This window comes from Typha angustifolia, chromosome 13 (genome assembly GCF_048772165.1).
Source record: "Typha angustifolia cultivar Huaian chromosome 13, ASM4877216v1, whole genome shotgun sequence".
Classification (NCBI taxonomy): domain Eukaryota; kingdom Viridiplantae; phylum Streptophyta; class Magnoliopsida; order Poales; family Typhaceae; genus Typha; species Typha angustifolia.
Window position 1 is genome coordinate 7,349,470 of NC_133251.1, and position 72,089 is coordinate 7,421,558.

Below are 72,089 nucleotides of genomic sequence, written 5' to 3' on the forward strand. Positions count from 1 at the left end.
GTTAGATATATGGTTAGAGACTGACTGCATTGCATTATTTTCCTCTTGACTTTCTTACCACCTAAATTTCTGATATGCAGGACTTGTTATGGTACTGGATATATGCACGTAATCTATCATATATGTAACGCCCCCGCTCGGCACGGACATGTGCACGCCCACGTGCCCACACGGCACGCAACAAGTCGGGCGGGGCCCGTCACGCACAGATACATTTTAATGCACATATAATCATGGCATCGTCAAATAAAACTTACTGACCTATCCATGATCACATAATCCATCACCAACTAAATCATACTATTAACCAAACAAACTTGTTAAAATATGAATATCCAAGTCCACAATAATATACACTGGACAACTACATAATCTGGCAGGACTCACACAGGCCACAATAAACCATCAAGATATAACTAAAACAACTAATACAAGAGTACACTATGATTCAACCTGTGTTATACAAATCATCGTCTAATACAAAATAATACAAATATCAAATACTAGTACAACTCAATTTCTATTTAAACTATCATCTATACCGTTTCGCATCTATAGCTCACCTCATCATCGCTCTAAAATATCTTCTCAAGATATCTCAAGTCGCTATCACGTACCACATATCTGAGGGGGTTAGAAAAGAAATAAAAAGAGTCATGAGCAAAATGCTCAATGAATAGACCTTACTCCGAATCAGTGATGCCAAATAGAGAGAAAATCATATACCGGATAATATAAATTAGAAAGAGCATCATTTCATGAATGAGTATATGAGTGTATCCTCACTAATATATAAATGGAAAATAGATAACATGTCATAACTGATAAGAGTACTTAATCCTTGACAATGAATAAATATGTCACCACGTCATACGATCATCATAACTCTCTCTCAAATATGATACATAATGCATGCCGACCATGACAATGTTATGATATCAAATGCAACCATATATGATGTATATTGACCACTCAATAATCAGGTAATCAGATGATAATAAAATCATATGCATTTCTCAACATCTCAATCATCAATGACATCTCTATATGCCATCATCATACTAGACCACTATGCATAGTCAATACCCGATACCTGGTCTCAACATCATGCCCGAAAGCTCAGAACATACTCTGCCATCTACAAGGAGTATCTCAAATATAATCATACCATACCATCCGCTAAGGGTATCAACATCCATCCAGACCGAACACCCTTCTAGCTGATAGAAATCTCGTGAGGATAACTTGCCACATATGCCCTAGCGAATGACATGTGTCCGAATATCTGCTGCGCACACAGACTAACAACCTCAGACATAAGATCAATAGGATCGCAACTATGTCGAGCGATCAATCATCCACCAAGTGCGTCCTAACCCTCGCGCCCACTTGAGTATCCTCACGCTTTCTATCAACTATCCTATTAAACATATTTCATGCTTTCCTTCTAAATCACAGATCATATGCATATATCCAATTCGATAACAAGTCAATACATAACAAAAATTTAGGTAGAATAAGAATCAAGAGAAAAAATGATGCAATGTAGTCTCCAATTATATCGTCAATACATGCATACTCATGCTAATCTATTACATGCATACTTATGCTACAGATCAACTGGACATAACCTTACAACAGTACAATCATCTCTCATCATCTTTATATATCACCAATGTATTCATATCCTAGATCAGCTTAATCAAATGCATGATAAAATATACTTTACTGAAATCATCTCTAGATAAAGTCATATAATCATGCTGGAGGCCAAAACATGCATATACATAATATATAATATATCCTAATTTGAGAAAGGCGTCTAGGGGGTAAGATTACTCACATCTGATCAAAAGACCCAACACATGTATCCCTCACATCCATCAATCAACCGTCACACATCACTAGCAAGGTCTCCGGGGTCTCAAATAAGAGAGTTCAGGATCTGAAAATATTTAAGCAATATAAGGTCAGCTATTTATCCAATTAGGATCCGTTTGTGTAACATATGATGATTTATTAGATTTAAAATTCCTTCTTTTGTTTTTATTAAATAATTTGATCTATATCATATATTTAATAATAATAATAATAATAATAATAGTATGTTATTATTCTAATTGTAGATTTATTTATAAAATCATAGTTTGCTAATTATATATTAAGTATATAATAGTCAATCTCTTTTGATTAAAAAAACGTAAAAGAGCTCCATGTATAATAATATAATTTAAGATACAAGCACCTATATTATATAATGTTATATAATTATACTTTAATTACTTTGTCACTACTACCCTTACTAAACAAATTAAGAGTTGCATATAAAATAATCTTTACTAAATCATGTAATATAAACATTAAGTAAGCCTACTATTATATTACATGCATAATAATGTATAATAAGCTAAACATATATATATATACCTAATTATAAAGACATGTATTAATCTAATAAAATATATGAAGTTAAAAAATATATTTATGTACAAATAATTATAATTATAATTAACTGAAATTACACTAATTACACTTACCATGTTACTAGATATATCTATTCTTGACAAATTAAATTAAAGATCTAATTTAGATTAACTAAATAACATAACTACTTTACACGTTTTATTACCAGAGAAGGTAAATGGAACAGAGGAAAAAAAAGTAGAGGAAAGAAGAAGAAGAAGAAGAAGAAGAAGAAGAAGAAGAAGAGAAGGGAAGGGAGGGAGGCTCACCTTGGCCCGTAGTGGCGGCGATAACAATGGTGACGACGGCAGGCCGGCGTTGATAAGCGAAGGAGAGAAGAGAGAGAGAGAGAGAGAGAGAGAGATGATTGGGAGAGAGAGGAGGGAGAAAGAGAGAATGAGTCTTTAGAGAGAGAGAGCTATAGAGAGAGACGGTGAGGGTGGTATTGCGACGGCGATGACGGTGGTAGGCCGGTGTCGGCAAGAAAATATGTAAGAGAAAGAGAGAGAGAATATGTGAGAGAGAAAGAGAGAGAGATATATAAAGAGAGAGAGGGAAGGCGGTGGAGGAGGTGAGGCGGTAGCTGCGGCGGCGCCGGGCCCGCCGCAGCCAGTTGGCCCGGTTGTGGGCGCACATGGCGCCCTCAACGTGCGCTCACTATTTGCATGGCGCGAGCTCGTGCCATGCAACACCAAAACTTATTTTTCTCTTATTTATTTATTTATTTTATACATTATTATTATTATTATTTATTTATTTTTTCTCTGTTATTCATTATTTTATTTAATTATTTATTTTTTGGGTTATTACAATATAGAAGGAAATGCATAAATCTCAATGATAGAAAAGTTAATAGAAAAAGCATGTGAGTACCCAAGTAGGCGCTAGGGTTAAGGGTGCCTGGATTGATGATTATGGTCGCTGATATGCGATATCTCATGCCTCACGTCCGAGGTCAGTTGAGTCTGTGCGCATAGACAATCGAACACTTGCCGTTCGCTAGGGCATGTGTGTGGTGACTTACCCTAATGTGATTTTTATTAACGGGTGGGGTACTCAATTTGGATGGTTTTGATATACCCTTAGCATATGGCAGGGTATGATTATGACTGAGATACTCGTAGCGTATGGTAGGGTATGCTCTAAGCCTACGGGAATGATGTTGAGATCGGGTACCGGGTGTTGACTATGCATAGTGATATAGTATGATGATGACATATAGAGATGATATTGATAACTTAGATGTTGAGAAATGTATATAATTTCATTATCATCTAATTATTTGATTATCGAGTAGTCAATATACATTATGTATAGTTGCATTTGATATCATAGCATGGTTATAGTCGGCATACATCATGTGTCATATTTGAGAGAGAGTTATGATGATAGTATGACATGGAGATTTATTTATTCATTATCGAGGATTATATATACTTTTATCAGTTATAACATATTATCTACTTTTCATTTATATATTTTTGAGAATATATTTATATACTCATTTATAACATGATACTCTTTCTTATTTATATTATCCAGTACATGATTTACACTCTATTCGGCATCACTAATTCGGGGTAAGGTCTATTCACTGAGCCTTTTGCTCATAAATCTCTTTATTTCTTTTCTAACTCTCTCAAATATATGGTACGTGATAGTGACTTGAGATATCCCGATAAGATATTTTAGATTGATGAGGTGAGCTATAGGTGCGAGACGATATAGATAATAGTTTATATAGAAATTGAGTTGTACAATTATTTAATATTTGTACTCCATTGTATTAGACGATGTTTTGTATAATACAGGTCAAATTATATTATACTTATGTGTCAGTGGTTATAAGTTGTATCTTGATGGTTTGTCGTGGCCTATGTGGGTCCTGCCAGATTATGTAGTGGTCCTAGTGTATATTATTGTGGACTTAAATAATCATATGTTAACAAGTTTATTTGGTTGATAATATAATTTATTGATTTATTTTGTATTAGATTATGTGAGCATGGATATGTTAGCAGGTATTATTTGATGATGTCATGATTATATGTGCACACGAGTGTATCTGTGAGTAACGGGCCCCGCCCGACATGTCACGTGCGCTGCACGTGTCGTGTGGGCGTGCATGTGCTTGTGTCGGGCGGGGATGTTATAGGAGAGACCTTGCCAATGGTAAATGTGGCTGGTTGGTGAAGGAGGAGGAGATTTGGGTAGAGAGACTAGAGAGATAATAGAGAAGGCAAGAAACCAATATTCATTAAGCATAATGATTTTGGCTGTCATCCTCACCTTTATAAAGGCTAACCAATAAGCTAAAATAACAATTATTAACCTTAATTCTAGTGGACTCCCATCAATCGCATTCGAACGCCCTTGACCGTGTTCGAACGCATAAAAGGCGTTATCTGTCAATGCGAACTGATGTAGGCCTTTGAACGCGCTCGAACGCAAATCTCGCATTGTCTATTTTTATGAACCAGATGTAGGCTTTCACAAAGGTGTTCAAATGCGAAAGGAGGTGCATTCGAACACGACCTATAGAAAATTTATTTTAATAAAAATAAATAACTAATGCAATAAGAAAAGACTTGAATAAGGTGTATTACCGTTGTCACATTAGGATCGAGCGGTGTGGAAAGAGACACACTCTGCATGGTGCTAGTGCTAGCTTCGCTAATGCCGCCCACAGTGGTTAGAGCATTTGGATCCGGTCTGAGTTGGCATCCATCATCGCACGCTTCGCCATCGATCTTGTGTTGGTCATAATCCGAGAACCGGTGGCACTGATATCACTGTTAAGGACCGAACTAATATATGGATGGGTTGGTTATTTGGATTAAAGGAAGATCCTGATAGTGGTGGAAAGGAAGGAGAAGATGATAAGTGGATGGGAATATTAGCGAATAGAGATGGGAATAAGATGAAAGGAAAGAAGAGGTCACTTCTAAAAGAAGACAGACGAGGAGGAAGGTCTAACCAATGAAGGTTAGGGGATAATGAGAAGTTAGGACAAGAAGGAAGAAGAGAAGAAGAGAGAGATAGGAGAAAAAAAGTGATTTCATAACCTGACTCAACTAGGGTGCACTTCACAATACTTAGAGACTACCCTTTGGACTCAAATAATAGAAATAAAACCCTAAAAACAAAGTGTTCACGCCGCGGTGAATTCGAACGTGTCTAAGGCCGTTTGAACACATAATTTTCGTTATCTGTAATTGCGAATGTGTGTAGGCGTTCGAATGGGCACGTTCGAACTGGTTCGAGGTCGTTCGAACGGATAATTTGTGTTCTCTGTATTTGTGAATACCTACAATACAACCTAATCTAGTTCCAGTTGTATCACACAGCCACAAGCGTCGATTGACTTAGTCCCATCGTGGTCGTATTTAAGGGCTCGACCTCTCGGTTAGGATTTTTGTGGATCGAGTCTTTCGCTGTCAGTGTGCCCTCCATTGATCTCCTTGATGATGTCATCTTCCTTATCTCTAATATTAATGGAGGTTCAAGGTCAACCTGGCTCTGATACCACTAACTCGCGCAACCGAGGGAGAATATTCACTAGAAATTCTACCGTAGTCTAAATACTACGAAATTAGAAATGGTTGATCCGTAACTTCCTTAGATATGTTTTTGGTATTTATACCCTTCCCAGATTCAGACTACAACTAGGATGAAAATATGCAAAAGTGGGGGTGATGGTGGTGATGACGGGTGGTGGTGATGAAAAGATTAGGGATGATAATGGAGATGAGGGTGGATGGTTTGTGGAGTTTAAGAGATAAGGATGAATGGGGAGAAGTGGTCGAGATTACAAGGAGGAGGGATGACTCGATAGACGAGGGAGATTAGAAGATCACCGATGTCGAGATGGCGTACAACTAGGGCTTGAAGGAAGGGGAAGGGAGATTAGGATAGAGATGATAGGAAGGAGATAGAATTCAATATTCATTCATCATAATATTTTTGGTTGCCATCCACATCTTAAGAGGCTAACCAAACAAGCCAAAAATAATAATTATTAACCCTAGAAACAGTGGATTTTCACCGATCGCGCTCGAACGGGGTTGACCGCATTCACATGCACAAATTGCATTCTCTGTCAATACAAACGTATGCAGGCGTTCACACATAGGCATTGGAATGTGGCCAAACATGTTCGAATGCACAATTTACGTTCTTTGTTAATGTGAACCCTTGCAGGCGTTCGCAAGGGCATTCGAACGCGTCCCGTCCCGTGTTTGAACACGACATACAGAAACCTTATTTTTTCTGAATTAAATAGCTAGTACAATAAGAAAAGACTCTCATAAGGTGTATCAAAGTTGATGGAGGAGGACATTGCCGGCGAGGAGTTGGTAGAGAAGGACATAGCGGTTGAGGATTTGATAAAGGCCGGGGACGAGGGCCTTGAGGAGGGTATACCCACTAAGATCTCCATGCATGCTTACTCAGAGATGAGCGCTTCGAAAATCCTACGGGTGGACGAGGTGGTCAAGAAGCATAGCGTACACATACTTATTGACATCGATAATACACATAACTTCTTGGATGAGCGACTCGTGCAGAGGATTGGCTTGGAAGCCAAGCACACCATCGGCTTTTAGGTGACTACCAGAGATGGCATGAAGCTCTAAGTAGAGAGCATTTGTCGTGGGGTCTCATTGAGGATGCAGGGCCACAACTTTTATAGTGGACAAACATCGTCTTGGGCACCCTATGGGCTCTAGAGCCTAGGCTTGGTGATATTTGACTTCTCACACATTTGTATGACTCACATTTCGGATGGATGAGTGGTGAGATTGGATGGGTCAGGACTCTGCCACATCCTACGTTGCAGCCGCTGATTGGTGTACTCGGCATCAAAGAGCTCTCTTATTTCCTACAGCTGGTCCCAATTGTACCTGACCTTGTTCCAAGCTCAGGTAAACTTGCTGATCTAGTCCAGTTGCTTACTAACTTTGTTGGATTATTTGAATCCCCGATGGGGCTACCCCTTGCCAGGCGCGTCAACCACTGGATTAAGATTGTGCCAGGGGCCGAACCGGCCAACGTTCGGCCCTACCAATACCCCATATGTAGAAGGAAGAAATATCGAGGCTAGTCACTAAGATGCTAGAGTATGGTATCATCTAGCTGAGCCAGAGCGCGTATTCTTCACCAGTCCTATTTGCGAGGAAGAAGGGTGCTTGGGTGCTAGGCTTAGCCCAACGCTCGCAGGGCTGTGGTGTTGGGCTTGGCCCAGCACCCTGAGGTATTGAGGTGCTGGGCTAAGCCTAGCACTATGTAAAAAATAGTTTTTAGTTATTTTTTTAAATTGTTTGAGTGGTTATCATGCTTTCATATACGGTTGTATTTGATATCATAGCATGGTCATAGTTGGCATGCATCATATGTATTATTATATTTGAGAGTAATACGATGATAGTATGATATAGAAATTTATCTATATATTGTCAGGAATTGTGATCTTGATTAGTTATGACTTGATATCTACTGTATATTTGATATGATCGAGGACATGATTATATGTTCATTCATATCATCATGCTTTTTTTCTGATTCATATTATCTAATATATAATTTACTTTACGTTTGGCATCACTGATTCGGGGTAAGGTCTATTCACTAAGCATTTAGCTTATGATTCTCTTTGTTTTCTTCTTTTTAAAAATCTCAGTGAACAAGTGAAGTAGGATAGTCTATTAGAGGTCTTGCTAATGAGTGAAGATGAGAGTGTGGTTAGTGTTATACGCTAGATGCATTATGTTATATGATGTATCAATTGATATTTTAGAGTGTGTCTTTATCATTGTTTTTTTATTAACTAGTGACTTTGTACTTGTTATATTATGTATATATCATTATTATGTATATGTAATAGTAAGATGCTCTTGATGATGTGTTATGGCCTATGTGGTGTTCTATTAGGGTTATCTGTATGTTATTGACAATTAGATTTGAGTTATTTTTAGTTTAGATACTGTGGATAAAATTATGATGTTGATACATGTTTATTTGATTGTCGGCAACTAAGTTGTCAGGTACCTTGCATTTGCCGTGTGGGCTTGTGCGATGCACGTTTTTAGGGTTTGGATGTTACACAAAATCTTCGCCAAACGTAAGGTTATCAAACCCTACTCCCGATGCAATCCCACTTCTCTCTCCACTCTCATCCGATCCCAACCAACGCTTATCCGATCTGATTTCATCGTCTAAAATCCCAATCTTGGACCAGATTCACCTATGATCCATTGGCGTGACCTTTTTCCCTAAATGCCATAAAGTATTGCTCTAGTCATTGTGTAATTTAGGTAAGCATTGTCCTAAGTATGATTTGGGTAAGCTTTTGTAATTGCAATCTTGGAATTGCATTGTTCTCATTTGATTTGTGTAAAATTTCAGTTATTCTCTCTCTCTTCTTTTCCTCCATCTTCTATAAAAGGTGCTTTAATCATTTACTAGAATATCTCTTTTTGTATATCATATTAAATACAATAATTACATCACTATATTAGTTTACCGTCAAAGACCGTAATAGTTTAACTTAGTATATGTTCTCTTATGTTAGTTTAGAAAATAAATATAACTTAATTCGTATGAAAGTTATTTTCACAGTTGAAAACCTCTCAAAATCCCTTGTATTAAGGTGGGTCCATTTCGGTAAAAATGTTTTGGAGGAGGACCAGTTAAAACGCGCGCACCGATCGATGACCCGAGTCGAACTTCTTGTTCATCTCGACCCGTATACAGTTGCAAATAAAATAAGGTACACGCGTTGGGTGGGAGACATTTTCCCTCTCCCACTCCCCCGGATCCTTTCTCTTCTCCCTCTCTTTTATAAACAAACTCTCTTCTCCCTTCCCGAAGAACCCTTTGTTTTCCACCGCTCGCTCCGATGAGCTTCTCATCCCGAAACTCTCACTCTGCCGGTTCTTCCTCTTCGGGCGACTTCCGGAAGAGGGGAAGACCTAACTCTAACTCCAACTCCAGATCGAGAAACCCCCGCAACATTCTTCGCTCTAAGAATTCCCCCTTTACCGATTTCGGAAGGTGCCGCTCCTTCATCATCCAATCTTGCCTTCTTCTGTCATCCATCTCAATTTCGCTTCTTTACTTCTTGTTTTGGCAGTTACATGGCGGAGAAGAACCGGAAGCTGCGGGACCAGTTCGAGACCGACGCCTCCACTTCATCCACAGGCCCCGGCGATGACGGAAAGGGCATCTTCGATGGGGTTTCTATTTTCGTTGATGGGTTTACAATCCCCTCAAGTCAGGAGCTCAAGGGGTATATGCTGAAGCATGGGGGAAGGTTCGTGAACTACTTTTCAAGGCATACTGTGACCCATATCATCTGCAACAATCTTCCTGATAGCAAGATGAAGAATTTGAGGTACCAATGAGTGAATTGTTCAGCTTTATCTGCTTCGGTCTTTCTTGCGCTGACCTTGGTTGCTTTTCTTTCCTTCAGGGCGTTCAGCAGGGGGCTCCCAGTTGTCAAACCAGCATGGGTGGTTGATTCTGTGGCAGCTAGTAGGCTTTTGAGCTGTAAATTTCTCCCTCTTCTTCAAAGCGCATTCATTTGTTCGATAGTTATATTTTTGTATAGATATCATGACTTGTCTATGTTAAAGCATCATAAGCATTTCTGATGAATATTAGGCTTCATTAGTTCTAAGTTGTAAAATATCTCTTTATGTAATTCGTATTATTTCTTGAATCCCTTGAGAATGTCCAGGTTATCTAGTTGGGTTTGCTACAGATGAATGTGGCTGGCTAGCTGCTATGAAGAAAGTCAGAGACATGAATATAGGGCTTTTGCTATCAATTCCATGATAGCGAGTGTCACTTTTGACTTCATTGATGTGTCATGCTATGTTTCTAACTCATGTTAGACTGAGAATGATAGTAATGGAGCAATAGTATTGTTTGTAATTTGAAGCACATAAGCCAAGACGCAGTGGATATAGCAATAAAACAAAATATTGTTGATTAACCTAATTGAGCTAGAAAATAGAAGGCAAACATTGTTAAATTAAGTGCTAATGACATGGTCTCTGCAGTACGTGCCTGAACCATCTCAATTAATTTTTTACATAATCTGTTGGAACATTGTTTGGGAGTCCTACTTTTTATTTCTTGACATCATAACTTTCTTAGTTATATGGCCTCTTCAAAGTAACCACAACTATGTATTGATATTTGATAGTCAACGTATAGTGACAATTAAGTTCTAAAAATTGGTATTGAGATTGACTGCTAGGAAAAACGACACATATTGGCCGTATTGGTTGCTTGGCTATATCGACCATCCGTATTGGATTAGTGTATTTTTTAATTGCGTAAACTTCTAAATATTATTTAAAAATGTAGGAAATTTTTAAAAATTTTAGAAAAAATAATGAAAAAAAGAAAATAAAAATTAGTCAAATATGAATCTTAAAAACAAAAGAAAATACTAACTCAATCATGATGAGTTTCGAGCTAAATTTGATAAATTCTTGTGTGTAAATTACTGTTGCAAAAATATAATGAAGAGAGTGATCTTTTTCTTCATTGTTGTCTTGTAGCAATAAGAAATGAGAGTTGAAGAGTGAGCGAGAAAGAGAGACAAGAAAAATAAGAAAAAAACAAAAGAGAAAATAAACCTCCCAAGTTCACTAGAGTATGAAATAATCTGAGGGGCTCATTGAATCAGCCGATGGATGAGCTCGGTAAAGTGAGAGGATTGAAAAGAGAGTGTGAGAAATAAAGGTTAGAAACTGAAAATTTGAAAATAAGACAGCTAATTACATCAATTTGAAAATAAGTCACTATTTAGATTATTGAGCATGACATATTTTATCAAAGAAAAATGAATAATAAGTTTACATTGCCTTTTTGTGAATATTTTTATTATTTATTTAATAAATTTATGTATTTATGTGATAGTTAGATATTCTAATATTTAATAAAAAATTTGGAGATTTTTAAGGTTAATTTCTTGACCAATTTTGTCAGAAGGTGTTCCTCATATTCACCAAGTTTTTGTAACTAGCTATTTAATAAGTGACACAATATCTTGACAATAATAAGAATAAAAATCAAAACTAAGTTTTATGTATTTTAGTCAAAGAAAATACATAATCATATAAAGATTAGTGATCATAAAATTAATAATTATCATTAATTTTATGCACAAACAATAGATTTATTGTTGTTGCTAGTAATTTTGTGCATTCATTGTTGTTGGTAGTAATTTTATGCACCAATAGATTTATAAGAATTCATCTTTTACTCTTTATCTAATATTCTTAATCTATACAAATTTTGAGCATCCCTTTCTTTTCTTTTAGCCCTTGTTCACTTCAGAAATAACTTTTTTTTTATTCCAAAATATAACTCTTTATTTTAAAATAATAGCTGAACACTATAATAACGCCTTTCTAGAATACAAATATTATTTATTAAATTACATTTTATACTACACTAACTCAATTACTAATTTACTCTTGATATTTATCTCATCAACTTACTATATAACAAATCAAAAGGTATATATAGTAATCTCATAAAAACTAAAATACATTTTTTCTTTCTTTTCCTTCATTTTATATCATATCAAAGGTAATTATTATATCCTTATTCCAAAATTTAAGTGAACACAAGAATAGTTATTCTTAGAATAAAAATCTCATTATGAGAATAATAAAAATGAATACTTATTTTAGAATTGACCTTATTCCTAAAGTAAACTATGTCTAACTATTATAATTGTATTATAGTGGTTGTTGTTATTTTAGAATATATTTTTGAAAATCTTAACAATTTTAGAGTGGAACCCACATGTTTATATAAATAATGGTGGGTCAATTATGGTTGAATATCAGCAAAACCGAGAAGGGGCAATTGTGTCCCCTCACCCCCCTTTCGCTCTGCCTCTGAGTGTGTGCTTTTGAAGTCATCTTAATTGGTCATCTGAAACTTAGGAATGTACTGTGTAGTTGAGCTGTATCTTTTCTCACCTTGGGTGTGGATCTATGTACCTCTTTATTTTTTTCTACTCATATTGGCCCGTGGTGTTTTACCCTAGGCCACATCAAGTTAGTAGAGCTTCATAAAACAACTCACACATTTTAACTACAAAAAAAATATTTGATTATGGGTTGCTAAGAAAAAAATAAAAAAAATAAAGGGACTTACACCACTTGTATATTTCAAATAAATGTAAGTACATATAGGAGACAATCATTGTCCCTAAAATGTTTTCTTGAGATATCTTCCAAACAATTAATGCTCTTTGCTTTGACCAATCTTGATACACATTGGAAGGAATAAAGTTCAAAGCACAAAGGGAGTGAAGTGTGTAAAAGTTGAGCAAATCGGTCTAAGTGAAGACTGTCCATGAGCAAGTCTTTCACTCAAAGTCATGCCATTTGAGACTTTGAGTCACCGCCAAAATGGCTATATCCATTTTACTATCAGCGAATGTAAATTGTTGGTGATTAGCACACATTGTTGGTAATACTATATTACTATTTAGGAAAACCATTGTATTCTGGGTTAGAAAGTTGAGATAAGAAATAGAAAAAAGGTAGTTGAAATTTGAAATAGTGTATTTTGTTGACAAATAAATGTGGGTTGGATATGGTGACTGTGGTCCAAAATGGTTTTTTGAGATTTTTGACTTGCATAACTAGTTAATATGGTTTTTTAAGTACCTTAGTACAATCATTATCACTTTTATCATTAAAGTCGAATGGCATTTTGGTCCATTAATTATATATATCATATTATTTCCCTCCAAAACTAATACGTTTTTTCACTTTTTCACATCACATTAAAAGTAATAATTACACTTTAGTCTAATTCATAACCAAAACTATATTTTTTTTAGCCTTATTCAAGGTACCTAAATAAAAACTAAGAAATAGGGCCAGCTAATCAAATTCAGTGCTTAGCCTCAAGTCATATACCTAAATTTTTTGCCATGATTGGTATTATTTTTATAGCTGTACATAGTGATTGGACAAGTTTTCCACTTTTACTCACTAGTTCAAAGTGTAGTGCACAATTATCATGAAGATTTACTCATGCATTTTTTAGTCATTTAGTGCTCTCTCTTTCTCTATATCTCTATACACAGACACACATTAAATATCCTACTACATCCTCTATTCACATAAGAAGGGCAGCTGCATCCAATGTTGACAAAGCAACTCTAGATACTCACACCATGATCTTGGCATGATCTGCTGATTAATTGAATAAATAATTATAAGTAATATGTATGTCTATATTTATGTAGTTATCTTATATACTGTAGATAATAAACCTATGTTAAATTGTATGTATATATATACCTTGGAGGACGACAACTAGTGTGAGAGTATGTGGTTTGCCACCATGGACTATGTGGTGATGGTTTTCAAGTTCTCCACTAGCGGTGGTAAGGCTAGATACCTCTTACACTCCCTATATACCATATTAGTGGGAGCCTTATGCTATAGGGTTTCTATTATTTGTACGCATGCATGCAAAAGAATATTTTAGCATTTTGAGTTAGTTCAACTATGTCGGCTAATACTTTCCTTTTCTTTTTCTCTCCAAAGGGGTTCCTTACGGGCTAAGCGAGTATGTGAATGAAACCTGTAAACAACAAAAGCTTTATTCTTTCTTTTATCAAAAGAGCAATCCAAGTTTGGGCCATGTTGAGATGGCTGTCACTCCAGATCCAGACAGTGACAATGAAGGCTCCTTCTCCACTGATAAAGCATCCAGACAATCAGTGTCATCAGAACAGTCCCAGAAAATCACATATGAAGGGGAAAGTTCTGAAGAATTTGCATGTTTTGAAGATCGAAGTACTGATCAACGAAAAACTACAGCGTCAAAAGATACTGATTCCCAGGATGAGCAAAATGTTCTAGATGCCTCTGAGTCCAGCTGTAGGTCTATACATAGTATTAGTAATCCTAATTCTAAGGAAGCTTTGGATATAAAAAGCACAAAGGATTCCAATCAGGGACACTCAACTCTCACAGATCCAAATTTTGTCGAGAACTATTTCAAGGCAAGATGCTGAAACATTTACTTCCATAATTTCTATCCTTATTGTCAATCCTCTTAATTGTTATTTTGAGCATATGCAAACAGCTCATAAATCTATACCTTTTTTTTACAGAAAAGTGAATTGTTCATTTTTGGGCAATGTAATGCTCTTTATGTTTGTGTTTCTTTGTGAGTTAATTTATGTACTTTCTGTTGTGCTTGTGAGTATGAAAACAGTCTTCCAAATTGTGCGGTTGAATTGGATAGCTTATGATATTTGCTAATTCTAATCAGAGACGCTATAAACTGTTGAATGTTCTTTTTAATGATTCATGGAAAATGAGCAAGTTCTTAGTATTTGTTTTGTTTCTCAATCACTTCGTATGACTATTGAAACAATCTGCGAGTTATAATCTGCTATAGACATAGTGGGCCTGTTTTCCTTTCAAGGACACCCTACAATTTCATGTCATATTGTTTCTGAAGTTTATATTGTCGATAAATCTATTCTATACCAATTCTATTTCTGTAAGATGAGGCTATTTTAAATAGTGAGTAGCGACTACTGAGTAATATGAGGATTCTCTACCTATATTAATTGTTCTCATCTTGTTGATGTTATGACATTGACTTGCACTTCCTAAATGGTTATGCCAGTCTTTTGTCTGCATATATTTTATTTCTGAAAGTTCTCAATGTATATGTAGAGTGGTCTACCTGGTACCTACAATGTAGTACATATTTGAAAGCTAGAGAGTAGAGACTAGTATACAATTGGAATTCTTTATTATTTAATATGAACCAGCTGCATTGAACTTGTTAGCCAGAGAGTCAGGAATAAAAGAACCAGCATTTTTCATGGGTTTTCCACTTGCTGTAGAAACACCATATCCTGTCTGTACTTTGTAGCATCTACAAGATACAGTTTAAAGTTTATCTCTGTTTTTATATCTCTTAGATCTTGTTTCTTGACTGATTGACCAAGTAATTATCAAATATTATATATAATTTGAACCATTTCAGCTGTCTTTTGGTGTGGAAAAGATCATTTAAATTTTATTATGTATGATAGAAAGTAGTTTGGAGAAGTTCCAGGAGTTCATTTGATGCTATGGATGCTTTTCTACAATGAAATCAGAAAATGGAATTGCCAAATTAAAATTTGAAAGATTCATTGATGGTTTATGACTAGAAGGCATCCAAAAGTGGTATGAACCAGATTATCTTATCTTTTTTTCCTTAGGGTTCGTTTGATTCTACATTATGGGGGCTTTATTTGTGAGCAAAGCCGCTTATAGGTGCAGATGCTGAGCGAATCACGGTTGTTAAGAAACTTGAACTCCAGATCAAAAGGGACTTATTGAGGTTTTTAGTCTAACTATTTTGCCCTTACTATCACCTTGTGCTCATTTTTGAATTGAAAATTTGGAAGTTGGGAGAAAAGTCACCTTTTTCTGCTTTATTCAAGGATAGTAATTAACATTAGGTTGTCCAACCCTTCCAATAAACATTATTAGAGGAAAAATGATAAGGATCTCACTTATATGCTGAGATTGCACTACATTTACCTACTATGAATGTCTCTTGACTCGGCATCCAGATTGGCAATTATGTCGGTCTTAGTTGACTTAAATATAACTAGCTTTAGACTGTCATTTGGTTGAACTTGTTTTCTGTCTACTAGTGTCTAGTGTCTTACTTGTGTTTAGTACTTATCACCGAGCAACTGTTGAAAGCTTTAATGATTGCAGAAGTATTTAGTGTATGTAGTGTGCTGAGAGGTATCTCTGTGTACATGATGGTGTTAAATGGGCGAATGGAGTCAAGTTTCAAGGTGTCAAGACTCGAACAGCATTCTTATGCAGAGAACTGGGGTTAAATGCAAATTGGGGACTTAGCTTTATTTTGCTGATATATATATTTGAAGTATCTGACATGCTAAGCAACTCCAAAGTCCAAACTTGGCATGTTGGGTAAAAGTGGAGCTGAGGGAGTGTCAGATGGACACATGACATGGATTCAAGTTTCGATGTGTCAAGAGCATGCTGATGCAGAGACCAGGGTGAAATGTAATTTGGCGACAGCTTTATTTTGCTGATGCATTTATATATATATTTCTAAAGTTTTGAAGTATCTGACATGCTAAGCAACTCCAAACTTGGCATGTTGGGTAAAATTGGAGCTGAGGGTGTGTCAGATGTTGCTTGTGGAGATCTAATTATAGGCCTTCAACTTTCCTAGAATTATAGGCCCTTGACTTAGTGGATTGTCTACCTCCTTACACAGCTAGGGCAACTAGGTGAGAGAGAGAGAGAGGTGGTATTTCAGCAGTGACAATGGCATGCAGCGGCAGTATAGATCTCTCCCTCTCCTCTTTGTTTGTGTTTATGTGGAAAAACTGACAGGCTCATTTTGGTGCATATTAGACAGCAAATAAATCATTGATTGGAAATGCAAAGCAATGGTATACAGAGTACCAGCAAGATTTTATTGACTCTTAGTTCTGCAGCAATATCTTATTGACTTATAGTTCCTTTAGTGTAAGTGTGGGCAATGTAAAATTACTGCGGGTAGATGATATTTCTTTAATTGCATTATGAGCTTTTAGTTAATAACTTCTATGATATAACTATAATATCATTTATTTGTTAGCCTTGTCCTACTGCAGAATTCTAGGCTGCATTTTATTGGAACTTGGAGGAATCGATATCGTAAACGTTTTTCCAATATATTGGGTGAAGCCAAAAACAACAGTTCAGATTCTGATCCTCGCACTGACAGGAAGAAAGTCACTATTATCCATATAGACATGGTACTATGCTTTCTCCCAATGGGAAACTTCATATAGATGGTAATCCTTTAAGTCGAGGAAGTTTTTAATGTGTATTTTTGTGTGTATGTTCTAGAGAGAGACGGAGATAGAGATAGATCTTTCTCAGCGCTGAATTCCTTTGATATTTTGCTCGCCTTTGTGAACTATTTTTCTGGTATGCTGTAACACCTTCTTTGTATTATACAGGACTGCTTTTTTGTGTCTGTCATTGTCAGAAATTTCCCTGAATTGCTTGATAAGCCAGTAGCTGTATGCCATTCTGACAATCCAAAAGGGACTGCAGAAATATCATCTGCAAACTATCCTGCACGAGATTATGGTGCATTTTATTTTCATGTTAGAAATATGAGAACTTGATGACTTACTTAATGCTGGACCATGATGTAATTGTTGGCATCCAGGAGTGAAGGCTGGGATGTTTGTGAGGGATGCCAAGAGTCGCTGCCCTCACTTAGTCATCTTCCCTTATGACTTTGAGGCGTATGAGGAGGTAATATTTGTTGTTTGTTCGTATTTTGATGTCATAGTTTTATTTGGTCTACTCATACTTCTTAAGTTGCTCTGTCTCCTGTTTCACTGATCTTGCAGGTAGCTGATCAGTTTTACACTGTATTGCATAAACATTGCAACAGAGTTCAGGTTTTTTTAATACTCTTCCAAGTTCTCGGGAATTCCATTGACTAATCATCTTAATGCCCCTATGAACATTGTGAGCAAGCTAGTCAGCTTTCATTATTTCTTCTGAAAACTGCAGGCATTGAGCTGTGATGAAGCTTTTCTGGATATAACTGGACATAGCAATGATGATCCTGAGCATCTGGCTTTGATGATTAGGGAGGAGATAACACAGACAACTAGATGTACTGCTAGTGCAGGGATTGCTGAGAATTTGCTCCTTGCTCGTCTTGCAACTAGATCAGCTAAACCAAATGGTCAATGCTTCATTCCGTCTGAGAAGGTATATTTTGTAAGAAAGTAATTTCTGAATTAAGTTATTTTATTCCGTGCATGATTTGGCTGATTTGGAAAAAGAATCCTAATCAGCCAATTTGAAAAAGTCTAAATTGTCTTATCATTAAAATTCTATACTGATTAATCCTAATCAGCCAGAACCTTTCGATTGCTGATTAAATTGTTTAAATTGTCTTATTATTCTAATCAGCTAGCAAATTGTGGAGATTAAATTCTAATCAACTTGATTAAGTTTGGTTTACCAAATATTAAAATTTAGGAAAATTGCAGTAGTTTACCCCCTGTGGTTTGGTCTAATTGCACGAAACTCTCCCGTACTTTCAATTTAAGTATTTAACCTCCTATTGTCTGGACTAAAGTGCAACAAATACTTTTTTTATCTTATTTGACGGTATCAACCATCAAACAACTTTTGTCGGCATAAAACTATTTATATGACGAAAATATCCCTTCCACCAAAAGGGAAACATTATTCACCCATGAGTTAATACATAATTGCAAAATTGTCATTTCACCTTCTCGTTAATGGCAGAATAACAATTGCACTTTAGTATTGATAATAGGGGGTTTAAGTACTTAAGTTGAAAGTATAGAGATGGTTTTATACAATTGGGTCAAACCTCAAGGAGGTAAATTGCAATTTTGTTTTAAAAATTAGTCCACATATTGGAAAGTAAGATCACTTTAATTAATTGGATATTTCTTGTTATTACCCATAATTAGAGATACCAAACCTTAGTATATATAAATTCCCAAATATCTAGATCTTAGACCTGTGGGGGTTAGTACTCATATCTAGATTAGATGGATATCCATTATTAGACCACCTAATGAGTTTTGTACCTGTATACGAGCTTAGCTTGAGACTAATATTAGAAAATTGTGTTTAGCAAGAAAATTCACCTTTTGAATCTGCATAAAATTTAAATTTTAAAGATTTGAGCTATCATGCATTTACAGCTCATGATAGTGTTGTGAGTCTCATGAAGGTTGTTTAGTAGGGCTCTCAGGCGAATCTCAGGGCATGCATACTTGGATTTCAACTTGTAGTATCCTTGAGGCGATCTTTGCCTGAACCCTTGCACATAGGGGGTAAATAACTATCTTAAAGAGCATGTTGGTTTGCTACACAATACAAGAACTGCTACAAGTAGGAAATTTGTTATTTTGTTTATAATAATAAATGTTTGGTATAATGAGTTTTATATAGAAAAGCTAGATCAACGAAACCATGGATCTCAAAATTGGTCAATCCCGAGTTGGAATAGCCAATTCGGATCAGGATTGGCCATAACGATCTTGACCTGAAACCAGTATGGTGACATGGTTTCGGTCTAGGATTAGCCGTATCGGTTGATCCGTCTCAGTTGAAACTTAGCCTTATCGACCAACATTAGCAATATTGGTTGAAAATAATTTTTTTAATATTCAGATTTAATCTAAAATGCATCTAACCTAGGAGATTAATAATGGATGTCATCAATTGCATTTTTTTAAAATTTTTTAGTTTTTACTCTCTATCTCTCACACACACTCCTCCCATTCTCACACTTCACTGAGCTCATTCAACGGCCAATCCATTAAGCCCCTTCAGTTAGTCCACACTTTGGTGAGTTTGGATGAGTTTTTTTTTTAAAATTTCTCTTCACTCTTTTTTCACTCATTGTTTAACTCTTCTTTATAGAACAATAGGAAGAGAGATGCAGTAGTAATTTATGAGTTTACAAATTTGTCAAATTCAAGTCAAAATTTGTTATAGTTTTGAGTGAATTTTTTCTTTGGTTTTTAGGCTTCATATGACTAAATTTTATTTTCATAATTTTCTGCATTTTAAATAATATTTAGAAATTTTTGTAATTAAAAATAGCCCGATCTGATACTGACAACTGATACGACCAATACAGCCGATACAGCTGATACATATCGTTTTCTTTTTTTAATGGCCGATCTTGATATCTAGTTTTATAACCTTGAATGAAACACGATTATATACTTGACGTGCACTGCCATCTTTGGGGCATTAACTAGCTAATGGGCGTTAACTAGCTAATGGGCCTAACAAGGAAACATCGATAGAGGGGTCATCATTTATGTCTGATAAGTACTTATGAGTTGTGTCTACTTTGAATTCTCTTTTATATACTCTTTGCAATTTGCTTGTATAAGAGAAAGAAAAGAGTCCAGGTCATTTTGGGAAAGAGAGGGAGGAGTTTGTCCTTATAATATACTATTCGGGGTGTAGGGAACCTCTAATAGTAGATTTGAGGACAATCTTTCCTTGAGGGATTTTAGTGGGCTAGGCCCATGTGGTTGTTGGGATAAAGGTGGTGGATAAGTGATAAACCTCCCTTTGTCCAGTTGACTTTTTTTCCTGGATGAAATCAAAGGAACCCTAGCTTTGTCCTTGTGAGTGGTGTAGTGAGGACCAAAAGGTTTGCAACAAGAGGACTTATTGTTCTGCTATCTCTGCAGCTTGTGCTACGCCATTTACATTACAGATTTGTCCTCCGTAGTACCTATATATAAACCACAACATCCAAACTTAGTAAGTGTTGTGCATTTCTAATATGCACTGGATTCAAAGATCTCATATGGTGTTGCAACCATTTAGTTTTGCCCAAGGTTCCCAGTTTTGGCCGATCCCGATCCCAGCCGAAACCCGATCCGTTTCGGCCGATCCCGACCGAAACGGATCCGACCCGGGGGACATCAATTATTGATGTCCCCATCCCCCACCTGCCTCTCTCCCTTTCTCTCTCTCTCTCTCTCTCTCTCTCTGTCTCTCTTTCTCTCTTTTCTTTCTTTCTTTCTTTCTCTCTTTCTCACGGATCTCTTACTCTCTTTCTCCCCGGCGATTGAGTAGTAAGTAGATCTCCGTCTCTCCGGTGACCTCGACCTCCGGCGACGTTCTCCGACGACCTCGATCTCCGGCGACCTTCGGTAAGTTTTTTTTCCCCCTTTTATAGCAGCACTGCAGCAGCAAGCTGTTGCTGCGCTTGCTGCTCACTGCAGCAGTAGTGCTGCAGCATGCAGCTTGCTGCTGCAGCACCTGCAGCTACAGCACCTGCTGCAGTAGCTGCTCAGCTGCTGCTTCTCAACACAGCAGCAGAAGCAGCAGGCAGCAGCTGCCTGCAGTAGCACCTGGTGCTGCTTATGCAATTATGCTTCATAAATTTTAAATTATTTTATATTTTATTTTGATTTTTGTTTATGTTTTTTAGTTGCAGTCTTGCAGAGCTAAAATATTAATGGCTCCAAAAGAGAAGTCATATGATACCGACATTGGGTGGCAACACTGTAGCACTATTGGGCAAGATAAAAGGTGCGTTAAATGTAACTGGTGTGGAAGGGAAATGAGTGGTGGTGTCAGCCGTTTGAAAGAACGTTTAACTGAAAGACAAGGAAATGTAGCAGTTTGCACTCAAGTGTCTTTGGAAGTTAGAAAACAAATGTTGGCTCATTTAATTGGTAAAAAAAAGGATAAACAATTTGCATAACAAAAAGAGAGTCAATGATTCGTGAAGAATTGATGCATAATCCTGTACAGATTGATGATGATAGCAGTGAGCAAAGTGAGGAGGATGAGGAGGAGAGACAGATGAGGAGGGTAATGAAAGAGAGCAGAAATATGCATAGAGAAGAGGAAGAGATGAGAAGAAGCACTGGTGGTAACTTTCAGAGATCTAGATCAGTTAATATACGAGGAGAAAGAGAATATGGGGGCAGTAGTTCTACCCATAGGACTCCTGATGTTACAGCAGAGTCTGAAAATATTGAACCAATGGATACATATCTTCAGAAAAAAAGGGGTTGTACACAGACTTTAATCAAGACAGCTCTCAAAGGAATTAAAAATGCAAAGAAACACATTGGTAGAGCTATCTCTAAATTTTTCTTCTACAACCATATTCATTTCAATGTAGCTGATAGCCCTTACTATCACACTATGGTAGATGCTATACAATCAGTAGGGTCTGGTGTTCCCCCTCCTAGTTCAAATGATATTGCTAATAAATATCTTGACTCAGAGGTAGATGAACTTCATACTTATATTGAGACATTTAAACGGTATTGGGATGAATTTGGTTGTACACTGATGTGTGATGGGTAGAGTACACAAAACAGAAGAAATATAATTAATTTCTTAGTATACTTTGGCATGGGGACAATATTTTTGAAGTCTGTGGATGCTACTGCTCATTTTAAAAATGTAGATTATATTTGTCAGTTGATGGATGAGGTAGTACAAGAAATTGGTGAAAAAAGAGTAGTCCAAGTGGTTACTGATAATGGGGCAAATTATAAAGCTGCTGGAAATTTACTGATGATTAAAAGACCTCATTTATATTGGGGGTTAGAAAGGTAATCAGCAAGCTTGAGCCCGATATTCATAAACAAATCCTGTGCGATAAAGAAGTAAGTTATGATTCAATTAAATAATTTTATTATTATTTGTTTCAAGTTTTAACTTTCAATAATCAATATAATCAATAAGCTAATAATATATTTCTGATTTCAGATGGAGAGATATAGATTGAGAGCTGGGTAATTCAGTACTGCTAACACTCCAGCTGAATGGTGGTCTATTTATGGATGGGAGGAGGCACCAAATTTGACGCCAATAGCAAAGAAGATTTTAAGTCAAACTGTGTCTTCATCTCAGTGTGAAAGAAATTGGACTACTTTTTCCTTAATCCACACAAAATCACGCAACTGATTGACAATGGAAAGATTGAAGAAGTTAGTTTTTTGTCATTATAATATGAGATTGAGGGAGAGAAATTTAAGAAGAAAGGCAGAAAATGAACAACTGATTGATTTAAATCATGTTTTTGATGAAGAAGACCCCTTGATTCCATGGATCAGAGAGATAGAGAACAGGGTATTAGATGACAGAGATAACCCATGGTTAGATGAAATATTGGGAGAGACCACGATGAGGGCAGAGGCTGGTACGAGTCATTCAACAGCGAGAGATAATATACCTACTAGTACTAGTCATAGTCTTGATGATACATATGGTGGTGAGATCATTCCATCTACATTTGTTGAGGAAAGTCAAGGAGGCATAAGGAGTGAAGACAGAGAAACTGAGGATATATATACATATCAGCGACGTCGTCATGAGATGCATTTTGGTTCCTATGATTACGGTACATTGAGTATTTATTGTTTGGAGCCATCACAAGATCCATATACTAGTTATTATCCCCAGTATCCTTAGTATTCTCAGGCACAAGATCCAAATGTTGATTATTATCCTCTTCAAACGCAAGTCACACAACAAGATTCATACAATATGACTAGTATGATAGAATCACTTTTTGGAGCATCAGGTCCCAGACATCAATATTTACAAACTTATGGTGATTATAATGATGAAGACTATAGAAATTCACGAGAACCAGCTCAGTATTCAACAAAGTTTTAAATTTTGAGTAAGTTGATACATTTTTTAAAGTTTTTAGACTTCATATGTGAGTAATTTTTGTTTTCTTATTTTTTGTCATTTTTTTAAATTTTTCTGTATTTTTCTGCATTTTTAAATAATATTTAGAATTTTATATAATTAAAAAATAGTTCGATCCGATACAAACGGCCGATACGGTCGATACGCATCGTTTTTCTGGATTGCCGATCCCGATCTCGATACTGGGAACCTTGGTTTTGCCTCCTACCATTTCATAATAATAAGCGTGATGAGGAGATATATTATTATGGACTACAAGGGAACGGGAGGTGTTGGTTTCAAATTAGCAAGTGCAAGTGCAAGCAAATGAACTAAGGATATCGATATAAGATAAGGATATGATACAATATGGATAACCTGGTAACAAAACCTTGAAAATGAAGGAGCGAAAGGAGACTAGAGATTGATATAAATATTTCATTCTGTTTTTTTTTTTAAATTTGAAGTCTTCTTTTTATAATTTTGTATGGGAATGGCAATTTCAGATTTGACTGTAGCAAGGAAATTCTGAGTTATTAAATTATATATTTCTTGTAGATTTGTGATGCTCTAGAAAATAGACACTAACAAGCTATTGCTTTTGCTCTTGGTTGGCTCCCTTTTTTTGCTAATGATAGAGAATAGAATATGTGTGAACTTGGGATATTCCAAAGAAGAGAGGATTGATAGAGTGAATAATATGAGTATACGTCGACAACCGATGATGGATAGGGCATCGTCTATCAAGTGAAAGTTGCGGAGGCTCTTAGTGATGTTAGGAAGGTGAAATAGAACAGAAAAGTTTTTTGCTGGGTAAAATGAGTTGGTAAAGTTGTTGACTAATTGTAGATGTGTCAATTCTTCTTTTGAAATTTGAACCATGATATTGAAGTAAAGTTATTCTTATGTACATGCTCTTATAATTTTAGCATGAGCGAAGAAAATTGTTTAACTCACCAATTGTTCTAAAAGTTTAAGTTGGTATAGAATGGTAGATTTTTTTAATATATTCTGAAACTTGTCACTTCTGGCCTTGAGATATTTTAATAGACTCAAGAAATGAATTTGATGGCAGAGGTTTTATATAATTGACATATATGCTAATGGGATTAGAACTAATGACCTCCTATTCTAATACCATGTTAACTTACTAATTGCTCTAAAAATTAAATTGTTAGAGAATGATAGGTTTAATTTTTTTTATTCTAACAAACATAAGAGGGAATAAGTATATTGTGGAGGGGAAAATTCAGTTGTTGGGGAGCTAGTGTTTTAGATTAGCATACTGAATTTCTCTTAGGTTTTGTTCCATTTTAAGATTCAAAGTTTGTCTTGTGAAAGGCCATCATGTCATCCAAGGACTCACGCATCAGTTGGTACAATCTGTCTGCCCGCAATATCGTGTGCTGGCAGGGAAATGACACAAGAAATGGATCATGGAGCAGGATCCTTTTGTATTACTTTGTGCCTGCTGCATGAAACATTAAGTTGCAGACAAATTTTGATGAGTAATTTACATTATCAAATTTTTTCTGGGTTTATTTCTTGTCATTACTCAATAAAATTTAAAATCTTATGCTTTTGCATTATATTTAGTGTCCAACATGAGAAACAATGTCATTAGTCCTTTCTTACGGCCCTTCATTGCAGGTGCATGACTATTTGAGTAATCTTCCAATCAAGGCACTTCCTGGCATTGGGCATACCCTAGCAGAAAAACTGAAATATAGGCAAGTCCAAACTTGTGGTCAGCTGCGCATGATTTCAAAGGTTTGTATTGAATGGAGTTCACATATATGATCATTGATTCTTGGAAGGTACACTAGATTGTGCTAGAAAGATTTTAGTCTGACTTGCCTTAATACAATGCTATTGCTTGCTTGTCCTTATGAAGCCATTTTATTAACAGGAGAATATATGACAATCAATTCTCAGGTTTTAGCTGTTTACTTTCTAGATTCAGCATCATATTCTAGCAATGAATTTCAATATACTTGATATAATATAATATAATGCAATGTAACATTGTGATATAAGGATAATTATACTGATAGTCTGATGCCCACAAAACTATAGCCAAATATGACTTGCACCACCCTAATCTATTTTTCTTCCTTGTTCAACTAGACTCAGCCGCGGCAGCCCTAGCACCACCTAGAGCTGCCGCCTCTACCTTTCTCGTTGTCTGGCTGTACCCTATCACTCCAAGGAGCGGCCATCTTCCTTACATATAACCTTCCCTACGACTACCGCCTCCACCTCATGCCCTAATCGCATCCTCCACCACCACCGATGCTTAGGCCTTTTAATATGCCACTGTAGTGGAGAGAAAGCATCGAGAGATGAAGAACCAAAGCCGCACTATTGTGGTCGGTCGGGACAGCCACTACTTGGCTCGATCGATGATGGCACTTAGTGGACTGGCTGCAAGACAGAGGACACCGGGGACTTTTCAAGCCGAGAGGGCTCCTCTTCGACCATCTGTAGATGTGAAAGTACTTGATCCGCTGTCCGGGCTGTTGCATCTGCACAAGTGGAGCGAAGGGCAAAAGGTTTTTGCTTTCGATGTGATGAGCGTTTCACATCGGACACCACTACGCACAGACAATGGGTAGTGTAATGGTAATTGATAGTCAAGAGGACGTCGAGGAGGAGCGTAGAGGTGAATCGGAGTTGAACCAAGAGGAGTACGGAGGAAGATATTCTAGCGGAGATCTCTTCAAGTGGACTGCTTGATCAAGAAGCGATGTGTACACAACCTTTTAGATCAACGGTTGGTCAAGGGGCTTAGATTAGAAGGGGAGCCCACAACAATGTTTGAAGTGGTGATCGGTGATGGCACGAAGTTGGAGGCGGGAAGTCTTTTTCACTAGGTTAGAATACAGGTGTAAGGACATGAGCTTATCGTCAATTTGTTCTCTCTTGCCTTTCGAGGAGCTGATATTGTCCTAGGCACACTATGGTTGTAGAGCCTAGAATCGGTGGCTTTAGATTTCAGCACCATGTGGCTGACATATAAGCGCGACGATAGGGTCGTGCAGTTTGATAGAGTTCGAGCGCTATCTAGTCCTACTTTGCAGCCCATGACGGGTCTATCGAGGCCAAGGGAGATGGTCTACTTGCTGCTCATGACACCAGCAACCCCTGAGGCCACTCCAAGCTCAAATATAAATGTTAAATTGTGTCGTTTACTGACTGATTTTTTGGCATGTTTGAGGAACCGAAGGGGCTGTCACCAACCAAAAATTTAGACCACTCCATTGAGATTACTCTCGGGGCTGAACCAATCAACGTGCGACCTTTATAAGTATTCGCACGTCCCGAAAGAAGAGATCACAAAGATGGTGATGAAAGATGATGGATCAAGACATCATTTGATCGAGTAGAAGTGCCTACTCATCTCCCGTCTTGTCAGTGTGGAAGAAAGACGGGGGATGGTGGTTTTGTGTAGATTATTGAGCCTCAAAGTCCATCATTGTCAATTTTTAGTATCCAATACCGGTGATAGAATAGCTTTTGGATGAGTTGGCGGGAGTGGCATACTTCAGCAAGTTGACTTGTGCGTCGGATATCACCAAATACGGGTTGATTTCGTCGATGTGCACAAGACAACATTTTGCACCCACGAAGGACACTGATTTTCTGGTTATGTCATTTGGTTTAACAAATGCTCCAGTGTTCCAGGATACGTTGGTTCGTCTTAGATTTCTTTGACGATATTTTTGTCTACAACTGGAGCTTTGAAGAGCATTTGCAACACCTTTACAAAGTACTAAAAATTTTGGAGGCAAAGAAGGTGAAGATGTCTAAGTGTTTGTAGGGCGTGCAAAAGGTGAAATATCTAGGCCATGTGATCTTCAATAAGGGAGTAGCGGCCGACCTGAGCAAAATTGCATGTATGCTCAACTGGTTGCTCCTGAAGATTATGCACGAGCTTCGGAGATTCCTCAGGGCTACTACCGGATGTTCATTGCTGAATATCGAAAGATAGCTTCACCTCTCACGACGCTATTGAAGAAGGATTTGTTTGAGTGGAGCGATAAAGCCACTGCTGCGTTTGAAGAATTAAAATCAACAATCATGTCAGCGCTGGTTTTGGTGCTATCGGACTTCACCAAAGGCTCTGTGATTGAATGCGATGCATCAGGATTTGGAATAAGTGCTGCTTTTATGCAAGATCGGCCAATAGCATTCATTAGCAAAGCCTTGTTCTAAAGATTGTAGCAATTCTCGACATACGAAGGGAAACATTAGCTATTATCCATGCCGTTACCAAATGGAGGCCATACTTGATTAAGCGTCAGCTCACCATCCACACGGACCAGAGGAGCCTTTCCTACTTTATAAAGTCAGAGGATACACACCTCGCCATAGCAGTGATGGGTGACTAAGCTTTTTGGGAACGACTATGATCTACAATACAAGGGCTCAGATAATCAAGTGGCGGACATGCTGTCGCGCCAAAACCGATAGGGCTGAACTTGTTGCCTACTTAGCCCCTATTTTCCCCTTACTCGAGGAGCTGAGAGGAGCAGATATAGCTGACCAAAGCATTAAGGGTCTCTTGCAAGAAATAGCAGCAAATTCGGAGAGTCATCTAAAGTTGGAGGACTAAGAGGGCATCCTATTGGATTGCGGGCGCATCCAAGTGGTCGCGGTTGCTTACTTGTGGTCTCGGGTGCTTGACCACTTTCACACCACCCCAAAAGCGGGCTATGAGGGTATCTTGAGGATATATAAAAGACTCTCCCGGAGCTGTACCTGATCCGGAATGCGAAAGGATGTATGGGCTGATAGGGTTACGAGATGTGCCAACGGGCAAAATTTGTGATGTTGAAACTAGCTAGATTACCAGTACCAAATCGAGTTTGAGAAGATATTTTTATGGACTTTATAGAAGGTTGTGGATTTTCAATAATATTTGTTGTGGTGGACAGGTTGAGCAAATACACTCACTTTTCAGCCTTGGTGCACCCTTTTTCGACAAAAATTGTCGTCGAATTTGTTGTCCAAAACGTCGCCAAACCTCATGTTATAACACGACCAATGTTTCAGATCGTAATCAAGTGTTCATCAACGAGTTTTGGACAAAATATTTTAGATTGCAAGGCACCCATTTGGACTTTAGCTCGGTATATTATCCTCAAATCGATGGCCAAACGTAAGTAGTGATTTGGAGGATTGAACAATACCTTTTCTTTTTTGTAGGAGATTGTTTGGGATGTTGGTTGGAGTATTTGCCATTGCCGATTGGTCCTACAACACTTCTTAGCACAATAGCACTAGATTGTCACTGTTTGAGGTGGTTTACGGCCACTGCACTAGTTTTGTGCGTTTATGATAGATCAGCTACTTCGGACCGCACGAAGGTGGACATGGTACACTTGGCCAGAGATAAGACCTTACGACAATTGTTAGCACACATGAGGACAGCCTAGAATCTCTAGAAGCAAATATATGATCGAAGACATTGTGAGCAAGAGTATGATGTTGACGAATATAGTTTATCTTTAGGTACAACCTTATTGCCAAGTAACGTTGTGGCTGGTGTGAAACCAAAAATTGCGCATCGATTTTTTGGTCCTTTGAAAGTGTTGAAGAGGATTGGGCTTACTGCATATCGTTTGGAGCTACAAGAGGGAACATGTGTGCACCCCGTGTTCCATGTCTCGCTACTGAAGGTGAGAATCACCGTTGACCAGATTGTTGGAGATACTTTTCCCGAGCTAGAGAATGAGATCGAGTTGGTCGAGTTGGTTTGTGTGCTGGCTAGGCAATGTTAGAGACATGAGGGGAGATTGGACAAAGATACTTGTTGAGTGGCTTAGCAAACCATTCGACAATGCTACTTGGGAGTCTGAGACTGACATTATGGACTGCTTCCCATGGGGAAGCATGGTGGCAATGACAGTTAGACTCAGACCGAGTTGTGGCTGCCTTGGAGACCTTGGGTTCAACACCAAAGGTGGAGATTAGGGGCTTTGCAATTTAGTCCCTAAGTTATCTTTATTTATTTTCAGCATTGTTATTTGCTTATTGAGTTGTATTTCATTTTAGACTGTGTGGATGGGTTAGTCGGACTCTAACTCAGTCAAGTTAGATTGATATGAGTTGACTAGATAGCCACTATATATATTGTGGTGCGCACCTAAGTCAAATTATCTTGGAATAATCAAATCTTTAAGGTCATCTTCCTCCTCCCTTGTTCAACTAGACCCAGTCGCGATAGCCCTAGTTCTAGAGCCGTCGCTGCTACCTTCCCCTTCATTTGGCCATGCCCCTCACATTGAGGAGCAGCCCACCTTCCTTACCTATCACCTTCCCTACAACTACCCCCTCCACCTCACGCCCTAACCGCATCCTCCACCACCATCGACGCCTAGGCCGACCACCACCCATCACCTCGGCCTCCAAACCTCCATCCATTCCGTTAGATCAGTTCCTACATCGCTGATCTATTTCTCCACCAAGTTACAAACTGTTCTGATTGTTAGATCAAGAGATCTCGTCGTCTCAAGTATCCGTGGAAGTCCAGCTTTCATACCTTTGCCCGTAATTGGATTCCATTTATAGATTTGGACTCCTCATTTTTGTGAGTTCAAATCTGTATTCGGATTCCAAGGCTAAGGTGTTTTTGCAAAAACTTCACTTGTTACTTGATGCTTGTACTTTTCAGTGCACCCTTGACACCCCCTACTTACAATCCTAGACCTTTCCATACTTTAAAATACGTGTATTCTGCCATGCTACTCACCATGTATCATTAAATTCTTCTTAAAAAATTGGATGTTTGAATCTGTACAAACAATTGCAACTGTGCATTCTAAATGAGATACAATTCTTTATATTTCTTCACAAATTTGTTGAGCACAGACAAGATAGCGACAAGTTCTTCCAAGTTGGATTTCTGTGCCTGCAGTACTGGGTGTTTTGGTTAGCCATTGGAACGATAGGTGATGATTGAGACAGTGGCTCAGGGGTGCACCTTCATGCTGAATTCCAACGCAAGGTTTGAATGGGATTATTAAAGGTTGGCACTCGATATGAATGGGTCTGCTCAGGGTCGGCATGATCTGAGAACTAAGGACGACTCCCCAGTATCTGTATTCATAAGGCATTAGTATTGTAGACATTGACCTAAGCTGATTGACATGCCCCCACAGGAATCTACGGGCAAATTCTTCTCAACTCTAAGTACAGAAAGAATCTCCATTCTGTGAATTGGAGCCAACTTTTTTTATTTATTTTCACATAGAGAACCTATGTATTTATATCTTCTTTTTTTGACTGTTAAGTCGAGATAATCTTGGACTATGAATGATCTTGAACTGTGAAGAAAACATGAACTAAGAAGTATCATAAAGTAGTAAGTAAATTTGCTTAAGTTCTTCTTTCCGAGCACTGCCTTTTGGAATAAAATATTGTCATTTTCTGGGTGAACATATGATATTTGAGAAAAAAACCCATTATGAAACCTTCAGAAGCAATCTTTAGTTTCACTAATATGGTATCAACTGTTATTTAGGTTCATAGGACTTTGGTTTAGCCCCTACATATTGTCGCCACGGGAAGAGCTTTTGACCTAGGAGCATCAAATGCCACATTACTTAGTTACTTTCATGTAAGGAAGATCAAAATAGAGAGCCAATCCTCCTTATCCATGCATATTGATGCACAGCAAAAATGTAGTGATGCCACCTTTTTGTTTTTATGGTTCTACTTTAAAGTATCACTATTGAAGATATCTTACCTATTTCTCTTGTGGAATAATTTTTTTTTTTCATGCTGCTAATATTTTCTTTAGTGTGATATTCAACTATCTGATCTATTCTCTTTTGCTTTTCTTTTCTAATTGCTTTTTCCTACTTTACATCTATGGTTTGTGGACAAGCTTAGTTACTGCATTTGTTCCTTTCAATAGGAAGCTCTCCACAATGACTTTGGGAAAAAGATCGGTGATATGTTATGGAATTATTGCCGAGGAATTGATCATCGACTAGTTGAAGTCGTGCAGGTTTGACAACAGATACTTCCTAGAATCCCGTGCATTCTGAATGGATTTTTTTTGTTCTCTGATCTGATGTTATGATATATATTATGTAACAGTACGAGAGGGTTCATATAGCTCATATTACTGATTTTTATGTCCTCTTGCTTTAGCATAATTAGTTCAGCCTGTTTGGAATGTTGAGGTAATTAATCCTGTTTATTCCTATATCTCGATTGCAGTACTTCTTTATGAAATATTTCAGAAAAATAAACAAGTTTGATTCTTTTATGGATCTTCTTCTTTTGACTTTCTTCACAATGTGCCCTTTTTGTTCTTTATGGACTATCTGCATACATATAACTGCATCGCACGTTGTCGTCCGATGCCGTCAACCGCTTGCCGCCTTCGCTGTGGTCGCCGCCTTTCGCTACCGTCGGCTATGGAAGAGCTAGTTCTAGGGTTTGTCGGTGAGAGATGTGCCGCGAGAGAGAGAGAGAGAGAGAGAGAGAGAGAGAGAGAGAGAGAGATTAACATAGTGTTTGGTTTTTTTATATTGGTTAGTTTTATTAAACCCGGTCCGCTATAAAATCCGACCCGCTCACTAATAACCGCATCTCGACTTGGCGGGCCGAAGTGCTAGCCCGCCAAGTCGGGCCGGGCGGCCCGCCTAGCGCTATTTAGCGCCTAGGCAGCCTGCCAAGGCGCTTGGCCACCTTTTGCCGACGCCTTTCTACATGGTGGGGTGGCCGGTGCACCGCCCCGCCATGGCGGCCGTCTTTTTTGCTTTTCAAAACAGTGCATATAAGGGTGAAAAGTCAAACTAGTTTCGATGATTATCTAGAAGCAAATGCACATCTTCTAATCAATTTACTAAAGAAACTATATTACTAGGGTATTTTGTTTGTTAGGCCCATCTTTGCCTAAAATATGAAAAAACCCTCTCATTTAAGTCACTTCCACTACTTGGATCTCTCAAAATACCTCAATTATAAAAGTGAAGAAGAGTAAGTGGTGATGGTGATGGTAGTGGTGGTGTTAATGATGGTGCCTGTTGTGGCAGAAATTCTGGTATAGGTGGAGACATAGCAGGAATCATCATATCCATATTGGCTATTGGTGGAATAGTTGCATTCTTCTTGATTAAGAGGAAAACACGGAAATCTCCAAAAGAAGAAAATCTTGGACCAGACAAGCCTTTCATGGCTCTTGATTCAGATTTAACTAAAGGAAAACATGTGCAGGAATAAAGTCAGAGGGCACTGAAGTTATTTGCTTTTGTGTTTTGTAGCTTTACATATTACAGGGATATCATTTGTTCTTTCAACATATACTGTTGACTCTTAAATAAGTTTTTTGACTGGATTTTGTCCATACTGCAATCATTTCTTGAAGGAGATAAACTAAAAACTTAGTAGTTTAGTTGAGTTGTCCTATTCCGTAGCTGAAAAATGAATTGGTGGCTGAAGACATTCTAGATTTTCATGCAAGCAACCAAGAACTAAGTCAACCTTTTTTGTCCTCTACATAGTCTACCTTGTCCATATCATGGGGTGCTTGATTCTCTACTGGAAAAATTACTTCGATCAAGGTAGTGATGCTTAGAATTTTCGACTGTCTAGACCTTATTTGTAAGGAAAGTTTCAAACTACCCAATTACAATAGTGAATCATCATACATTGTGTTGATGTTTCACCATGCTTAAGAAATTTTCTATGATAAAAAAAGGTGTCTTGGTGTGTTCACGTGTTTAGTTTTCTTACTCGTATTTGGCGTGTTTAGTTTTCTTACTCGTATTTGGCCTTTTGATATTCTATTCTTGGGTTCTCCCTCACCGACTTGAGTTTGTTTGTTTATTTATTTTATTTTATTTTTTCAAAATACGATTCTTAATTGTGATTCTAGATCTAGTTGGATTCAATTTTTAGCTTAAGCGTTTAGAGTGGCTAGTGAGTTAACATGGTATCATAGACTAGTTTTTTAAGACCTTATTTATTGTAGGAATAAAGTCAATTCTAGAATAAGTATTCCTCTTTATTATTTTCAAAATGAGATCTTTATTTTGGGAATAACTATTGTTATATTCACTTGTATTTTGAAATAAAGGTATAATAATTATCTTTGATGTGATATAAAGTGAAGAAAAAGATAAATTATTTTTTAATAAAATTACCATAAATACCTTTTGATTTGATATAAAGTAGGTTGATTGGATAAATATCAAGAGTATTAGTAATTGAGTTAGTATGTGATATAAGATAAAATTTTGATGAATATTATTTATATTTTAGAATAGGGCTATTATGATGTTTAGTTGTTATTCTAGAATAAAAAGTTATATTTTAGAATAAGAAAAAAGTTATTCTTAAAGTGAACGGGGGCTAAAGATCTAGAGTTCAAACATTGTTTAGCCCTATTTAATCATATATTCTATTATCTATTGCGCAATGTGGAGGGCAGCATCTTTCGTTTGTCCATGCAAAGTATTTAGAGGCCAGGCCATATGTGAGAGGGCATGTTTAAGGAATAATATATGCTGTTGGTTTGTTACTTAATAGTTTAAGCTTTTGGGTCATTTGGTTATTAATTTAACACTATTAAATGATGCCTTACCTTTCTCCTAACTTCCTCACAATCTTTCTTTGCATAAATGAGATACAAATGTATTCTGCAAAGACATGTTTATTTTATAAGTTTTTGCTACTACTTGTGTTAATAAAAGAATCTACTAGACTAATTTGCTAGAAATATTTTACATGGTCATGTTTTTGGTGTCTCTTTTTGTCTTTCAATCATAATGCTTGTTTACTAGTTATTGTTTCTCTTGGCATATTCATGGAATGAGGGAAATCCATTGCATTTATTGTGTAAAAACAGTAGGTAATGCAATGACTAATGATGCTTTAAGCCTTTAACAATAATGTCCTCAATTATCTGGTAATTATGACGTAACTCTTAAAGCCATTTATATTTCATGTTTGTTATGCTGCATTTATGAATCCTTTATGCAAATCATATAGATGGTTAATTCTCAGTCTTCATCATGTTGAGTTTTTCTGTCTTCCCTCTAGTGTGGTTCTTATGTCTTACCTCTAGTGTGGTTCTTATGTCTTCCTCTTATCCTTGCTTACTCTCATTAAGGATTGCCTTGTCGATACGTTGTCAAGAGCCCTAGTGTGCTATTGGCACACTGGCAACACTTCTAAATAGTTTTCTAACGATATTTATACATATTTTAAATTCTAATATTTTATTGCTATATAATATTGTAAAAGACTTTAATATAGTAATAATCATGGAAAAAAGGTATGATTCCACACATAATATCAAGTTATCAATTATCAAATAATTATCAAATAATTTCTCTTTCCCTTTAATTTCTATGATTTAAAGAGTATTTTATATAGATTTAGCACAAAATGTTAGATCTATGTAGAATGCCTCTTACAAATGATGGATCTAACTTCGTTTTGCTACATCTAGGATGACTAATGATTAATCTCGGATTTGGTTTCTTAACAAAAGAGACTAGGAAGAGAAAAATATGAAAAAAATACCTTTTGATGGGATTTGAAATTTCAATCATTAGATCGGCCTATCCTAGATCTTGCTTTCTCTTCATTTTCTTACTTTTGGTTTGGGAGATAAGCCTACCAACAAAGGACCTCAAAAATGGGTCTCTTCGAGTAAGCTTAGTATGTATCCAGTAGCACTCAGGACATCCTGCTTGCTATCTTTTCCATATTTATTTGAACCAAATGGGGCAATTTAGACAATGCCACATGTTAGCATGGGGCGACACACGTCAACGATGACACTCTTCCGTGCCACGTGTCGGCACACCACAAGCACAACCTTGTCTGTCTCGTGCTGACCAACATGACAATCCTTGACCCTCATAATATGCTATTCCTTCTTGTACTTTCTCTGTCATTTCTCATATCCTATAACAACAATGGTAAGCTGCTAATCCCAACTATTTGGGTTGACTTTGTGGATTCTTCTCTTCCATTAGGGCCTACGCAATTAAGGTTCACATTAGTAAGGATCATTTTCATAGTTTTCTTGGCACAAATTACAATACTTTATTTGGGCTTTGGACCAGCTATTGGGATATTATATTGGACCAGCTATTGAGATATATAATATTTAGTATGCACAAGCAATATTCAATTATTTTCTTACCTTGGATATTGCACTTCTAGGTTTTTCTTTTCTGTTCATGATTTGAATCGTTTACTCAAATTCCATCTAATGAGCAGTTGTATTATTTTTCTCTGTTACTGGCGGAGCGGTCAAAGAAATTGCCATCACTGTCACAAAAATAGAAGAGAGAAGTTAAATAGTACTAACAATTTATTCCATAAAAATAGTGTGTTCTCCATGATACATCACTCCCCCTAAATAGAGAACAATTCTAATTTCTAAAGCAAATAAAACTAAAAATTACTAGGAATCCGATCTAGATAGGAAACAATAATTAAGAAAGACGCTTGCAATAGCAAACCTACATTGGAGACCTCGAGATTAGGAATCTTATGAAAATTAGAAAATCTCTGGGAATAGGATTTCTATGAGAATTAAGAAACCCTTAAGATTAAGAATCCTATGAAAATCAGGACATGCTTGATATTACATCAGTAGTTGTCTAACATTCTGAATCTGATATATCTCGTGTTCACAAGATTACTAGTTTTCATGCGTGTCACTGAAGCACTAGAATCATCTTTTTCTTGACATGAATTTAGGTGACTTATTGTAACTAGACTACTAGTATCTGGCTGGAAATTGGCACAGAAGAGTGATTCTTGTTGTGTTATCTTGCTAATCCATATCAGGTTATTTCACTCGGTGACTGTATAGTACTAGCATCAATTGGTACAGAATGGCAGAAAGTGTTACTAAATTTCTCATCATCTAACATACAAAACATGACATGGAAATGTCTTGCTTGTCATACTGCCGTTTGAAAGAATTGCTTTATTTCTGTGATTGCTTTGTCACTGTTTTCATCCTGTAATAGTTGCCGTTTTTACTCTCTATGTTTGCATTCAAGATGAGTTACATATTGGCTTTCCAACTCTTACTGCTTCCTGTTTCAGTCAGAAATACCTATTTTAAAGGTCATCTGGTCTCTTTAGAAAAGTTATTACCATTATGGAACTAGTTTCTTACTACTATGTTTTTTACTTTTTACTGCTAACTATCTATTGTTTGCTTGCTGATTGATGTGATTCCTTCAGACTTTTTCTACATAGATATACATGCATTCTTAAGTGAATCCGTTTCAATGTGCTCACTTTTCGTCCTCCGTGTGAGGTCATACAGGAAGCAAAATCTGTTGGTGCAGAAGTGAACTGGGGAGTTAGGTTTAATAACAGCAGTGATGTGGGTATTTTGTTTCAAGGATAGAAAGTTGTTGTTGTTTCTCTTCTTGAGTTCCTGTTACTCTTATTTTTCCTAACAATACTGTATCATGAAAATTTCAGTCTGAGAACTTTCTTATGAACCTCTGCAAGGAGGTCTCATTACGCTTGCAAGGATGTGGAGTACAAGGTCACACAATAACACTTAAGGTATTTTTGTTGTAGGTGTTCCTTCATTATAGCTTTTCATCTATTCACACCATAAAGATGTTTTAGAGAAGTAGCCTTAAAAGTGGCAACAATATCATTTTAACATCAGATACTTTCCTTGTGTTTTCTTAGGTGAAGAAGAGAAGGAAAGGGGCTGAAGAGCCAGTGAAGTATATGGGATGTGGTGACTGTGAAACTGTGAGCCGCTCAGTGACGGTATAATACAGTGGACATTTGTTATTATTTTCCTCATGTTTGTGGAATGTACATGTGCATTCAAACCAGTACTTGTGTTTCTGTGTGATTATGATGCCATAATTTTAGTGCAAATAAAATGTGAATAGCTAGCACAATTTAGCAGTAAAATTATATATTCAATCTCTTATATTTGTGAAGAATTCCAGTTCATATATTTAACTATAATCTTGTCAATTGCATTGATGCACGCTGATGAGCCAATCGATATGAAACACATTCACAATATTCTGTTATTTTTTTCATATGTTTCCTATGGGAAGATATTTAGCTCCTCCTCTAAATTTCTTTCTCCTTTCCTAGATTCCTGTTGCCACTGATGATGTGATGTCTCTACAGCGAATAGCAAAACAAATTTTTGTATCTTTTCATATAGGTAAGTTCATCTGACACTTTATTTAATTCAAAATTTAACTTTTTCTCTTGTAAGGTGAATATCCATGTCTTATTGCATTAATGGTGTCTTATTATGTCTACTAAGTGCTAACCAAAATATAGTGGAAATTTTCCAAGTCCATGTAGTGTCAGTTTTTCATATCACAAAATGGTTTCACAAGCTTCGACCCGCTTAAACCACATATCTCGCTTATTACCCATGTAATCACATTATAGTTTAGCATGTTGACCAGAATACGACTTTTGTACACACCATACCCTGAATATAATCGGAAATTCCAAACGTGACACAAATACAACCTATTTGATATTTATGGTAGGCGAGTCAACCCATTTACGACACAAACCTGTGTATGCTAAACATGTCCTTGTTAAAGGTCTTGGCTTCATGTCTGATTGAAAATTGCCACCTTAACATTTAGTACATCAAGGCTTTAAGATGCGAGACAAAGTTATCCTCCAATGAAATGATGGTTGATAAGAAAATTATGCATACAATTAGAGCAATATGGTTAAAATAGAAGCTGCCTTAAGATGGCGGGGAATTTCAAACTGATTGGAGAAGGCATGATAACATTTGGTTTAGGAGACAGATAGTTGAATGGAGGAAAATGATCTCAAGTACAAGTAGGTAGAAATAGCGGTCTTTGTGATTATTGTTGTTGCTCTTTATGTTCTAAGTTCTAACTACTTGTCTTGCCTTTCAGAAGTTTGATGCTTTTTAGTTAATTTGTGATGTTTTAGATTTTTATGATTTTGTACTACTTGTCCTCGTTATTTAATCTAATATGTGCATGTTGGAGCAATTGTTTGTTGTAGTGGCAGACTGCCAGTTACATGTTTTGCTCTGCATTTTCCTTGAATTATGTTTCCATGTTCTTTGTTAAGGAAACTGAAGTGATATCTGAATTTAGATGTCAAGGAAGTCCGTGGTGTTGGATTAAAAGTATCACGGCTTGAAAGTGTAGGTACAACGCGAAAAGGTGAGGACAACAGTTTCATTTTTTTTTTTAATGTGCATATGTAAAAAGTTGTTTTACAGTTATATAAATATATAGTTAGTAAATCTTCTAACATATCTTGCTTATTTTTTTCTTGATTTATTAGTAGACCCTCTTTTCTTTTTTGGATTGATGAAAAGACTCACCATAGATACGATGAAGATATAGTAAAATAATTGATGAATGATACATAATCTCATATTTAATTTTGCATGTTAACTATGAAGAATAGTTGAAAGCCCCATTAATGGTAAAAGAGAAGAAAATTAAGATAATTACTAAATACCCAAAAATTTAAATAAATTGAAACTTAATCCTGTTAACTATGCTGGGAGAACTAATTTGCAGCCGTTTCTTAATCCTTTAAATGGTGGACTGCCCTGATGTAATAGCTCTTGTCCAATTTTGTCATCAGTCTCTTAAATAAATATCATGCCTTTGTCAGCATCTATTTGATTGATTGATTCATGCAATTTAATCCAGAAATTCACATAAATCCATGCAAGGCTTTTGAAATTCTTAAGGACAAATAACATTGTTTTGACAATCTCAAAGCAACAGCTGATTCATAGTTTCATACTATTAATAGTTATTAAGAATGATTATTGAAATGTCCTACAATATGAAATATGTTATAATGGATTGGTTGGAAGTTGCCATTGGCAAAATGAATATTAGACAAGCTATGGCTGGCTTCATTATATGATGAAATTGTGGTCTTCCTGTATATAAAGCTTTTGCACGGGACATATGTTTCATGTAGTTACCAGATAAGATCATAGAATGAAATACATTTTCTTTCCTCTAGACAGGAAACCATAGGAAATTTCAGAAACATTTTTATGTATAACTAGGGATGAAAACGGGTCGGATTAACTCCGATCTGACCCGCTATCCGATCCGACTTGGATCGGATTTAGATAAAAAATTTCTATCTGATTCGGATACGGGTCGGATATATTTTTTAGATTCGGATACGGATATCGAATATCCGTTTACCCACATATTTTTTTGAATGATTTACAGTTTTTAGTTTGCTTATTTAAATAGCAAATATTAATATTGTTACTAATAATACGTTATATATTATTTATAGAGATTAATTTCTCTAATTTTACATATTTGTACATACAAAAAATTTATTTGTTGTAAAACTCTTAATATTTTTGTGTTAATTATATCTAAATAAAATATTATAATTCTTTTTAATTTAATTAATATCCGTTTAAGATCTGATTCTCTATCCGAAAATTATCCATATCCGTTTAGTTAGGATATGGTTTAAAATTTTGTTATCCGTTCAATATTCGTATCCAAATCCGTATTCGGACTAAAAATATGGATCCAGATATGGATTGAGTACTATCTGATCCGTATCCGATCCGTTTTTATACCTATGTATAACCGTAAATTGGCAAATGTCCATTTATAGGAGCTTCACTCTTTACTTGCTTACTAGGAATTAAATTGGTGTTGGCCTACAAGAAAATGGAGTATTTCTAATGATTATCAAGAAAAAGTGGATGTATAAACTATAAAGTAGATAATAACTTGGATATAATGTTGTTAGAGTTCCTTATCATCTTTGGGCAGAAGAATGTTGAACGATTGTGTATGATATTGATGTAATACACAAATGAAAGATGCTCTAAGATGCAGTATGATGGAAGCAGAGGGTGTATGATAGCATGAAGAAGGAAAATTCAGTTTAGCAATAAAACCTATAGTACAGAGAATTTCAGAAAATTTTGAATCAGCTACCATGGTCCATAGCAAGGCTGCAACCTTTCCAGAGAGTCTCCCTTTATGTTGGATCTGAAAATCAGCCTTGAATGTCAAAGCAAGGTTAATATAATGAGCAGGGTTCTGTTTCCATGTCAACAGCAGCAAAGATATCAGTTTGTTGAAGTTTTCTGGTTATAGATGTTCTGGAATAGGGGCTGCAGTAATGAGGTGTTGAATGCCATAGAATGGGCGGCAGGTTGTAATATGAACATTAGCTGTTGGGTCAGTGACTGTTCAGGGTTACAAGAAAAAAGGGGCAGAAATTTTTGCAGTTATATGAACTGACTGCAGGAAATTGCAGAGAGATATACAGAAAAAGAGCGAAGAAAAGAACTGAGTATTAGATAACCATAATTAATGGATTCATAACGAGGATTTCACACTTGTTTCAATTCAAATGAGGAAGAGAATAGGAAAAGAAGCCCTTATGCCAAAATATTTCAGCAAATCAATCATCCCTACGGGGGGCAATCCATTCTAATAGTTTTTTAATCCCTTTCAGATGACCAATTGGCCTTAGACTTAAGAACCTTGCTAGAAGTAAATTCAAAATAAGCCTAATACAATTCTATTTGATTCAAACAATAACCAAGTTAGATCTAGATCATCCCCAACTTGACCCAAACATGAAATTAGCCTATTGTCACATCCTATTTGCATTGCCCCCCATTCCCCCAGCCAAGTGCTTTTTCTGACAAATGGACATAGGTGTGGAAGCCATCATGATCATGGTCCAACGATCAATATCCATCAAGTTGGTGTGACAGATCACATTCCTGTTAGATTGTCTAGGACATTAGGTGACAAAAAGTGTGCATGTTCCTGCCCTAAATTGAGCAATGATTGTTTTGATCTGAGTCAATTGCGTTAGCCAGTTAGTTTATGTTAATTTGATCCTTTTGGTGTAGATGATTGTTGAACAACGTAACTCTGTGTGCATAACTGCGCATTTCTTTTCTCTTGATTTTTATTGCATTGCTCTGGATACAACAGTTTTGCTTCATATATATGTCTACAAAGTATTGAGTACGAAGCATAGTTATGAAGGAAATTGTACACAAAGAGGAGACTTGCTTGGGAAATTATGTCTTTATGCCTATTGAGCCTAGAGGGAGGTGCAATTAGAGCTACATTCCATTGGTCCGAGATTCAGTGAAGAGTTTAAATATGGGTTGCATTTTGTGCATGGTTCCCAAAATCAATTAATTTGGATTAGGATTAGCCATAACTGATCTCGATCTGGACCCAAAACCAGTCTAATGTCTAGTTTCAATTTGAGATTGGCTAGTTTCGGCCATATCAGCTGGATAGACCAAAACTAAAATTTTCAAAAATGTATCTAACCTCTATTGATGTTCTGAGCTGCTTCCTTTAAGTTCTTAAATTAAATTTTACCCTCTATCTATCTCACACTCTCTTCCCAACCTCACATTTCACCGACTTCATCCGGCGGTGATCTGGTGAGCCCCAATGGCTACTCCGCGCTTTGGTGAACTCTGGTTAATATTTTTTTCTTCTCATGTTTCTTCATTATTGTTTTGTAGTTGTAATTTACAAATGAGTTTTTTCTTTAGTTTTTCGGCTTCATGTGTGACTAATTTTTATTTTTTTGATATTTTTTCTAAATTTTTACAATTTTTTTCAGTATTTTTAAAAAACATTTAAAATTTTACATAATTAAAAATAGTATGAACCGATGCAAGCGGCTGGTACGATTGATACAGTTGATACATATTGTTTTTTTTTTTTTTTTGACTAATCTTGATCCTAATATCGAATTTTAGAACCTTAATTTTGTGACCTCAAAAAGTAGTTTGTTTTCATCTTTGAACAGAATGACTAAGGATCAACATACATGGATGCACCTGTTACGAACCAGATTGAACCGATATGCAAATTTCACGTGAAATGTTATAAATGAAACAATGGAGGAAGGTCGAAACGATATAGAACGGTAAATATTGTCAGAGGGCGGCAAACGACCAATAGTGGTGGTGGACGGTCGTAAGGTAAGGTGGCTGTTGGAAGAAGATGGTGTCTAGGATTTATAAAATCGGAAGACTTCTACAGTTACGATTTACTCCTAAAAAGATAAGGATGATCTAACGACTATTTGAAAAGATAAAGACGAAAAGAATAAAAGAACAAAACTGAATTCTCATTCCATGATTATTATTAACAAATGACTGCTTCTATTTATAGTAAAGTCTTAACGGATTGGATCCACATGCGGATTGTCTGATTTATTTGAAATTTAAAATAATAAGAAAAAGCTAACTAACTCACTTGACTTGTCTCGACTTAACCATGTGGTCAGATTGTAATAGTCTACCACGCTTCCAATACCTTATCCTCAAAGTAACTAGTATGCGAGTTAGATCTTCCGATTAATGTCGCCCTCGTAGGCCAATGGGTTTGCATGCTTATACGACTTAATTAGTTGTGCGGGTCCATCGGATTGTTACACCAGTCATCCTTGGGCTTGTTCTCGAGTTTGAGGTCATGAACATAAGTCCCAAACTGGTTCATGTGAGGTGATCAACTCGGATTATGAAAATACAACACACATTGAGATACGTGCAATTTATCTCTTTCACTCAATAGCCAAAAACCTAACCCTAGGGCTGAGGTTATTTTTTGACCTAGCGGCGGCACTATAGGCTGCATGGATCAGCGTCCAGCGGGTCCTTGCGGCGGTGGAGTGCCAGTGGTAGTTGAAAGCCGAGCTCGGGGTCAGGTTGCTGCAGCTGCGGCCATGGCGCGTCCTCGGAGGGTCCCCTGGCTATTGGTGACTGCGGTTGGTGGCCGTAGTCCTACTGTTGTGTAGTTGAGGCGGCGGCGAGGCTTGCGGAAGCCACCCCGATGTGGCCTTTCTAGGGCAATAATGTCGCGAGTGTGGTCGTCAGGTTCAGCAACACGGTGGTTTTCGACGGTTGCGGTGGCCACTATTGGATGGCAGTCGACCTTTGGTCACCGGACCCTCAGTTATGAGCCATGGTTTTGCTATAACAAAGAGGGTCGTCGACAACACTCTTTTGGCCTTATGTTGCGGTTGCTGCAGGCATGCCTCGGGTGAAGGGGTCCCATGGAAGGGACCGGATGTGGCGGGGGGGTTGAGAGCGGCTGAATAGCCATCGGTGGAAAGCTAGGGTTTTTGGCCTTAGCTTCCATCGTGGCTGAGGAAGACAACCTTGGCCCTTATGGTGGCGGCTGTTACGATGCGACAACGGCGGCTATGAGACTTTGCAATGGTGGAGGGACCTCCGCAGTGGCGGAGGGACCTCTACGATGGCCAAAGGAGGGGTCGAGGCCGCGGTTTGGGTCGGCTTGTCCCTTCCCTCATGGCTTGGGTTTTCTTGTCATAGGAGGGCTTGCTCTACCGTGGCCGGTGGTGCTAGCGGAGGTTAGGTATGCTGGGCTAGGAGAACAGCTGCTAAGGCCTAGATCGAGTACTTGATGGCAGTTTTGATCTCCTTCGAGTTCTCCTTCATGTTTTCTTTCAATTTGGTTGAAAAAGTTTTAAATATCGCCTTCACCCATGTTGATGGTTCATCATTAACGATTGCTAGTGGTGGATAGGGCCCAAGAGAAACTCCCACAGTATTGGAGATGAGTTTCTAGTCCTCCATGACGCTCCGTGATAACTATTGTTCGAAAAATGTCGGCTTTGATATCAATGTTACGAACTAGATCAGGACTGATCTGAACGTAAGAAGATTATAAAAGTTTAGGTGGTGGAAGCCTTGTGAGTTAGGGTTCTAATTTTTCTAGCTTTACCTAAATTGGAGGTCAAGATGAAAAAATTATAAATAAAAGAGTGGAGTAAGGTTAGAACGGTAAATATCCAATGTTGTGGTGGTCGTCAGAAAGTGACTAACGGCCAAGGGTGGTGGTGGACGGTCGTAGAGTTGTGTGGCTCGTGGAGGAAGATGGTTGCTAAGGTTTGAAAGTTTGGAAGGGTTCTATAGTTATGATTTACTTCTAAAAGAATAAAGACGATCTAACAGCTACGATGAAAGATAAAGACGAAAAGGATAATTTGGCTAAACTCAGATTCATTCAATAATTCTAATCAACACTTGTCTACTCCTATTTATAGGAGCCTAGGGGATTAGATCCATATGTGTATTATCCGATTTATTTAAAATTTAGGGATTTTTATAAATCACACCCTATATTTTGCCTATTTTGTGATTCGCACCCCGTCTTTGGGGATTTTATAACGCGACCTTTTCTTTTTATAGTAATGTTCATTTAACACCTCGAGTTAACTTAACCTAACTATAATCAAACAGAACGATACCAGAAAAAGAATATTCTGTTATAATCTATTATATAATTTATAATATTCCTAAATTACCCTTGTACTCATCTCTAATTTTATTCATAACTTAAATCTCTATAATTTATTATCTCATAGCTCCCCAAACTATGAAGAACATCCCTAAATGCCAAGTTGACCTCAAAGCTTTCAAACCCCACGCAGTAGCTCCCCAAACACTAAGCCATCGGAGTTGAAGGAGCTTGTAGTCAGAAGGTTGCAGCTTGGAATTAGAGCTTCCCAAAGCCTACATCACCAAAACACCAAGCAGTCGAAGGTTGAAGGAGGTTGCCTTCCGAAGTTGCCCAAACGACAAGAGCTTCTCCAAGCCTACATCACTCCTCCTAAGTTGGGATTTTGGGGTGAGTTTCTGTAATCATTTTTGGTTGAATGCCATTTTGGGGTTTTAGGATTTAAAGACAACTCAACCCCATTTTGGGATTTTAGGGTTTAAAAATGATTTCTTAAGGGTATTTTAGTAATTTTTGAACTAGAGTCACATAAACCATATAACATGGTTAATGTCAGTTAGCTAAAGTAACGTTAGGGTGTTAAATGAATATTACAAGAAAAATGAGGGGTCGCGTTATAAAATCCCTAAGGACGGGGTGCGAATCATAAAATAGGCAAAATGTAGGGTGTGATTTGTAAAAATTCCTAAAATTTAAAACAATATGATAAAACTAACTAACTAACTTGACTCGACTCGACTTGATTCGACTTAATTCATATGATCGGATCGTAATAACACCACAATTAGTTAGGCATATAATAGAATTGTAGTTCTTTAAGATTATAAATTTCATGTTTTATTCTTTTCATTTCTAAAGGAACATGAGTAATGTTTTTTGGTTAAGGAAAATATTAATACCAACGAGATGCAATCTGGCATGGTTTCTTTCTTTCTTTCTTTCTTTCTTTCTTTCTTTCATCCTTTTCTTACTCATTCTGGTGGATGGCATAAATAGCCAACCTGAAGCATATCCCTTGCATGTAATACTAATGGAGGCTATACCTGCTTTTGTAAATGTAATACTTTTCTATTAGCATTACATAGATGATGACTATTGGCAATAGCTGCCATCCCTAGAAAACATTAGAGCAAAATTTGTAGCTGGCGAGAGGTATGGCCCTTTCAAATTAAATTTTGGTATGCTAGTTAAGTTGATGTCAGACCATCGTGTTACTGATTATGCTGGCACCTGAATTATATTCATTGATTGGATCTTTTTGGGGGAATGCGCTGATAATATCTTGAAAAATTGGCCTGGTTGAGGTAACATGTTAAACTGAGTGGGCAATCAAAAGAATGATCCGTTACTTCCACCAAGCTAGTAGGATCTACATGAGAATATATTTGATAATGTATAGAAGTTTAACCTTCTGGGTCATATTTGCACATTATCTACCTTTATTTTCTTTTAGTATTTACTACATTAAACATTCCTTCATGGTTTTTCACTTCTTCCAAGGACTTGAAGAAAATCTACTTGAAGCATGGCTTGCTTCTCCATCTTCGAAGAGCAAGGAGGCGCATAAGGATATTGCCAGTTCATCTAAACAGAATGATAGTGGAGATGCTGGAGGTATTCAGCATATTATTATCTTATCAAATACATAATTTCATATCAATGTCTAGTTTGTTTTTTGCTACTAGTTGATAGATTGCAACAATTTCAAGATGTCTTTCTGTCCAAACATTTGGTGTTAGATGATCCTTACAGTTCATTCCTTGAGATGAAGTCAGTTTTATGGAACGCTATTTTTCTCCTTTTTTCAGATATCTTATTGGCTGATTGGAGACTACACCGTGCAGACTCTGACAATCAACAAAATGATAGGAAGTCTACAATATCATGTAACAATGAGATATCTTGTCCAGCAAATGCCAATCTGGGAAATTCTTGTGCTGATGCAGATAGCATTTCACAGTTGCCACCATTAGGCCATCTTGATTTAGAAGTTGTCAAGAACCTTCCTCCTGAGATAATATCAGAGATAAATGCTATGTACAAGGGAGAGTTACATGGTTTTATGGAGATGCATCAAGAAGAAAAAGGAAGAATAAATTCTTGCAAATCTGCAATATCTTTACCTGAAAAAAATGTGAAACATCCGGCACCGGTTTATCCAGAAAAAGGCTACGATACTAAAGAGCACATTATTAATGAATCCATTGATAGAAAAAGAGGCAAATATTCTGTAGGTTCCGTTGTCCCCTTGGCTGAACAAACTACTGAGAGTAAGGTATGTTAGTTACTGAAGTGTGTTTTTTATATATAGGACATTTTCATCATTTATCAGTTCTAAGACATTAATAAACTTATTGAATGAACACAGAAGTGGGACACCAATAGGCACGAAATGAACATAATGTTAAGGAAAATTAAAAAAAAGGTGCACATTGTGGAATAGAAAGTGGCACCAGTTGTAGTGCTTTGTGTAAAAATTGAGGTCATTTTCCTTGTTAGTCATATGGGCTCTCTTTTCTTGAGTCACTAGGGCCTATAAATGCTGCAGCTGAATTAAGAAAAGCATTCATGTATAGAATCCTTGGATGCTTGCTAAGAAGGTTGAAACAATAAAGGAAAATCTTGAGAGGACACGAGGTTCATCTTGATCAAGTTGGGAGGTCTCCTTAAACCACCAGAGGCCACGCATGCCTTGCATCCCTAGTTGTTAAGGTAAGCAATATGTTGACCCATGAACGACCTTGAGGAGTGGTAGAGGGAGAGATGTCATAGAAGATGGTAAAGAGGGCAAAGATGGTAACACTTGTGGCAAAGGGGAAATTCCAAAACACTTGAAGAACTCCTCCCATATGGATTTCTCTATCTCGTCTTTGCTAGCTTGATTCTAGTATAGTGCTTCCTCTGCCTCAATCTCCTTGAGGATCATGGCCCTTTTTCTTCTCTTGGCTTTGATGTTGTGGAGGATCTGAGCCATTGGTCCCAAACAGTCTTGGTGTTGGCAGATGAATGGTGGACAGGAGTGATTGAGTTTTGGAGTTATCCTCTTTGAGCATCTAGCATGAACGAAGTCCTGCTTGCGGATGCCATCAAGGTTTTCGTTAATAATGGCCTAGAAGGCCAGAACTAGGAGCATTTATGGACAATCCTCGTTGAGAACCTCTAACATGCTAAGGAGCTAATGACACTAGGATAGCCTCCTCATTGCAGTTGTCTATGGGCAGGTGGCTGTCTTGAAAGCTCCCTAGCTATGTTCCACGGTTTAAGAATGAACTTACCCTCCTCAACCTGGAGGGTTCCCTGGAGACCTGTCCTCTACAACGCTCCATGGTCAGTGAAAGGGATGAGGAAGACACCCTCTGCCTTCTTGCTTGCGTGCCGTGACCAGCCCAGCACTTAGCCCATTTGGAAATTGTGCACTCTATACTTGATTGGTTGACTATCTTCCCTGCGAGTAATACTACCATGCGATTAAGGGCATTTAGTCCCTTTGCCTTTTGGGTGACGATAATAAGAAGAAAAATGAAGTCCTTCCTATTTGTTATGGTGCCCCAACAAAATTAGCTTCTGTGTCCAAGAAGATTGTGCAGAAGAACCTTGGCAAGGAGAAAATTGAGAAGGATGTAAAGATGGAGTACATAAGGAATACTGTGGAATGGGGGATGGAGATGGATGGTGTTACAGTAAGAGGGTGAGAGTGATTTGGAATGAGAGATTACTGTTGGTTATGGAAGATATTTTACATCATAATAGTGAAGGTATTGTCTAGCTTGCATGCATGTTAGGCTGTCAGTCTAGAACATAATTTTTGTAAGGTTTAATGAATATATCCATTAATAAATATCATACTTCCATATGTGCAATTTGATGTAAAATTAGTAAATGAACTGTACTTACCAGCTATCAATTGAGCTTCTAGAATTTACCTGATTGTGTCACCAGGTTGTCTGTCCAGAGGAAAATGTGCCTGGCAATTGCAACGGTACAAATGCATATACGCAATATGAATGTGCCAATCCAGGAAACAGTGAGGTAAATTGAAAATTCTATCTTTCTTCATTTTCTAGATATTGGACAGTCTGATGACTTTTACTGAATTTTCTGGTAGTTTATGGAGAGAACACCTTATTTAATTAAAGCAGCATTTGCTTCTTCCTCGAGATCCGATTGTTCGACCAGTAAATCAAGAAATGCCGATGAGCAGATTGGTTTAATGCCTAGTTCTCTAAGTCAGGCAGATATTTCTGTTCTGCAACAATTACCTCATGATGTGAGGGCTGACGTACTTGGATTAGTTCCTCCACACAGAAAGAAAGATTTTATTGGTAATGCCTTGAGGTGTACTTCTGCAAGAAAATTCCTCAAGGCTGAAGGAAGCGAAACCGCAGAATATTCTCGAACTTTTCTTTTGTCAGGAAGTCCTCCAAACTGGGTTGAGAAGTTCAGAACTAGCAATTGTATGATTTTGAACATTTTTGCAGAACTGTATGCTAAATGCAGGGGTGATGATCTACTATCCTCCATTTTTCAATCTATGGTCTCTTTTCTTCCCTTAACTCCTGTACCTGACACTGAAGAATGGGATGAAGCTCTTTCATACTTCTCTGAGCTTCTTACACAGTATACCAATCTAAAGATCGAATCGGACATCGAGGAGCTCTACAATTGCTTTTGCCTTTTGAAAAGGTATGATGTAGTCAAATTTATTTGAAATTTTGAACATCATATTTTTGTTCTTCTTTCACCATCTTCCTTGCGATGTTACGTATTTCTTTCCACAGTAGGTATTACAATATTCCTGAATTGATATTGGATGTTTGATGCTCTTCAGATGTTTCATTAGATTCATTTGAATAAATTTGTCATTATAAACGTGGTCCTTTTGAAGTAAGTATTTCTTTTAAATTTATGAGCTCTTATATGTAAAGCACAGACAAATTGGATCTAATAGACATAAGGAAGTGAGGAAGTCGCACATTTGAGGAAAGGACAACAAGAGGCTGATGGTATCACTATATCTGCCAAAAGGATACATCTATTCCTACCGCTAAACTGATCACTCCAAAACTTTTTTAATCTAATTAAAGGAGAATGCTCCTTTCCATCTTTTGGGCAAGGATTGTCATACCATAGGCATTGAGATGACATTGGTTCGGCATGACATTTATCAAGGCAAATGTCAAGTGGGTTGGGTTGTTCTTGGCACACTAGATGGACTCAATATGCCTAGAAACAATCTTTAAATCTCTCCGGCCTTGAGATATGCTTTAGGGGTAAATTGAGGTCTAAGTAAGATATGCGTCATTCCTTGTCTCATAGGTCAGAATAGGTTGGCATGAAGGAGCCTTCGTATCCATGTAAATAATTTATTGATACGATACATATTGATCAATGCTGCTTGTGTGAATCAGCATAGCCATCCCATGCTAAGGATTGTTGTGCTGTGCCAGTGGGGTGCTAGCATGTGGCACGAGGGGCGTGGCCCTTGTGTTGACATGTCTTGCTTGTATTACCTTTATCGCTCGATATAGGTAGGGTGAGTGACACGTCCTGCGTATTTAAGCTTACTCAAAGAGACCCTTCCATGCAAGGATTTCCTTAATGTTGGCACGGGGCGTGCTCGTCGGTTGTCGACACGACACCGTGCCACTGCTTTGAGCCGACACATTACACCAATGCCAAGAAAATCTTAAAGAGGAGAAAACAAAGAGGAAGGGAGAGAAGAAGAAAGATAGATAGGGAGAGAGCAAGGTTTCAAAAATCGGTATTGGGATCAGGATCGGCTGTCCGAAAAAACGATACGTATCAGCTGTATAGGCTGCCTGTATTAGATCGGATTATTTTAATTAAATAAAATTTTAAATATTATTTAAAAATGTTGAGAAATTTCTAAAAATTTAGAAAAAATTATAAGAAAATAAGAAATAATAATTACTCACATATAAAGCCTAAAAACTAAAAAACTAAAAATCTCTCTTTCTTCCTTTCTTTTTTTCTATCCCTCTAACTATTAATCTGAAGTATCCATTCTTTCCTACACTTTCTTTTTCTTTCTATCTTTCCCTTTCTCTCTCTCACCCTCTTTTTTTTATCTTTCCCTCTTTTCCTCACTCTCTCTTCCTCTTTCCTTCTCTCTCTCTCTCTCTCTCTCTCTCTCTCTCTTTCTCTCTCTTTCTCTCTCCCTCACTCTCTCTTTCCCTCTCTCTCCCTCACTCTCTCTTTCCCTCTCTCTCCCTCTCTCTCTAGCTGCTGCTGTCAGCAGCAGTTGTCCCTCTCTCCCTCACTCTTCCTTTTTCCCTCTCTCGCTCTCTCCTTTTCTCTCTCTCTTTCCCTCTCTCTCTCCCTCTCTCTCTAGCTGCTGCTGTCAGCTAACAGCTGTAGCTGTCTACTGCTGCTGCAGGTGGCTGGTTTCGGCTCGGATTAGGATCGGCTAGCCGATCCCGATCCGTTTCGGCCGATCCCATTCGGGATCGATTGAAACTGGAAACTATGGGAGACAGAACACCTAATAATGTTTTTAAGAGTCATAGATCTTAGCATTTTGTGATATATCTATGTAAAATACTCTTCAAAACATAGGAATCAAAGGGAAAAAAATACTTTGTTTCCTCAAATTTAGCCCCAAATTTCAAAAATTATGAAATTAATATGTCAAAATTATTCAAACGTCAAATTTAGTGCAGAAACATATTAGATTAGATTAACTCCATATAAATTTATTTGAACCCCAATCTTATAATTTTTAACTAATTTTTAGGCTTTTCATCTTAAATAGAATTAAAATTTGATAAAATTGCTTGTTCCTAAATTATATGTTGAATCATATTTCTCATTAACTATTGTTATATTTTTTCTTTTACAATATTATCTAAGGATAAAAGACTTTAATCTAGACTAGTACACGTGTAAGATCCTAAAATATGGTCTGTTGACATGGACGTGTCAAATGTCATGGTAATCGTTGGTCTATGCTTTTGAAAACTTCTATCTTGATCACCAACTTCCGGTTGTTTATAGTATTGCGATCCAACTAGCTTTGGCACCAAATTATTGTAATCCAACTAGCTCTGGTACTAAATTGTTGCAATCCAACTAGCTCTGATACGAATTGTTGCGATCCAATTAGCTCTAATACGAATTGTTGTGATCCAATTAGCTCTAATACCGAATTATTGCGATTCAATTAGCTCTAATACTGAATTGTTGCAATCCAATTAGCTCTGATACTAAATTGTTGCGATCCAATTACTTTGATACTAAGTTGTTGCAATCCAATAGCTCTGATACCAAATTATTGGCGATTCAGCCAGCTCTGATACCAAATTATTGGCGATTCAACTAGCTCTAATGCCAAATTGTTGCGATCCAACTTGCTCTAATACCAAATTATTGCGATCCAACTAGCTCCGATACCAAACTAATGCACCTCACGAAGAATCTTAACCGAATTGGCCTTAAATAATAAAGGTTCTCTGTTTGTTTTTGGATGCGATGTGCGCTTTCCCTGTTGGGTGCACAATGAGCTTAGGTAGACCACTCTGCGTGCACCCATCATAGGCAGTGGCGAGTTGTTTGTTGGTTCCTGGAAGATGTGTGCACTGGGTTTCTGGGGTGCACACCAATGCAAGGTGGTGAGCTCGGTGGGGCTAATCTAGTGGGCTATTGTGATGGGGTTTTAGGTTGGACCTCTAGGGATTGTAGGAGGTTGTGGGGGTGGTGTTTGGACTTAAAGGAAGGTTGTGGAAAGACGTAGCTACATGATGGGGTGATTTAGGATTTAGATATAGTAGATGGTAGATATATTATGCTAGAATTGATGTGGATGATGGTGGAATGTGGGTAATTATTCTGGTATGGTTGCGTATGGCTAGAAAGGAGACCTCATGGTAAAGAAGAAAGCTGCTAAGAAGAGAAGGTGGCTAGGTTAGTGAGAGGACTTGATAGAAGAAATTGAGAGAGCTACAGAGAAATAGAGAGATTGAGGAAGATTAATTTATTCAATTCAAAGCATGCATAAGATACGAGCCATAATGTCTTATTTATAGGAAATAAAGTACAGAGTGATAAGATAATCAAAATTGAATAAGAAACAAACAAAAAGCTTATCTAAACTAGTCCTATATTTCTATCAGATTGAATTATTGTTCCACTCCAAATAGAATCTAAAAATCTGAAGAAAGTCTGAATACGGAAAATGTAGACCATGATGTCATGATCTAATCTATCTAAATTCATATTTTTCAGACGTATGAATATTTGCTGATTATTTTTTCAAAATTGTGCAGATTGTAAATTTCTGCAATTTAAGGACTAATACAATCTCCCCTTAGAAAGGTTGATCCAACTCCCAACTAGTCTTGGGTAGAAACTTACACAGAGTTTTCGAGGTATTTTCTAATGGATCTAACTGTTGAATCGATGTGAAATTTTGATATATTGCATCAGAAGATTTGAGGAATTGAGATGCGTGGGTGGAAGGTTATGGATGAATATGTTGGTGGTAAACCGGCAGTAACGAGGTGGCATCGGTAGGATTGATGGAGATGGAAGGTTAGGGATGATGGATGGGCTTAATGTGATAGTAGGGAGAGTAGAAGGAGAAAAAGGCCTCCCCTAAAGGTCTATTGTGGTAGGCCAATCGATGGGGTTAGAAGCAATAAAGCTGAGGAAGGAAGAAACAAGGAGAATGAGAGGATAATAATGGTAGAAAAGACTAACCTAATAAGGTTGCCTTTCACATATTTAGAGGCTAACCTAATAAGCAGAACAAACTAGAAATAACTCTAGAAACAATGCAGTCTCACTGAGTGCATTTAAATAGGGTCAGGGCACGTTTGAATGGGCTAATCACGTTCTTTGTATTTGCGGACGCATGCATGCTTTCAATCAGGCATTCGAATGCGACTTTCTCGTGTTCGAATGGGTAAATCACGTTTTTTGTATTTGCAAACATATGCAAGCGTTCGAATGCAACAACCAAAACCTTTATTCTTGGAAAACAAAAATGATTCTGCTTGAGACAACTAAGTCTAATCCCAGTCGTATCAATCTACCATGCTTCCCCCACCTTATCCTCAAGGTGTGAAATTGGGGAAGCAATCCATGATATCCAATTCAAGCTCCCATTTAGACTCGTCAGTAGGTTTGCCTAGCCACTCGATTAGTACTTTAGTCTCTAATCTGAGCCTTTGGCGCCGTCTCCTACAGCCTAAGACTTTGACTTGTTCCGTTGGGCTGTCATTATCTAATGGTTTGGGCAAGGCTGAACCCACCACCTGATTAGTCCCAAACTGAGCCTTCAATGCCGACACATGAAAAATTGGATGGACTCGGGTTCCTTGGGAAAGGTCTAATCTGTAAGCTATTGGACCAATTCATTGTAGCACTTGATACGCCTCGTAGTACTTGTGACCTAGTTTTTGGTTCAGAATTGGTCTCAATGTGGATTGCCGATACGGTTGGGCTAGAACGAACACCAATTGTCCCACCTCGTACTCGTGCTCACGCTGACTCATGTCATGGGTCTGCTTCATGTGGTTTTGGGCTACTGCTAGGTGAGTCTTAAGCCTTCTCAAAGTTTCATCTCGGTCCACAAGTTCCAATTCGAGCTTGGTTTGGTCCAATGCCGTGAGCCAATCTTAGGCACGCAAGATGGGTGAGGTACGTCCAATTTAGCTAATTAAATAAAATTCTAATTTACTAAGACTTTGACTAAACGACAAGCATAATAAATAAGATAAGTAAACTCGATTGATCGAGCCCAATGTTTTTCGAGGTGATCCGATTTAGTCCGAATCACATCATTTCATCAGTTTTTGTAGGTTAGGATTTTATTTAATTAACTAAGTCCAACTATGCGCAGTTTCGAAAAAATATTCTCAGGATATTCTATAAATATCTGAATAATATTAAACTAATTGGAGAAGATTGGTGACTTCCTCATCGATAACTTTTATATTCGGAGTTTCCTTAAATTCAAATTTATCTACAGCAAAATAAAGAGTTAATACGAGAAGATAAAGAAGACTGGTTTAGTTAAGTTTGTTTAGGACTTTTAATTTAATATCTATAAATAGGGTCTTATGACTTGTATTTTAGGTATGCATGAATGAAAGATTAATTGGCTTTTGTCTTGCATCATAGTATCTCTCCACTCAACTTGGCTATCGGCCTCAATCTTCCTTCTCCCTTTTTACCAACCAATGCCGCCTCTCCTGTCGGAATGGTATTATCTAGCTTTTAATCTCCATCGTCCGTCGATCCCCCTAGTCTCATATGGTTGGCTTCTCTCCCCTTCATCTCTCTATCTTAACCGTCTCTATCTCCTGAAAATTGGTTTAGAAGCCATATGTACCGTATGTACCAAGCCTGATGATCAAATAATGTAGAATTGAGTGGAAAACACTACCTCCTTTGCCAAAATGTTACAACCATGCCAATTCACTATGAGGTATTACTGAATACCTAACCTCTGTCCTAGATTGTGCCACCACTGTTTCTTTTACAATTGATCAGCATACAAAATACTATACAGTAGACCTTCTATCGAAGGGAGAACGTACCAAAATTGCAGTGATAATACTATTAGATATCCATGTTATCTATACATTTTTTCAAGCAAGGAGAGTCATGCTGTGTCAGTGGCGTGTCGACAGGTGCGAGGCGTGCTGGTGGCTCTGTCGTGCCGAGCCGATGGATATAGGCAATGCCCTGTGCCTACACGTGCAGTTGCCTATATCCCCTGTATTGTGCTTGATACAGATAGGGTATCAAGTAGGACATTCTGAGTGCCGTGTAATACCTATTTAGTTTACTCTAGGAGACCCATTTTTTATGTCTCTTTGTTGGTAAGCTTATTTTGCCAACCAAAAAGAAGAAAAGGAGGGGAAAGAGAGATCTAGGAGAGGAGGTTGATCCAAGGCTGAAAACTTCAAATCCCATCAAAAGATATGCTTTTCTAATTTTTTTTCCTAATGTCTTTGGTTTAGAAACCAAATATACGATTAATCATCCTAGATGTAGCAAAATGAAGCTAGATCTATAGAAAACACTCTTCAAAACATAGGAACAAAAGCAAAAGGGAAATTATTTGATAACTATTTGATAATTATTTGATACTTTGTGTTGAATTATTATTCATATTTCTACTTGATTATTGCTACATTTGAGTCTTTTACAACATTGTTTATGGATCAAAGATTCTAATGTAGGCTTTCATATATATTAGAACTTAAAATATATATATAAATAGTTAAATTCCCTAAAAGATCTATTTAGAGGTATGCTGAGTCGGTACAAGGCATTCCAACAGTCATGTGCTGTGCCAACACAATCGTTGATCTAAAGACCAAGAACTCTCTACATTTAATTTACTTTCAGAAATTCGTATTTTGCAATTAATTACTAATTACTGTAAGGACCCAAGTCACTAAATATCCTTTTAACTACAGGTATTCTGCAGTATCGAAATTATTCCTTCAAATACACGACATTATGCTTCCTTTTCTACAGGTAATGCTAAACATTTCTTGCTTATCTTTTATTCTAAAGTGATTTGACTGTTAGATTGGTTTAGTACTTGTACTTTTGGGAAGTTTTTATATATTTGTTGTGAACATGTTCTTGTTCACTTCATTAATTTTCTTTTCGAAATAATGCTGGAAATCTGGAGTTCATGAACTTACTAATGCACTGTATATATGATGTTGAGATCCCAAGTGTCTTGCTCACATTTTATCATCCTTTATTTTTTGTTGCCAATTTAATGCCTAAAAGATTAGGCAATATTTGAACTTGTCATATCCTTTATTTGCTAATATGGTTATGGTCATTAAAAGGTGTCACTATATGATAAACATAATCTGTCTTGTCTACTAACCGTAGAGAGATATTAGGGTCATTTCAGAGAGACTTTTATCTAGTTTAAGATTGTTTCTTAATCGTGCCAATGTCACTTAAATGGATCATGTAATGATCAAGTATATGTTTGTTTTTTGGATTTCAAGGTAGACTTAAATTATTACAGGAAGATACACAAAAAATATCTAGCCTGAGCCAGTTCTCAAAGTCTTACCTTTTAATAACTCATATCAAGCAAGCTACTCATGACTAATATATAGGCTACTTGCACGAAGAACAATATCTTATGAATTAATAAATGGCATATAGCATAATATATCATGAAAACAATAATAATGATACACGAAGTATGAAGACAACATAATAAAATTATAATATGAAACATGAGAGGGTATCATAACTTCCCAATTTTCAATTCTGAGCCTTTTTAAGTGCTTCGTCTTCTTTGATTCCGTTATAGGCCCCTGTCTCCACCTTTTTCTTTATTAAATACGTGAATAAATCCCCTCACCTACAATCAACAACCTAGATATGAGTGCAAATTTTCACCTTCATCCATAAATAAACTCTTATTTTAATTTAACAATAACCAAAGTCTTTGCATTTAGAACTAATCAAATTGTTAAAATGAGCTAATTCAAGCACAAAGGGTTGGGGTGGGCTTTGGCTGGCTGCCCACCCAAAAATCCATATAAATGGATTGGGCTAAAGGCCCGATCTCATAAAGCTAATTGGATCAGGTCAGGTCTTTTCAACTCAAAACTCGAATCTGTTAACTCAAGGGAAGAAGATAGACTCTAGTCTTCTCCTCCCTTGAAGGGACTGACACGAGAGTTCCAACTACTACAATGACAAGCTCTTCGCTACTGCCACGACCTTACGACCGTTTCCAAGGGTGGTTGCCGCCGATGACTCTTCTCTCTCCATGGTCGGTGGCAATCCGAGCCACGAGGGCTCTAAAGGAATGTTTCCACTTCACGAGGTTGATGATGCGAAGTTTTTGGTAAAAGAGTAGCGTCGACCCTGAAGCTGCGGGTCGACGAGCTTTGCCGAAACCGCAAACGCCTAAAAATTAGGTATTTACATTCTACCCTATTGTAATTAAATTTATTACACGGGGTGGGAGAGCACTCATCGGTGAGCCGCACAACACTCTCTGATTGCTTCGACGAAGTTCCGGTGGCCGGATCCAATGGTGGGTGCTCCGGCGGGAAAGAAAAGAAGAAGAGAGAGAGAAAGATAATGCTGTAGGTAGAAAAATTAGGGTTAGTAGGAAGTGAAATGGCAAGAGCTGAGGAATTTTCTCCTATGAACTGAAGTCAGACATGGAACTGCTAGACAACCCTTTTGTTTTCATTATCCCTGTTAGAAACATAATCTTGCCAACAACTAGTAACCAGTATAAAACTCTACTCATACTCCACCCTTTCTGTACTTGATACTAATTTGCATTGCAAGTACAATGAGTAACTAGATTGTAATTTGACTAATTTCTCTAAAATAGTTTACTGGACAATTAAATTTAACTGAGCCTTTATATAATAGCTAGTTGAATGAGTTCCCTTTCCTCTCTATTCTACTGGTTTTTTGAAAATTGATGCTCTTTTTACTCACTTTGTCTATTAAATTATATGTTGATTTAACTTACTTTGATGGCAACTGATACAGGCATCCATCGATGGGCATTACAGTGGAAATTTACATCTTCCAGTTTTCTAGGAGTTAAAGTTCAATTGACGACCTTAAATAAATGCTTCAGTAAGAGATCAGTCTGATACAATCCAGAATTCCAGAGGAAGAGGAAGTTGGAATGCTAAGGGAACATCGTACCTCCCAGCTTGCTATCATGGGATAATGAAATTCTCAATTTTTGATGTCTCCCGAGTAAGATCTGACCTGAATCTTTAAACTACTAATATCAGGCTGCCCCCCACCCTGAGTCAGATCTTACCCGAATCATTAAATTACCCATATCAGGCTGTTTCAGGAATATCTACTACAACCACCAATGCTGTAGATGGCCCGGGTTTAATGGGAGATGTTGAGTCCGGAAGATCTGTTTTCTTCTTTTGTTTTAGGACTTTTTCATTATTTTTGTTTGAGAAAGTGGGGAAGACTCCTTATATAAATTACAGACTACATAGTTTCATGAAAGCAGAAAAAGAAAAAGAAATTGATTTTTTTTAGAGAATAAAAGAAATTGATTTCTTCTGAAGATGGAAAGTGCTTCAAGCATTTCCAAAGGTCGGTTGGTTGCCATGACCTTGGAAGAGTCCCAGCTTAACCTGCCAGTGTCAACCTGGGAAGCACTCCTAGGCCCTTGGTTGTTTCAACCAGACCGTCTGAAGGCACTATCAAGCTCTCACCATGGCATGACCATTCTTGTTGGGGCTGCCTCGGCTACTGCGGATGACCCCCTAACTGCTGAAGCGAAGGCTCTTTTGTTTGCTCTCTCATCAATCGCAAAATCTGTGGAACTGCAAGCATCTCTGTCCTGGTATTCTTCTTCTCTTTGGCCTCTTGTTGCTTTATTTCATTTTTCCAAACTGTCTCTTAGGACTACCTATTAAGCTGCTGATTGGCTAGCTAGGCAAGAACTGATGTAGGGATTTTCTTGTGTAGGCTTTTGCCTGCCACTTTTGGTTTACACGAAAATTTGTATAGACATACAGATAGTATTGTCATAGATGGTTGATGTACTCTTGTTCCCATTTTAGTGATTAATATTATTTCAATTTACCAAAAAAAAGAACAAGAATCCTTGTGGATTATTATCTTATATCTTTATTTGATGTGGGCTTATTGGCTACTAATAAAATGACTTGGAGTTTGACTCCTCTTAGTTACTTTTCAGTACTTAGAAATATTAGATCAGATTTTCTAGAGGTTTTTCATGTCTTACAACAATACATAAATGCCAATAGCTGGCTTCAGGCTAAAAAAGTGTAAACCTTTCAAAACTCAAATTAAATGCCAATAACATTGCCAATATACAGGACCAATATCCTAATCTACATATAATATTTTTCTACCGCCTATAATCTTACTATTACTTAGGTGAAAAAGTGGTGCAAAAGGAGATTTATTTTAGATTGATAAATGAGATGTTCATGATGGGGTACCGTAAAGCGATCTTCATTTATAGTAGAAGGATTATTACCTGCGACGCTCCAAGGTCTTGGAGACAGTACGATTGGTCGACAAGACGGAGGTCCGCGGCAACTATTGAAAAATACTTCATAGGAGACATCGTGCGGTTGCCGAGTTGTAGCAAAATGGGAGTGGGAGCATGAGGAAGATAGTTTTATCGTTGATATTCTTTTTTTTAATTTTTTCTGAAGTTAGCGGATAGCTCACGATGAGAGAATAAAAGAGGAGAGAGAGAGAAGCTGGACATGATATGAAATGACAATAAATTCTCGTCGATGTGTACGATTATTTTGACATTTTTGCCTCTAAATTGCCTGACTTATGAGAATTAGTTAAAGCTCATTTGTGAACCTACGAGCTTGTAAGCCTGTAATCGGCCCTCTAGCTCGAAACAATTTTGCTTTTGGGAGTTTGAATTGTTGGATGATAGTATGGAACGACTTTGGGCAAATATATAATAAATTATAAATTATATATTGTCATATACGATTGTCTTATTAAAGTGATCAATTTGGATTAAGAATTATTTGATAATCTATGTATTTATTAGAGTGTGGCCTATAAAATGTATAGACCTATTTAGGTAAAACTATAATTATTAATGGGTTGATTATGAGATTTGTAAATCAAATGAGTTAATTTAGTTAATTTTGAGAATCTCAAAAGACTATTATTCAGGTGGATTGGTCCCCAAGGCATAAGATAATGAAGAGATAGAATCTGAAAGGTTATTCATATGTATACAGATCTGTTACCTTCTCTTTTTTGACACCATCTAAGAAAGAGAGAAAGGAGATCTATAAGAAAATTCAAAAGGATTCCTCAAGGGCAAAATCTTAAAGCTTTGGAAGATCTATTCTCGTGGTTTGAAAAGAAGAGTTTCTTACCATTAGAGATAAGTTCTGTACTCACGAGGACGATCGGTGATTTCTCAAAAGATTTGATTGATCTATGAGAACTTCCATGGATTCAAGTATAAAGTTTCACATTCAAGTAATTTATGATTTGAGTATACTTTACGATAGATTGGTCCTTAGGTTTAGGTGTGGAACTATTTCTTCTTCTCCAAGGTGTAAGTGTTTGACCCCGACAAGTGGTATCAAAGCCTACTATGCCAAAGGCTATGTCTTACTTGATCTTAAAAGAATTAGGATTCTTTTGATTGATTTTTATCAAATTATTGGTTAACGTTTATTGATGATTCTTAATTAAATTTTGTCATGAATTTAAAGTCTTGAAAAGTATAAATTAAAGAGTTGATTTTGTTCTCAAATTGTATGTTATGTGTGCGCGTTCGAATGCGGTCTGAGTGCGTTCGAATATAGTTACTTATCTTGCCAACTACGTTTGTGAAGCACCCACCACCAGATACCATGCTCCTCACATGGGGAGTACCCACGGGGTGCTCACATAACCCAATGGTCAATATTTTCACAAGGTATTGAAGCCATAATTAGCTCTACTAAAATATAAGTCTAATACTTAACACAAAACACAGGCCACAACAAGCTGCCAGAAATACATGTCTCTACAATCTAAAACATCAAGCCCACGCAGAAGTGATTATTCATCTAAACAAGTAAACATAAGCACTAATAATTAAACTGCACCAGCTACTCCAAGATAAACGTGCGATCATCTATTAAATCTACAACATATTCAACCAAAAAAGTAGTGAACATAAACACCTAGCAAGTGCAATCCACGATAGTCTAAAGTTAATGTAAATATGGCAGATGTGCATTTCATATTTGAATCAATAAGGCAGGAAGTGAAATGTTGAATGAAAAAAATAACAAAAATCATATCTATTAGATATCCATGAATTATGTTTCAATTTATCATACAATTTATATATTATAATGAAGACTCATGCAGAGTTTATATCCATTCTTATTTACTACATCATAGGCTCATGCCTCTTTATTTACTATTCCACCTTCACCGTGAAAACTATCTATCTTTTCCAAAGGATACTTGTCCATTAATTAATAAAAGGATAGGCCTCCACGGAGCAATTTCATATCCATTTACAAATCATATAAGCAACAAAGTGGGAATTAGATATCTAGCGGTAAAATCGTTCGTACATGTCTGGTGACACTGCGCATAACACATAGTCTGTGACCATTAGACTAAGGACCCCAGTCGTAAGCTTATAACCCTATATCTATTTCATCGCAAATGACGAAATAAAGAGCACACAGCGAAATAAGGAGCACGTAGCTCAAAGATGCCCTAACCCTACGTCATTAGGTACCACTGAGACTAATATCTTAACCTCACATACAATCACATACAATAGTTCATGTCATCATGTCATCATTAATCTAATCATTATCACATGTCTCTAAGATGCATAAATCATATGAGTAAAATATGGTGATAATATATTATAAATAAAATAATAGTGAAATAAATACTATGAATAATAATTATAATTGAATTAATGTAACACTCATTAATGACAAGCTAAGATTCACATCATCTCTAAACTATGAATAGTAAATAGCTCTCCTCAAACGTCGATACCCTCCTACATCTCAAAATCTTCTCGGATGGTAATAGATCTATCAAGTAGTAATACTGAACCATAAGCTATTTATCTACCTTTCTTAAACAATATATTTGGCTATAAGTTGTCATAAATTATTTGGTAGTTCCAAATAAAATTATTCTCTTAACTTATTACACTTATATATATGTTTAGACAAATCTTAAATCATTTCTAATATTTCTTTAACCATTATATAAATTATTTGATTGGTCATTCAGAATTATATTATCCAAATTTAATTAATTAAAATAATTGTTGAATAATTAAGTGGCAAAAGAAAATATTATTATATTTATAAGTTATTGCATTATTTCAAATTTATTAGTATCTAATTCCTCAAATAATTCCTCAATTTCTAAAATAAATAATCAGGTTTAAACTAGGTTTTACATCTATGTTATTAAAATCTTTTTCCTAATAATTAATCTTTGTTAAATAAATTATTTGTCCAATAAGTAATATTCATGAATATATGTTCTTTCTACTAATTAATTTGTCTAATGGGTTGTTGGGTACGGTGGTGATCCAAGAAGGCAAAAAAAAGGGGTGGAGTGGGCCACGTGTTAGATGGAACCGACACTCATAAAAGACTCTTCCCCCCCACCCCATGTCGCCCCTTTAGCATCGTCGGCTAGAGGGTGTGGTGACGGCGTCACCACCCTCAAAGTTGGCAGCCACGACCACCTCTATTTTGACAAGCCACCAAGGAAGAGGCTCCAAAAGCCTCTTAGAGAAGTCCTCGCGAAGATGAATGTGCTAGGTCAAAGGTCTTGGCCCGGAACGTTTCGAGCGACAAGATTTGGTTTTGGTAGTCACTGGTGGATGGTTGCATGGCTTAACCTTCCATAGGACCTCGGTAACACTTCAAAGGGTATGACAAGTAGATGTTCCTTTGGGAAGCTCCCCATACTAATGAGGCACCGATTGGAGAATTTCTCCGACCGAGCTGAAATGGGATTTCATCTATTTAAAGCCAACTATGCCAAATTTATAAAATCAAAATGGCATGACTATAAAGACTAACCAACAGATTGGGTGGAATATTTTCCTTGCTCCGGCAAGGCTCCGATGGTCAACCCGGATCATTGAACATACAAAAACACCTCTCTATGTGTGAACGCACCTCAAGGTACGTTGAATGTACAAAAACATCCCTCTATATGTGTGAACGCACTTTAGGCGTTCGAACGCCTATAGGTTGTGTTCGAATGTAGTGCGAATGCGCTGTGTACGAGATAATTTTTTTGTGTAAATTGTAGTTATTATGATGCAATTTTATTTATGCTTTAAGGTTAAGTTATAAGTTATGATTCTTATAAAGACACTTAGGATATATATGTACCTTAAATTGAATTAATTGAGTCTTAATGTCACTAAAGTGACATATTTTGACAAGGTTAATTTGTGTTTATTATACGAAAAAGTATTAGGTATGCATTCAATAAGTACAAATATTGATCGGTCCAAAGAAAGGTTAATATTTGTTAAAGTTGTATGTGCAAAGTGGTAATAATGATTATAGTGATGATTATTATGTTTAATAGTGTCAACAATGTCAGCTTAATGGAAGGTATGTTGATTGATATGTTATTGAATCAGCAATACTCGATTATTGCGCTAAAGTATCATAAGAAATTAATTCATTGCCCAAAGAGAATCAATTAATGGAAATTGATACTTTGATGAAGATGGTTTGGTTAGTCTTTATTTGAATTTAATTTATAAAATTATGGATTTTTTTTTAACTAAATCATGTTGTCTTGTATGTTTATTCTTTGTTTGCTATTCAGTTAGTATTGCTACATACTTAAATAGCATACCTATGTTGAATGAGACCAACTTCATATCATGGAAAGAGAACTTAATGATAGTTTGTGGTGTAATGGACCTAGACCTTGCGTTAGAGATTGTCTCTCTTACTGTTACAGATTTGAGTACTTCTGAAGAAAAAGAAGGAGAAGAAAAATGGGAGAGGTCAAATCGCATATGTCTGATGATAATAAAGTAGTCTATATCCGAGGCATTTCGGGGTGCAATTTCAGATTCAATTATTACTGCTATGGAATTTTTGGAAGACATTGAGAAGAGATTTGTTAAGAATGAAAAGTCTGAGATTTGTACGCTTCTAACAAAACTTGTTTTAATGGAGTATAAAAGGAAAAAAAGAAAACATAAAGGAGTATATTAAGGAGATGTCTAATGTTGCTTTAAAATTAAGGGCACTCAAGCTTGAGATTTCTAGTGATCTTTTAGTGCACTTAGTCTTGATATCCATTCCTACATAATTTAGTCAATTCAAAGTGAGCTACAATTGTTAGGAAAAGACTTAGTTTCTAAATGAGCTCATCTCATATTGTGTACAGGAAGAGGAAAGATTAAAGCAAGATCAGACATAAAGTGTCCATGTTGCTACAACCTCTAAAATAAGGATTCAAGAATGCGGAACGGTTGAAAACACTAAAGGATAATAAGAAAGCTACAGTGATGACTCAAAAGAAATCGAAAAAGGGAAAGCAAGTTGACAATTTAGATGGTACTGGTTGTTTTGTTGAGGTGGAGTTGGACACGAGAAGAAACATTGCCAAAATTATCACGTTTGGCGTGCTAAGAAAGGTGTGTCTTTTGTCTTGGTTTGTATGGAGGTTAACTAAACTTCTATATCTAAATACACTTGGTGGATAGATTCAGGTGCAAATACTCACATAAGTGTATCATTGTAAAGCTGCCTAAATTATCGGAAGCCAAGTGATGATGAAATATTCATTTTTGTGGGCAATGGTAATAAAGTTGAGGTGGAAGCTATTGGGACTTATAGATTACTTTTGAAAACTGAATTATATTTGAATTTGTATAAGACATTTGTAGTACCATCTTTTAGACTGAACTTAATTTCTATTTCTGCATTAGGTAAGTATGGATTTACTTGTATTCTTGGAAATGAGAATTTTGGTTTGATTCATGATGTTCCAATTTTCTTTCTGTTTATGATAATCTATATTCTTTGGATGTCAATAGTTCTTATTTAAAAGTCTTGCATATAAATACAAGAAGCCTTAAGAGAAAATTAACCAATGGGCATTCGGCCATATTATAGCACAAGCGATTAGGTCATATTTCTAAACAAAGAATTAAACGTCTTGTGTCTAACCATTAAAATTTTCAGATCACAATGATTGTGTTGATTGCATAAAATGGAAACAAACCAATTTAAGAAGTATGAAGCCATAAGGTGTGAAGCAGTTTTAGAATTAATACATACTGATATTTGCGGATTCATTTTCAACAGTTGCAAGAAATGGACAGCGATATTTTATTACATTCATAGACAATTATTCTAGATATGGCTACATATATTTAATTAAAGAAAAGGCTCAAGCCTTAGATTTGTTCAATAATTTTAAGGAGGAAGTTGAGTTACAACTTGACAAACACATTAAGGCCATTAGATATGATCGTGATGGTCAATATTATGTTAGATATGATGGATCAGGTGAACAAAGTCCAGGGGCTTTTGCACAATTCATAGATTAATGCAGCATTTTGCCTCAGTATACATTGTCAGGTTCGTCTGCAATGAATAGAGTGGCTGAGCGATGCAATAGAACACTTAAGGATATGGTAATGCGTATGATGAGTCGTACAACTTTACTAAGTGAATTGATAAAAAAAAAATAGAATCTAAAGGTTATTCATATATATATAAATTAATTGTCTTATTTTCTTTGACCCTATCTAAGATAGAGAGAAGAGATATCTATAAAAAAATTAGAAAGAATTTCTCAAAGGCAAAATCTTGAAGCCTTAGAAGATCTATTTTCGTGGTTTGAAAAGAAGAACTTCTTGCTATTAGAGATGAGTCTTGTGCTCACAAGGACGGTTGATGATTTCTCAAAAGATTAGATTGATCTATGCAAACTTCTATGAATTTAAGTATAAAGTTTCGTACTCAAGTAATTTATGTTTCAAATATACTTTGGTATAGATTGGTCCTTAAGTTTAGGTGTAAGTGTTTGACCCTAACATGAGTAAGCCCGCAATAATCCAAGGAAGATGCCAACTAGGTTTCTAAGCTAGTAAATGTGATGACATGAAATGACATTACACTATAGTCAATGTTTGCCGTTATTTTGACTTTTCCCTCCCTCTATTTTGCAGAACTATGAGAATTATTTAAATTTCATTTGCAAGCCTGTAAGCTTGTAAGTTTGCGAACAACTTTTCTTTGAGGTCATGCAGGCTTATAAGCCCACAATAATCCGAGTAAGATGGCAACCATTCTTCTGAACTAGTAAAAATGTAATTTTGGCACAAATAAGTTTTAAAAAAATATTTTTATAAGGCTTGTCTTTCAAACTAGTAAAAACATTTATTATGAGTTATTTTTATTTTTATTTTTTGACTGTGGCAATTAAACTGAAGGCTTACAAGCTTGTCTTCAATGCTATATAAACAATACAATTGTATCATCAATTTAAACATTGTACAACTTCATCACGGTAAGCCATTGAGGTATTTAATTTTATAAATAATTATTTTTAACCCATATTAAACATATGAGAAAGATATCTTAATGATAATATTATTATTATTCCACTGGTGTGGATCATTTACATTTTTGCATACTAATTTTTTCTTAAAATATAATAAAAAATATGAATTTTTTGAAGAGAGAGAGAGGAGAGAGGTGAGAATATTGATAAGACATAAAATAAGATAGATATAAGCCATTTCAAGAATAAATCCGGAATCTATTTGAATTCAAATAGATTTTTTTTTTAATTTTCCCTTTTTATTGGGGAGCGAACTTGGTTAGAAATAAAATAATATTTTATTATTGAATGCGACTAGAGTCCCGGCCAAGTTCAAGGACTAGCCTGAACTCAAACTAAACACGGCTTACAAACTACGGTTCTTTTATGGCTAAGTCCTACAATTTTTGTCAACTTTCTGTATTGACACCTTAAGATTTCATTTATTTTAGAAATAATATCAATTCTAAAATATGTATTATTTTTTGTTATTTTTAAATAAAATCTTTATTTTAAGATAATTATTTTTATGTTCATTTGTCTTTTGAAATAAGGGTATAATAATTTTTTTTGATGTGAAATAAAGTAAAGAAAAATATATCATAATTTTAAAAAAATTATCATAAATATATTTTGATTTGATATAAAATAGATTGACGTAATAGATTTCAATAGTAAATTAGTAACTGAACCAGTTTGTAGTATAAAATATAATTTTAATAAATTATATTTGTATTCTATAATGAGATTATTATGATGTGTAGTTGTTATTCTAGAATAAGAAGTTGCATTCTAAAATAAGAAAAAAGTTATTCCTAAGGTAAACTAGAGCTAGGTGAATTTGGAACTTCTTTGCAGTTGCATGCGAGAGCTAATCTTCCTAGAAAATGATTCATTAGGTTTGTTCTCTGCGGGGACGTGGTTGAGACAATCGAGCACCTGTTTATTGATTGCTTCTTCTACAAGAGCACCTACAGTCATTTCCCCTCAATTCTGGGATTCAACTTTTCGAGTAACCATTGGTCCTCTTGTAGGTTTTACCAAGTCTCTTTGGGGGATGCTTCTCACAATGATATTGGTGGAAATTATGAACCTATAAAGTTCCCTTTATGTAGCCCTACTTTCCATTCCATGTCCTTTGTGTCCTTCGCCTCTTTATGTAACCTTGAATTACTCCGTACAATCTTCCTCGATCTTAAAAAAATGATAATTGGGCATTGCCCGTTCGTTCTAAAACAAAAGATATATTAGGGATAATAATATCCTGTTCAAGAAATTGATAGCATACTGGAAAAAGGGCTGCTTATATATTAGTTAGATTTGATATATTAGTTAGATTTGATATATTAGTTTTTTGGCCAGAACTAGAGGCTTCCAAAGAATCTAAATACTTGAAAAGGATAGTCCTCGAACTTATTACTAGTATGGTCTTAGTTTATGCCACGTAAGTTGCTGGTATGACTTGATACTGGAAGTAGCCGCCGATTAGATAGATCAACGATTTGGAAGTCTCTGAATCGATTGGCATTTTCCACTTTCTCGATCAAAATGGTATTGTTTTGCATGAGATATTCTGCACAACAGCGGGATAAGTCATAAACTAACATCATGAGTCGTGCAAAGAGATAGAGAGTTTGATCATCATGATGCTGTTGGAATTGACGAATGAGTTGGGACAAGTGAGATAATATTTTCTAAAACACTACTAAATATTAATAATAATTTTATTCTAAAATATAAATACTATTTATCAAAATTATATCTTATATTACATATTAATCTAATTATTAGTTTACCCTTAATATTCATCACATTAATTTACTTTATATCAAATCAAAGAATATTTACAGTAATTTTATAAAAATAAAAAAAATTTACTATTTTTTTCTTCACTTTATATCATATCAAATATAATTATTATACTTTTATTCGATAATATAGTGAACATAAGAATCGTTATTTCTAAAATAAAATTTTTATTTTAAAAATAATAAAAAATATATATTTTAAAATTAATATTATTCAAAAAGTAAACCCAAAGGATTTTTCTCCTCCCACTTTCTTTTATACCGTTAACTCTAGATATGTTCCAGAATAGCAGTGAGGAGAAGCTGATGATGCACGTCTTGATCAACACAAGAAAAAGAAAATGATTACAAAAAGCCTATTAATTGCACCTCACAAGTAACAAATTGAGATGAATTGGGTAGGCTCATGTTTTAGCGAACAGATATGAAAGGATTTTCACGATATATGAATGCATCACTCATGCTTTTCATGTTATCACGATCACAGTAAATTGGAGTCCACTCTTAAATAGTGAGTTGCCATTTCCCCCTCCAAAACATTAAAAAATACTACTAAATGGAATTCATTGTTCCACACATGCTATTTAATATATCAAGTAAATGAGCTATCACAGTAAATCAAAGTTGCAAAATTTTGACAAACTTAGAGAGATTTATAATATATATAACATAAATTTTACTCTGTATCTGACTTCTTTTTCTTGGCGCCATAGTAAAGGAGACCAAAGGTTTCCAAATGATTTTCTTCTTGGCCTCTTCAGCAGAATAATTTTTGAGCGGTCTGCCTGGTGGTATCGTACTACCTCGGCTAGCAAAACTCTAATTTTGCAAACTATTGGGATTTGCCATTTTTAGAAGGTTATCTGAAAAATGTTTGTATTATGATATTATTTTGCAAAAGATAGATATGTAGGTAAGCAATTGGGATGTGCCTATTTTATTGTAATGCAAATATGGCTACACAGCTAACCTAGTTGATATTTACTGGTTAAAGTACAACTTAAAATCCTCTTTTGTATTTGTCAACAATTTAATAAAAGTTATAGAAAACTTTTAGAGCCTCATTATACTTATTGTTATTTGGAATAGCTTCTAAACTTTCCGATCTATAACTTTAATATTTAGACCCTTTTTAGATTTGTATGTGATCTGGGTCTAATCTGGATGAAAGTCGATAGTGATATTAGTAGCAGGTGTGTTCAACTTGTAGGCAATGTAGATGACGTGGATGGTTTGATGGTGGTGGTGTGATACATCTTGTTGGAGTCTTTTCTTATTGTACTAGTTGTTTATTTTTTTTAAAAGATTTCTATAGGTCATATTTGAACACGGGAGTGAGCGCGTTCGAATGCCCTTGTGAATATCTACAAGCGTTCACATTAACAAAAAGAATACAAATTGTGCGTTCGAATGCGCTCGGCCATGTTCGAATGCCCGGGTGCGAACACCTGCATACGTTCATATTGACAGAGAATGTATTTTGTGCATTCGAACGCGATCGACCCTGTTCAAATGCGATCGGTGAGAGTCCACTATTTTTAGGGTTAATAATTGTTATTTTGGCTTATTTGGTTAGCCTCTTAAGGTGTGGATGGCAACCAAAATCATTATGATGAATGGATATTAATTTCTACTCCTTTCTATCCTCTCTACCCTAATCTCTCTTCCTCTTCTTTTAAGCTCTAGCTATGCTCCATCTCGACGTCGATGTTCTTCTAACCTCTATCGTCTGTCGAGTCCTCCGTCCTCCTTGGGATCTTGGCCACTTCTCCCCCTTCATTCTTATCCCTTAAACTCCACAAACCATCCACTCTCATTTCCACTATCTTCCATAACTATATCATCACCTCCACTCGTCACTACCACTATCACCAACACTCTTGCGTATTTTCGTCCCAGTTGTAGTCTAAATATATGAAAGGCATAAATATTAAAAAATGTACATTAGGAAGTTACAAATGTATCACCCTTAGTTTCATAATTTTTTGACTACGAAAGAATATTTGGTAAATATTTTTCATCAATTACGCTGACTACTTTCCTGTACCCGATTCGGACATTGAAGAGGACATTCTGTACCTATCATGGTGGTGATTAGGTATATTGATATTTTAGAGGGAGAAGAAGGGGAGAAGTACGTTGCCTCTACGGGACTAGGGAGATTGGCGAACGAAGGAGATTAGAAGCATGATGAGACTATTAGTTAGGAGACGGATAGTGGTTGATAAAGAGGGAGGAGGGAAATTGAGGCCGATAGAAGTTGAGAGGGGAGGTAGGGTAAAAGCCAATTAATTCTTTATGAATGAGTCTAAACAATTATAAACTTAATTAAACTAGTTTTTCTTATTCTTCTCAGATTAGTTCTTCGTAGGTTCTAGTTCTAAGGAAACTCTGAATATAAAAGTTATAGATCATAATGTGCCAATCTTATTCAATTAGTTTCATAATATTTAGACGTTAGATGAATATCTTATGAATACTATTTTAATACTACATATAGTTGAATTTAACTAATTAAATAAAATTCTAACATAGACTCACTAAAGTATATAAGCAAATAAGATACTCACCCAATAAGCCCAATATCCTCACGATGTGATCTGATTAGATCCGGTTTGCATCAATCAATCCCTATGACCAACTAAACCCTTTGAGGTGGAGAGAAGCTGCAGATGAAAGCTAACAAGCCCTATTCTATGGTTATCAACCATGGAGCTTGCTTCTACGGTGGTCTGAGCCATGAGGCTCCAATGGAAGACACCTATGGCACAAGGCCAATGGCATGAAGCTCCAAGATTAGTGCAATTACCCAAAATGACATATCGCTTTGATGAACCCCATGGTGCAAAAAAATTAAGGCATGCTATGACTTGCCCTGTTAAATTGAAATTAGGAAAATTTGCATATAGCACCCTATATTTTAAAAAAAATTATGGTTTATACCTTATACTTTTACTATTTATAACTTGAGCCCTATGATTTAGTGAATGTATAGAAAATTTTCTGAGTTAAATTTAAACTAACATCATCCGGACAGATGGAAATATTTTGTCAAATTAAATTTTTTTTGTAAAAGACTAAAATATCCTTAGTATAGATTGAATAAGTATAACTTAGCTGAGGATATTTTTATAATTTTTCTAGTATAATTA

The 72,089-nt window shown here is 36.4% G+C and overlaps 1 protein-coding gene across 2 annotated transcripts; it reads left to right on the forward strand.

Annotated features, from left to right (window-relative positions):
* The first annotated feature begins 9,266 nt into the window (after positions 1–9,266).
* LOC140773213 (DNA repair protein REV1) lies at positions 9,267–59,651 on the forward strand. 2 transcript variants are annotated; one of them, XM_073115669.1, is made up of 22 exons: positions 9,267–9,513; positions 9,593–9,853; positions 9,932–10,008; positions 14,052–14,512; positions 17,159–17,302; positions 17,510–17,642; positions 17,725–17,813; positions 17,912–17,962; positions 18,078–18,281; positions 25,395–25,514; positions 31,666–31,758; positions 37,060–37,119; positions 37,221–37,307; positions 37,440–37,523; positions 37,866–37,938; positions 38,873–38,941; positions 46,538–46,651; positions 46,846–47,312; positions 48,977–49,066; positions 49,143–49,720; positions 56,485–56,545; positions 58,562–59,651. In XM_073115669.1, the coding sequence occupies exons 1-22, from the start codon at positions 9,359–9,361 to the stop codon at positions 58,610–58,612; spliced, it is 3,522 nt and encodes a 1,173-aa protein (XP_072971770.1). In that variant the 5' UTR covers positions 9,267–9,358; the 3' UTR covers positions 58,613–59,651. The 2 variants fall into 2 exon arrangements, with proteins under 2 accessions (XP_072971770.1, XP_072971771.1); XM_073115670.1 differs by having other exon boundaries at positions 46,547–46,651.
* The last annotated feature ends 12,438 nt before the right edge of the window (positions 59,652–72,089 follow it).

Coding starts and splice junctions, on each gene's coding strand:
- LOC140773213 (XM_073115669.1), top strand. CDS start 9,359: ATGAGCTTCTCATCCCGAAACTCTCACTCTGCCGGTTCTTCCTCTTCG. Junction 18,282..25,394: donor GCTTCATTCCGTCTGAGAAG/GTATATTTTGTA, acceptor CCTTCATTGCAG/GTGCATGACTATTTGAGTAA. Junction 49,067..49,142: donor CCAATCCAGGAAACAGTGAG/GTAAATTGAAAA, acceptor ATTTTCTGGTAG/TTTATGGAGAGAACACCTTA.